The 72,089-nt window shown below is 35.6% G+C and overlaps 1 long non-coding RNA gene across 1 annotated transcript; it reads right to left on the bottom strand.

The window, feature by feature from the left end:
* Positions 1–17,490: 17,490 nt before the first annotated feature.
* On the bottom strand, positions 17,491–66,074 carry LOC140846242 (uncharacterized). The gene is made up of 3 exons (XR_012125229.1): positions 65,936–66,074; positions 21,182–21,238; positions 17,491–18,045 (listed from the first exon to the last, which is right to left on the bottom strand). It is a non-coding gene; the product is annotated as an uncharacterized lncRNA (long non-coding RNA).
* Between the last annotated feature and the right edge of the window lie 6,015 nt (positions 66,075–72,089).

Raw genomic sequence — 72,089 nt, 5'->3', positions numbered from 1 at the left:
GTTGTTTGCTTTATAGTTATCATGAAGCTTACATACAACTTATAACAGTCTATTTAAGGTGTTAACAACATAAGCTTGAATGCATTGTATATCTCTGTATTTTCCCTCCCCACGATACTTTATATTTTCAATTTTCAATTTTACATCTTTTATCTTGATAATCTCTTAACTAATTATTGTAGTTATAGTTATTTTTACTACTTTTCCATTCTCACCTTCATACTAGCTTTCTAAGTGATTAATTGACCACCTTTACCTTATATTTACTTTTAACAGGGAGATTTATATCTTCATGTGTGTTTCTGTTACTAATTAGTGCCCATTCTTTACAGTTTAAAGAAGTCCTTTCAGCATTTTGTGTGAGGATGTTTTAGTGGTCATGAACTCCATTAGCTTTTGCTTGTCTGGAAAATCCCTTTACGCTCACTCAGTTCTGTGGGACAGCTTTGCCCTGTGGAATATTCTTGGTTGGAAGGTTTTACTTTCTGCCCTTTGAGTATATCGTGCCACTTCATGGTTGCTGATACTTTCTTATGTTTTCTTTCTCTTTGTGATATTTTCACTGTGTTCATTCTTCTTTCAGTTCAGTGATCATATTTATGACCATTATTTTTAACTTTTTATCCAGTAAATAACTTAACTCCATTTTATTAAGGATTTTTTTTTGAGAGGGCATGTCTCATATTTATTGATCAAATGGTTAACAACAATAAAATTCTGTATAGGGGGGTGAATGCTCAATGCACAATCATTAATCCATCTCAAGCCTAATTTTCGTCAGTCTCCAATCTTCTGAAGCATAAGGAACAAGTTCTGACATGGTGAACAAATTCTTACATAGTGAGTAAGTTCTTAAATGGTGAACAGTACAAGAGCATTCATCACAGAAACTTTCGGTTTTGATCACGCATTATGAACTATAAACAATCAGGTCAAATATGAATATTCATTTGATTTTTATACTTGATTTATATGTGGATCCCACATTTCTCCCTCTATTATTATTATTTTTATTTTTAATAAAACGCTGAAGTGGTAGGTAGATGCAAGATAAAGGTAGAAAACATAGTTTAGTGTTGTAAGAGAGCAATTGTAGATGATCATGTGTGTGCCTGTAGGCTATGTGCTAATCCGAGCTAGACAAGGGCAATAGAACATCCACGGATGCAGAAGCTTTCCCCCAAACAGGGGGGGGTGAGGTTCTAAGCTTCACCACTGTTGTTTCCCGATTTCTCACCTGATGGCCCCCCTGTGACTGTGCCTGCCTTAGGTTGTTCCACCCTTGAGGAATCTTACCCATCTCTGGCTAACCAGTCATCTTCCAGGGCCATACAGGGAAATGTTAAGTTGGTAAGTGAGAGAGAAGCCATATTGTTTGAAAAGGTTAGCTTTTTACTTCTTTGCAGATTTATGCCCTGTGACTTCTATGCCCAGCACTTGTCTTGAGGTATCTTTACCACCTGGAGGAATTATGATACTCGGTACATTTGATATAAGGCACGAATTCTATTTAAGGGTTGTAATTAGGAAGGAAGAAGAAAAGCTATACAGGTAGCATATGGAAGAAAACATGGGAGGATTGATTATTTCTTTGACATATCTTCTTGTAGAGTACCTTAAGCATGTATAGGTTTTAAACTACTAACTTGCACACACATATTAACATAATAGGAATACAGTGACATCAACAAAGTAAATCTATAATTATGAGCCATCTCCAGTGAAGCCAAGAAAACCAGTTAAGCACCCTAGGCATTTGTGAAAATTTGTCTATGATATGATGGATATTGTCCAACTGTACTTGAACAGTCTGAGAGAAATCAGACAAATTAAAGCAACCCATTTCGGGGATCTGTTCACATCCCATATGTTCTTTTAACCGTAGATAGTCTATAGTCCTAAGATTTTGGAGCGCTACAACTTGTAACCCTCCCAACTCCTTGTTGAGTTCCAACAGTACAGATCCACTCAAATTCGTTGTCTCACTGTATGCACATGCCAGCCTAGACATCTCCCTCCTCATTCCAGTGGCAAGTCCAGGAAATGGTGGGATGGATGCAGCCACAACCACAGCATCACCCAGATCCCTGTGGAGGCTTTTTGATGATCATCCCCCGGCATGAGTCCTCCAGAGAGTGCTGATGCCGGAAGCTCCTCCTCATATCGTATCTTAGTTCATTTTCTGGGTAGCCAAGCTAGGCCTTGATCTTTTGCATAAAAACAAACAGACCCTTTGCCCACACTTTGACATGCCCTCTATACGACTGTGTAGAACTCATTGGAGGTCAGCACACAGGAACTGCTTTTTTAAAATTTTATTTATTTCTTTTATTTTTATTGAGAAAGGAATATTATCAGAAAAGAGTACCTCCATAGCCGATCATCTGACACCCTATAAGTGATCAAAATTAAGGATATTTAAAGCATGCGTTAATCTTTGATTTACCAATAGTTTTATCCTATCAAGGAGTAATCCCCCTTTTCTTTCTTTCTTTCTTTTTTTTAATCTTTAATCTACACTTACATGAAGAATACTATGTTTACTATGCTCTCCCCTATACCAAGTCCCCCCTAGAAACCACATTACAGTCACTGTCCATCAGCATAGCAAAATGTTGTAGAATCACTACTTGTCCTTTCTGTGTTATACAGCCCTCCCTCCCCTTTCTCCCTACCCCCCATGCATGCTAACCATAATACCCCCTTTCTTCTTCTCCCCCCTTATCCCTCCCTGCCCACCTATCCTCGCCAGTTCCTTTCCCTTTGGTACCTGTTAGTCCATTTTTGGGTTCTGTAATTCCGCTGCTGTTTTGTTCCTTCAGTTTTTCCTTTGTTCTTATACTCCTCAGATGAGTGAAATCATTTGGTATTTCTCTTTCTCCGCTTAGCTTATTTCACTGAGCGTAATACTCTCCAGCTCCAACCATGTTGCTGCAAATGGTAGGATATTCCCTCTTCTTATGGCTGAGTAGTATTCCATTGTGTGTATCTACCACATCTTCTTTATCCATTCATCTACCGATGGACATTTAGGTTGCTTCCAATTTTTGGCTATTGTAAATAGTGCTGTGATAAACATAGGGGTGCATGTGTCTTTCTCAAACTTGATTGCTGCGTTATTAGGGTAAATTCCTAGAAGTGGAATTCCTGGGTCAAATGGTAGGTCTGTTTTGAGCATTTTGATGAACCTCCAAACTGCTTTCCACAATGGTTGAACTAATTTACATTCCCACCAGCAGTGTAGGAGGGTTCCCCTTTCTCCACAGCCTCGCCAACATTTGTTGTTGTTTGTCTTTTGGATGGCAGCCATCCTTACTGGTGTGAGGTGATACCTCATTGCAATTTTAATTTGCATTTCTCTGATAATTAGTGATGTGGACCATCTTTTCATGTGTCTCTTGGCCATCTGTATTAGAGAACTGTATTAGAGAACTGTCTGTTCAGTTCCTCTGCCCATTTTTTAATTGGGTTATTTGTTTTTTGTTTGTTGAGGCATGTGAGCTCTTTATATATTCTGGACATCAAGCCTTTATCGGATCTGTCATTTTCAAATATATTCTCCCATACTGTAGGGTTCCTTTTTGTTCTATTGATGGTGTCTTTCACAGTACAGAAGCTTTTCAGCTTAATGTAGTCCCACTTGCTCATTTTTGCTGTTGTTTTCCTTGCCCGGGGAGATATGTTCAAGAAGAGGTCACTCATGTTTATGTCTAAGAGGTTTTTGTCTATGTTTTTTTCCAAGAGTTTAATGGATTCATGACTTACATTCAGGTCTTTGATCCATTTTGAGTTTACTTTTGTATATGGGGTTAGACAATGGTCCAGTTTCATTCTCCTACATGTAGGTGTCCAGTTTTTCCAGCACCATCTGTTGAAGAGACTGTCATTTTGCCATTGTATGTCCATGGCTCCTTTCTCAAATATTAATTGACCATATATGTTTGGGTTAATTTCTGGAGTCTCTAATCTGTTCCACTGGTCTGTGGCTCTGTTCTTGTGCCAGTACCAAATTGTCTTGATTACTATGGCTTTGTAGTAGAGCTTGAAGTTGGGGAATGAGATACCCCCTACTTTATTTTTCTTTTTCAGGATTGCTTTGGCTTTTCGGGGTCTTTGGTGTTTCCATATGAATTTTTGAATTATTTGTTCCAGTTCATTGAAGAATGTTGATGGTAATTTGATAGTGATTGCATCAAATTTGTATATTGTTTTGGGCAGGATGGCCATTTTGACGATATTAATTCTTCCTAGCCACGAGCATGGGATGAGTTTCCATTTATTAGTGTCCCCTTTAACTTCTCTTAAGAGTGACTTGTAGTTTTTAGGGTATAGGTCTTTCACTTCTTTGGTTAGGTTTATTCCTAGGTATTTTATTCTTTTTGATGCTATTGTGAATGGAATTGTTTTCCTGATTTCTCTTTCTATTGGTTCATTGTTAGTGTATAGGAAAGATACAGATTTCTGTGTGTTAATTTTGTATCCTGCAACTTTGCTGTATTCGGATATCAGTTCTAGTAGTTTTAGAGTGGAGTCTTTAGGGTTTTTTATGTACAGTATCATATCATCTGAAATAGTGACAGTTTAACTTCTTCTTTACCAATCTGGATTCCTTGTATTTCTTTGTTTTGTCTGATTGCCATAGCTAGGACCTCTAGTACTATGTAAAATAACAGTGGGGAGAGTGGGCATCCCTATCTGGTTCCCGATCTCAGAGGAAATGCTTTCAGCTTCTCGCTGTTCAGTATAATGTTGGCTGTGGGTTTATCATATATGGCCTTTATTATGTTAAGGTACTTCCCATTTTTCTGAGAATTTTTATCATGAATGGATGTTGAATTTTGTCAAATGCTTTTTCAGCATCTATGGAGATAATCATGTGGTTTTTGTCTTTCTTTATATTGATGTGGTGGATGATGTTGATGGATTTTCAAATGTTGTACCATCCTTGCATCCCTGGGATGAATCCCACTTGGTCATGGTGTATGATCCTTTTGATATACTGTTGAATTCTGTTTGCTTATATTTTATTGAGTATTTTTGCATCTTCATTCATCAGGGATATTGGTCTGTAATTTTCTTTTTTGGTGGGGTCTTTGCCTCGTTTGGTATTAGGGTGATGTTGGCTTCATAGAATGAGTTTGGGAGTATTTCCTCCTCTTCTATTTTTTGGATCATCTTAAGGAGAATGGGTATTATGTCTTCTCTGTGTGTCTGATAAAATTCCGAGGTAAATCCGTCCAGCCCCGGGGTTTTGTTCTTGGGTAGTTTTTTGATTACCATTTCAATTTCTTTTCTCATAATTGGTTTATTTAACTTTTGTGTTTCTTCCTTGGTCAGTCTTGGGAGGTTGTATTTTTCTAGGAAGTTGTCCATTTCTTCTAGGTTTTCCAGCTTGTTGGCATATAGGTTTTCATAGTAGTCTTTAATAATTCTTTGTATTTCTCTGGAGTCTGTCGTGATTATTCCATTCTCATTTCTTATGCTGTTGATTTGTGTTGATTCTCTTTTTCTCTTAATAAGTTTGGCTAGAGGCTTATCTATTTTGTTTATTTTCTCAAAGAACCAGCTCTTGGTTTCATTGATTTTTTCTTTTGTTTTATTCTTCTCAATTTTGTTTATTTCTTCTCTGATCTTTATTATGTCCCTCCTTCTGCTGACTTTAGGCCTAATTTGTTCTTCTTTTTCCAGTTTTGATAACTGTGATGTTAGACTATTCATTTGGGATTGTTCTTCCTTCTTCAAGTGTGCCTGGATTGCTATATACTTTCCTCTTAAGACTGCTTTCGCTGCGTCCCACAGAAGTTGGGTCTCTGTGTTGTTGTTGTCATTTGTTTCTATATATTCCTTGATCTCTATTTTGATTTTTTCATTGATCCATTGATTATTTAGAAGCATGTTGTTAAGCCTCCATGTGTTTGTGAGCCTTTTTATTTTCTTTGTAGAATTTATTTCTTGTTTTATACCTTTGTGGTCTGAAAAATTGGTTGGTAGAATTTCAATATTTTGGAATTTACTGAGGCTCTTTTTGTGAGCTAGTATGTGGTCTATTCTGGAGAATGTTCCATGTGCACTTGAGAAGAATGTATATCCTGTTGCATTTGGATGTAGAGTTCTATAGATATCTATTAGGTCCATCTGTTCTAGTGTTTTGTGCAGTGCCTCTGTGTCCTTACTTATTTTCTGCCCGGTGGATCTATCCTTTGTGGTGAGTGGTGTGTTGAAGTCTCCTAAAATGAATGCATTGCAGTCTATTTACCTCTTTAGTTCTGTTAGTATTTGTTTCACAAATGCTGGTGCTCCTGTGTTGGGTGCATATATATTTAGAATGGTTATATCCTCTTGTTGGACTGAGCCCTTTATCATTATGTAGTGTCCTTCTTTATCTCTTGTTACTTTCTTTGTTTTGAAGTCTCTTTTGTCTGATATTAGTCCTGCAGCCCCTGTTTTCTTTTCACTGTTGTTTGCCTGAAATATGTTTTTCCATCCCTTGACTTTTAGTCTGTGCTTGTCTTTGGGCTTGAGGTGAGTTTCTTGTAAGCAGCATGTAGATGGGTCTTGCTTTTTTTGTCCATTCTATTACTCTGTGTCTTTTGATTGGTGCATTAAATCCATTTACATTTAGTGTGACTATTGAGAGATATGTACTTATTGCCATTGCAGGCTTTAGATTCGTGTTTGCCAAAGGTTCAAGGTTAGCTTCTTTAGTATCTTACTGCCTAACTTGGCTCACTTATTGAGCTGTTATATACACTGTCTGGAGATTCTTTTCTTCTTTTCCTTCTTATTCCTCTTCCTCCATTCTTCATATGTTGTGTGTTTTGTTCTGTGCTCTTTTTAGGAGTGCTCCCATCTAGAGTAGTCCCTGTAGGATGCCCTGTAGGGGTGGTTTGTGGGGAGCAAATTCCCTCAGCTTTTGCTTGTCTGGGAATTGTTTAATCCCGCCATCATATTTAAATGATAGTTGTGCTGGACACAGTATCCTTGGTTCAAGACCCTTCTGTTTCATTGCATTAAATATATCATGCCATTCTCTTCTGGCCTGTAGGCTTTCTGTCGAGAAGTCCGATGTTAGCCTGATGGGTTTTCCTTTACAAGTGACCTTTTTCTCTCTATCTGCCTTTAAAACTCTTTCCTTGTCCTTGATCCTTGCCATTTTAATTACTATGTGTTTTGGTGTTGTCCTCCTTGGATCCTTTCTGTTGGGGGTTCTGTGTATTTCTGTGGCCTATTCAATTATTTCCTCCCCCAGTTTGGGGAAGTTTTCATCAATTATTTCTTTAAAGAGTCTTTCTATCCCTTTTCCTCTTTCTTCTTCTTCTGGTACCCCTATTATAAGAATATTATTCCTTTTGGATTGGTCACATAGTTCTCTTAGTGTTGTGTCATTCTGGAGATCCTTTTATCTCTCTCTATGTCAGCTTCTATATGTTCCTGTTCTCTGGTTTCTATTCCTTCAATGGCCTCTTGCATCTTTTCCATTTTGCTTATAAATCCTTCCAGGGTTTGTTTCACTTCTGTGATCTCTTTCCTGACATCTGTGATCTCCCTCTGGACTTCATCCCATTGCTCTTGCATTTTTCTCTGCATCTCATCCCATTGCTCTTGCATTTTTCTCTCCGTCTCCATCAGCATGTTCATGATTTTTATTTTGAATTCATTTTCAGGAGGACTGGTTAGGGCTGTCTCCTTCTCAGGTGTTGTCTCTGTGATCTTTGTCTGCCTGTAGTTTTGCCTTTTCATGGTGATAGAGATAGTTTGCAGAGCTGGTACGAGTGACAGCTGGGAGAGCTTCCCTTCTTGTTGGTTTGTGGCCTTCCTCTCCTGGGAGAATAGCGACCTCTAGTGGTTTATGCTTGGCTGCTGTGCGCAGACAGGGCTTCAGCTACCTGCCTGGTTGGTTTGGAGTTTATCTCTGCTGTTTCAGTGTGTGTGGCCTGGCTGGTGCTGCTCCTCCAAAATGGTGGAGCCCTGTTGGAGGGGGAGTGGCCGGGAGGCTGTTTATCTCCATAAGGGGCCTCTGTGCTCCCTGTTGCCCAGGGGATTAGAGTGCCCAGAGATCCGCAGATTCCCTGCCTCTGGGCTAAGTGTCCTGTCCTGCCCCTTTAAGACTTCCAAAAAGCATTCTCCAAACCAAACCAACAACAGCAACAAAGAAAGAGGAAAAAAAAAAAAAAGGGAAAAACGCGCGATTTTCTTTGTCCTCAGGCGCCATTCTCAGGCAGCCGCTCATTGGTCTTGCTGCCCTGTTTCCCTAGTATTGGGGTCCCTGTCCCTTTAAGGCTTCCAAAAAGCACTCACCAAAAATAAAGGGAAAAACGCACGATTTTCTTTGTCCTCAGGCGCCCTTCTCAGGCACCCGCTCACCGGTCTTGCTGCCCTGTTTCCCTAGTATTGGGGTCCCTGTCCCTTTAAGGCTTCCAAAAAGCACTCGCCAAAAAAAAAAAAAACGCTCCCGTTTCTTTGTTCTCTGGCATCAGCCTCAGGCACCCGCTCACCGGTCCTGCCGCCCTTTTTCCCTAGTATCCAGGACCCCACGCATGCACTGTGTGCGCTCTGGTCCGGAATCCTGGGGCTGGGTGTTCAGCAGTCCTGGGCTCTCTCTCCCTCCCTGCTGACTCCTCTCCACCCGCCAGGGTCCGGTTGGAGGTGTGCTTGGGTTCCGCCGGGCCGGTGCTTGTATCTTACCCCCTTCACAAGGCACTGGGTTCTCACAGGTGTGGATGTGGTCTGGTTGTTGTCCTGTGTCCTCTGGTCCCTCTTTTAGGAAGAGTTGTCTTTGTTATATTTTCATAGATATATGTGGTTTTGGAAGGAGATTTCCACTGCTCTACTCACACCACCATCCTGGCTCCGCCCATTATTAAGGATTTTTTCTGATGTTTTATCTTGCTCTTTTATTTGGATCAAATTGCTTCATTTCTTCATTTTCCTTTATTCTCTGTTTCTATGCATTTGCTAAAATAGCCACCACCCCCTGCCTTGAAGGAGTGGCCTCAGATAGGGGATGAAAATAATTGTTTAACCCTGCTCTAACTCTTGGTTGCCTCTCAAACCTATGTGATTACCCAAGCTGTCCATGTTTTTTAGTGGCTGCCACTAGTTGAAGGTGTGCCAAGACCTTTCAGTGTCCCAAGGAATAGGACCTCAGCTGGCACATAGACTCAGACTTATTGGAAGCCAAACCCTTCGACAGAAGTTTTAGTATGCATATAAATCCAGTTTTGTGGGACTGTGAGCATATGATCCACTAACCACCATAGACAGGCTGTCTGGAGGTGTCCCTTGGGTATCATTTACCAAAGTCGTATGCCACATGAATTTACAAGCTTCTTTCTGAGAGATACCAGTAAGCTGAGGTGAGGCAGAAGGAGAGCAGAAGGACTGCATCCACCAGCCCCTGTTCCCTGAGAGTATTTCATAGGCCCCTAAGTGTGTGTTAGACCGGAAGTCTGCCCTTCAGGCCAATGCTTCTGGATAAACAAATAGGCCTCTTTCATAGAAAGACTGGGAGTGTGTGTCTGGCTTCTGTCTGTGCAGTGCACTCTGGTATTAGTCAGCCAAGAACTGTCCCTCTGATTGCTATAGACCTGGGGGACCCAATAACACAAGCTTCTCTAGCCACTGGAGCTAGTCAATTAAAGAATATACCTTGGACAGGAGCTATAAAATGCATGTAGAAGATCCCTTCCAGTAGATACCAGCACTCTGGAGAGTACAAAGATAGTGACCGCCCCTTGAGGTCTTTGGAAAGGATTATACAGTCTGCTCTTAAATGTGTGTTTAATTAGAAACCTGCCACTAAGGCTGCCAATATGAAGATACCCTAAAGATCTCTTAAAGCCATATGACGTGTGGGCTCTTAGGACTGTTGACTCTTGGTATGCCAAGGGGTAGTTGTTGAAGAACTCTTTTTCCATTGATTATAGTCCTCTGGGACCCTGAAGCTTAAGTCCCATGAAGCAGGCAATCTACAGTTATCCTCTGCATAGCAGCCAAAAAATTTGGGCCACTAAAGATGGATACAAACTCCTTTCTTGTAAAACCATTGAGTTGGAGCATGAAGATGGTGCCCGCCACCTGGCATGTGGCAGAAGAAGAGTGCAAAGATGGTGACTGCCACCTTCATCCCTGAGAAGTACTCCAGCAGTCTCCTAGTTGTGTATTAAATTAAATGCCTACTTATGCTTTGGGATAGGCAAATAAGCCTCTTTCCCATGAGTACCTATCAATGGGCTGCTTTTACACTGGTCCCTGGACCAGGTGAGTCTGAAAGTGTGAGCCCTTTGGGAACCGTTTCTCCATTTACTGTAGCCATGTGGGTCTTGTGGACACAAGCTCCACAGGTTTTCAAAGGAAGATGTTTGCAGGCTCATTTCTCAGTTTCAGGTCTTAAAATTTGGGATTCCTGATATAGTGTTCAAACCTTTCACTCCTCAGGCAAGAGCTCCAGATTTTAAGTTCCCTTCCAGTTGTGGGTCACTGTACCAGGTGTGGGGTTTATAGTGAGATTGTGTCTCAGCCTCTCCTACCCCTGGCATTGTGAGTATTTTCTCATTTACTTGACTTGCAGAAGTCACTCAGCCAGTTTGAGTTTTTTTCAGAAGAAATTGTTTCATACGTAGCTGTTGATTTCGTGTATTTTTGGGAGAAGTTGAGGTCAAGGTCTTCCCATGTCATTATTTTAATTGGAACCCTGTATGTTAATTAAATGATGAGTTTTTCAGAAAATTATCTTAATGATCTTGCACTACATTTTCAGTAATAACAATATTAACAGTTTACCATTTTGCGGTTCTTTTTGCTTTGGTACTGTCTGCTTGGCAATACTTATGGTTAAGCTGCTGAAAGTACTCACCATTTACAAGCTCCTAGGCCATGTTTTTAGATGATTAAATATAGATGTGTTGGTGAAATATTGATAGGACCTTTTGACTCACAAATAGAACTATCTCCCCAATGTACACTCTTCCACCCTCTTAGGAAATATTTTCCAGTATTTTCAGGATTCCTCAGAGGAAATAACTTTGAGAAAGAAAACATTAGGAGTATGCTTTTAACCTACACATATTTTTTGCTATTAAAATTGATCCTGAACCCTTTTGTAAGTTTTTTTATCAAGATAGTTCCCTAATTCTATGAATTAGAAGTACCCTTCTCTACAGTCTACTTAAAAAAATCAGCCTTGTCTAGTAAACATAATCTTCCTAATGTAATTGTAGATTAATGATACAAAAAAAATCAGCCTTATCTCAATGGGAAATAAAATGGAAATACTCATACCATCTCTTCATTTTTTGTTTTATCTAGTCTGTCCAGTTATAATTACAATACATATTCCATTTAAATAATAATCTAATTATGCTTGTCCATCTTCAAAACTAAAATACAAACAGACAAACAAAAATAACTTCCCACGTAAAAATATGGCATCAGGAAAGGAATTCCAGGGATGCTTCACACTTATTTGGAGTTGTTATTTATGAGAATAACTTTGCTAATGTTGCCATGTGGTCATTTTCTCCAGCTGTGTGTTGGATTCTCTCTTGTTATTTACAGGGGACTTTGTGTAGAATGAGGAGTGTTAAACCTGGCCCCCAAATTCCTTTTCCTAACAGGTTTTAGTCTCCCAAATTGCTTGAACTCTAGCTCCTAAACTTTTAGCTGTCTTACATTTTAGGCTCCTCATAATATTTCATACCACAGGATCTGAAAACTGTAAGTATATGGTAACACTGTCATTTGAATCACCTGCCTTTTAAGATACAAGCAGCAGGGGCTGTTATTGACATTGTTATATAATGAATTTGGGAGATATATTTTATCAATAATTAGAGTTAATTTTTAAAATAAATTATTATTAATACAGAGAAATCCACTGTGTGCTTAATTCTTGATTTGGCAAGAGAATCTAGTTTCACATCCTTCAAAATGTATCCATCTAATAACTAAAGACTTAGTATGTGACAGGTGCTGCAGAAGGTACTATGTTAAATGTGACTAAGACATTTTTTAATGTATTGCTTTGTCCATTCAGTATTAATGAAGACAATCTGTGTTACTTACTTGCCTGGCTTAATCTATGCTAATAGGTAGTGTAAGCTGTTTAGAATTTGTATGAAATCTTAGGGTTAATTCATTTTTTATTTTCTATTTATTTTTTAAGGTATCATTGATACATACTCTTATGAAGGTTTCACAAGAAAAACAATGTGGTTACTATATTCACCCTTATTATCACCCCCCCCACACCCCATTAGAGTCACTGTTCATCAGTGTAGTACAATGCCACAGAGTCACTACTTGTCTGTGCTACACTGTCTTCCCTGTGATCCCCCCACACCATGTGCACCAATCATAATATTAGGGTTAATTCTTATCTATACAATATTTTTATGTGCCTTAAATACATTGGATTAGTGTCAATTGACTTTTTCCTTTCTCATTTCTTCCCCCTCTTTTTTCCTTCCTGTCATTCAATAGACATTTATCAAGTGCCATATATTTGATGCTGATTAACATATAATAAAAAATGAGAATGTCTAGATATTAATCCTGTCTGAAGTTAAGATACAGATTACTTATGATGTATGTGTAGATTGGTTCAGATACAAACTGAGGCAAAAATCAAATCTCTTTTGGAGTTTCCTAACTGAATAATTACTTATATTCTGAAAAGAGGAGTAGAAATTCCAGAAATGTTATCTTCAACTAAGAAATCTTACCATCATTATCACATCTTTTTGCATTGACTGCTTACTGTTTATCACAAACTGAGTGAAATGGTTAACATGCCTATCCTTATTTAATGTTCATGACAGTTCTGTGGGGTATATTGTGTATTAGTCCTCATTTTATCAGTGAAGAAACAGGTGTCAAGGTAACTGATTGCTTTGTCTTACTTTCTATGTCCTACGAGTGGCATAGTAACTGTTCTAGGCAGCCTGACACTGGAGTCTGTGTCCTTGAGACTGCATTATACTACTTCATGTTTGGATTAACACAGAAACTTCTGCTTTCTCTTTGTTTACTCAAGTACCCTTCAGTCTGTCTGCATTATTTCTTTGATACTCCATTGCATATACTTTTAAGGGAAATATGTTTCATACACCTTTAGGAGACACATGTGTTAAGCATGATAAGCTGTCACTCTTGGTCCTTCCTCAGAAGCCTCTGCCACTGCCCCTGTCAGATTGATAATTAAAATGAAACATTGAGCTCCTACAAAGGTTGGTTATTATAGTACAATTTTTAAAGGTGACATTTAAAAAATTATCCTGGTAATCACACTTTTCTTTATGTGCAGAACATTTCACCTTGGCTGGAGGCCAGGTTTTTCTTTTCAACCAAGGAAGAGAAAATTTTATTAAAAAAAAAAAGAAGCTACAAGAAAAGACATCCAATTGTGTTTCATTTTTCTATAGTATGTGTGGTTTGGGCTTGCTTTTTCCTTTCTTGATTGTTGATTTTTTTTGTTTTTCAGATTTTCTATCTCATTGGCTTTCTTACCTTACCCCCCCTTTTTTCTCTTCGGTGTTCTCCTATATGCACTCTGTTTTTCTTAATTACAGAAAATTTTTGAAATGAGAGTCAGCATTGTTTCTCAGTATTAGTTTATGACTAACTCTGGACACAGAGTGCTGAACTGGCACTTTTAACTCCTTTGCAGAAGTTTCTCTGATTTCTTTCTCCATACTCAGCAGTAAATGAACTATCTTCTTTCTGCAGCTCTGGGACATTCATAGTTAATGCATTTGGCTCTTCAGTCTTAAAATAGGGTTTCATTTCTAAGATTTTTTTAAAGAAAGATGAATTCATTTTGTTTCTCTATAACTAGTCTGCATGTTTTGACAAACAGCAGATGGCCTCACTAAGCACATATATGGGAAAGCAGTGTTATATTTTAGTTCACTCTGGTCCTTTGTTTCCTTAGGTAACTTAGATTCTGCTCAGATGACCCGGATGAGTTCTTTCACAGTTTTCTGACTTGGACACATGTAAGTGAGGTGTCCAATACATCCCCGGTAGTGGAGGGGCAATGGGGTCCTCACATTCAGGGGGAGAAGTCGGGTCCTTTGGTCCATTCCGGTGTGGAGGGACAAACTTGACCTGCTGACTGCATTTCTGACCCCTGAACTGTGAGTGGTACCACTCCTAGGCAAAGGTTGCAGAACCTGGGATGGAGTAACTTTCTTTCTCTTGTCAGAAAAGGCCCTGTCATCTCCCCTGCTAATCTGGCTCCTTTTCAAGCCACTTCACCTTCACTTTATCCAGGCCCTCAGGCAACCCTGCCTGCTTGTCCCCTCCTGAGAGGCAGTTCTTACCTTGCAGGACATCTCAGGACAGGAAATGCTAGGGTGTGGTGAGAATGGGGGCTAATTTCTTCCCAGAAGTGAAATGTGAAGCAAGGGAATAATTAACTTTAATTTTTTTCAACTGTATGTGCAATTTATAGACATCAATATATTTTTATGAAAAAACTGTATTTCATAAACTGTATTCTCATATTATTGACATATAGTGTTGAATCTTTTGTTTCTAATTTTCAAAACTCACATTTACAAAAACAGTCCATGTATTATTCTATGATAAATTGTTATTAATGTTATCATTTATATAGATGTTTTACATATCATTTCTCTCATCAAATATTTCTTAAGATGCTTAAATATTTCAAAGGAGGATTACTTAGGATAACTAAAGTTTTTAAGTTTTATTGGGATGTGGCTATGAACATTAAATGGATTAGGAAGTAAGACAATTACATTGTTTGGGCAATTAAGGTTAAAGACTCATTGAGTAAATTCAGAGTTTTCTCTTTATTAGGATTACCTATTATTTTTCTCTGTACTGGAAAGCACTAGAATGTAATGGTATAGAGCCCTGCCTCTTGAATTCAAATTCTGACTGACTTAGTAGTGGTGTGATCTTGCGCATGTTACTTAAACTCCCTAATCTCAGCTCCTTTGCCAAAAAAAAAAAAAAAAGGTCATACTATCCACACATACCACACATACTTTAGAAAAGAAAAAAAAAGATAGTATCTTACCATGGTACTTAGTACTAAATTACTCAAAATAATAACTATGGCCACCAGTATGAAAAATTGTCTTATATATTCTCATATTATTGACATATAGTGTTGAATCTTTTGTTTCTAATTTTCAAAACTCACATTTACAGGAACAATCCATGGATTATTCTATGATAAGCTGCTATGAATGTTATTATTTATATAGATGTTTTACATATCATTTCTCTCATTAAGAAGAAATTATTGAAAATAAGTATTCAGAAAAATCATGTAAATCTCTTAAAGAGATATATCTGTCTCATGATAGATGTAGGAAGATATAACAGGATCCCACTTCAGCTTACACATTGCTAAGAGCCCTAAAGGAGAAGAGTAGCAAATAAAATAAATCGTTTTGAATACATCCCTTCTCTGTCTTCACCCGTAACCAGCTCCTAGTCCAGGCCAGTCTCTTGATGGTACTATCATTTTCCGAGCTGCCTGTCTTTGTCCATTTTAGCCTTTTTCCAAATTGTCCTAGGCATTTAAATCACAGCAATATATTTAAAACAAATTTGGTCTTGTTTGTTCTCTGCTTTAAATCCTTCCAGGGTTTCCTATTACTTCTTAGTGTGGCTGAATGAGTCCCACATGGCTTGGTCTCTTTCTAGGTCTTTAGCCTCACATCCCCTAGTCTCAGTCACACGTGCGCCTATTAGCCCTTCAATATTTTAATATCCTTTGCTGACACAGGCATTTTACAGTAGCTGTGCTTGTTTTTCCTCTAGTCCTCACCTATGCCACTCCTACTTATTGTCAAAGTGAGTTATCGTTTGACCAACATAGTTGGATCAAATTTCCTTTTCTTAGCTCTATAGACCTGATATTTTGGAAAACGTCACACAAATACAGTTTTCATTTCTTTGGTAATCATTGGATGGACATCTTTCTACCCCCACTGACTTATGAACCCCCTTAAGGACAGATGCCATGTCTCTTTTTTATTCCTGCTTTATGTCATGCACCTGGCAAAGAGGCTGACTGTAGTCAATGGTCAGTTACTCATCCTCACCTCACGCAGTTTCTCAATAGTATTTGACACCATTTTCTTGAAATAATGGCCTTATAATCCAAGATATCACATTCTCCTGGAGTTCTTCATATTTTAGGCTTAGAATTATGGTAAATTCTCCTTGTCAAAATCTTATAACAAATATTCAATATTTCTTCAATGTTGTTTTGCCTGCAGAAAAGCATACAAAACTGTGAGTTCATTAAATGCTTAATATTAGGTACTCAATGTTAGAAATATTGCATATTATGCAAAAGTCAAGGGAACAATGTTATGCAGGTATTTAAATATATCAGATCAGTGATACTTAGGAAAATTGGATGGAGTTGTTTACGAGGTGAGATATTGAATTATTATTACATTTTAACATTTAAATAAATGGAATCTGTAAGTTCCTGATAGTTCAGAATTCATAATCCAAAATGTTTCTAGGAATCTATCATACTTGGGTCATCAGGGATGCCTTATTGAAGAAACAATATTTGAATGTTCCCCAGGGAAGAGAAAAGACTTCAAAATTTACTTTCAGGAAAGAGGGTAAATTCTCAAATGGGATAAATGGAGAGAAATGTGCACCTGGAGACACAGTAGTGAAACTGAGGAAAAATGGAGAAACATTTTTAAATGCTGACAGAATAGATTGTCCACCTAAAAAGTTATGATAAATAACCTGATTTATTAAGAATAACACTAAAAGATAGAAAGGAGTAAAATATTCTGAAAATGCTCTTAGAAAATATTATGAAAATTAGGAGCGAAAATTCCAAGTAACAAAACACTTCCAAAATGAAAGCAATCCACTTTTAGAATAATAAGTACTGTAGGAATTTATCATCAACAGGTGCAACTAAGGGAAATTTAAATGTTCTATTTCAGAAAGATGCAAACTGATCCTAATCTGATCATCAAAATGGTAACTCAAAAAGCTGTTAAATGTGTAGATAAATCTAAGGAAATGTTGACTGAAAATATCTAATTCAGTTGATTAAACAATTACACTGAAAAAAGGAAACTTGTAACAAATAACAGAAAGGGTTGGTGTAGTTAAAGTTTTTATAATTTCATCTATTGAAAGAGGAGTGATAGTGTTTTTAAAATTTATTTGTAGGTATATAGTAAAGTTAAAGAGTAGCAACTGACGTAAAAAGTTTGAAGGTATTAATTCTGTCTGTATTAATCCATCATGTGAATGCAATCCCATTAATGATTCCATAACAGGAATTCTAATAGCATTCAAAGATATTTTAAAAGACTCAAAAATTCTGATTTCTTACTTGTTAAAGCCATCTGTTATCAAGGCAGTACGGTATTGGCTTAATGTAGATAAATCAATAAAAAATAGACTCAAACTTTTATGGAAAATTTACTTTCAACAAAGGAGGCAGAGGAATTCAATGTGGAAGGAAAAGTGTTTTCAACAAATGGTGCTGGAACAATTGGATACAGCGAATCATGAACCTCAACTCCTTCTCCAATTCATAAAAGAGAACTAACTTGAGATAGTCCATTGGTAAAAATCTGGAGGTAGGCAAAGATTCCTTGGGACATACAAAGCAATTTAAAAAAGGGATAAATTGGATTGCATTCCTGAAAAGTTTCTAATCATAGGTGTGGGGAGCTGGCTGATGCCCCTTCCCCCACTTGCTGATGTGGCAGGAATGGAGAACAAAGAACATCCTGTTTACGCATTCCATGAGGAACTGAAGGAGCCCTGCTGTTCTTAACTTTGCCCGGCTGCCGCTGACATCAATACTGTGCTTGACTGTTTATTGGATAAGGCTATTTTCTGGAATCATGTATGTCTTTGCTGTATAAATACCCTGGTACCCAATAAAGCTTTGCTGGCACCCACAGGAGCGTCAGCCCTCCCAGTTCTGTCTGTCTTCCTTTTTTCTCCAGTCTCGCCCCCCTCTCGCCAGGTCTGGTTCCACTCGGGGCGGCTGGACCACGTCACATAGGATACCTTTAAGAAAATCAATTAGGAAGTGGGAAAATAAGGTGTGAGAGAACTTTCTGGGATGTGAAACTGTTTCATAAAGGGGTAAAGGTTACGTGGTTGGAAACATCAAAACTCATGCTACTGTGCACATTAGTTGATACATTTCATTTTATATAAATCATATACCAATGAAGGGGTGACGTATTTAAGCTGCTATGCATTTTATAATAATCTCTTAAAAATAAATTATGTTCATCAATGGAAATAATAGAATAAAAAGATAAAAACACACCAAGAATAAAAAGGCTGTATTCAAAATAAATGAAGACTATCCTAAGAGAAAAATCATAGGAAACTAAACATATAATTTTGAAAAGAGGATAACCAAATGGCAAAGAAACACATAAAAGGATATTCAGCTTCATTAGTAACTGGGGCAATGGGTTGTAAAACTAAATGAGATGCTACCACATGCCCAGCAGACTGGTAATGTTTTTTATTTGTGTAAATCTGACAGAGCCATGTGCTGGTGAGGATAACAAAGAGTGGGGTTTTTTACAGGCTGCTTATATGAACATAATTTTGTTAAACCCCTTTGGAAAACATTTTCATGTTATTTAGTGTAAAATTTTGCATACTCTAATAGGCAAATCCTAAGGAATCCCATATCCTAAACAGTGGAACTCTGGAATATCCATATGCCCTACAGAAACTGTTACACATGAGCACCAAAGAAATTTATAGCAGCATTGTTTTTAGCAGTAAAACACTCAGAGTGACCCAAATAGCTGTCAACGATGGATTTGATGAATAATTTCAAACAATGGAATAACATGTTTATGGTATTTAGCTTCTAGGGCTGAATGTTTTCTTTAACTTTCTCAGTTTGTGCTGAACATAAGCTGATCTTTTTCCTCCTATCCCAGAAGAACTGACTCAGTCTTTGTTTTCTTGCCTTTACTCAGACTGTTTGTGTCCTTCAATTTCTTTTTCTATTTCATCATCAGCCTATTCTCCACATTAGTAATGGTTAAACTCAGCGATGCAGAGCTGTAGCATCTATAGACTCTCAACTGCAAAATCTTTATCTCTTTTACAGTCAGATTCCAGCAGCTTCAGATCCTTGTATCATTTAATTCATCATCCAAATCGAGACTGGTAAGAGTGAGGGAGGGGGTGTTAACACTTTCAGGCAGCAAGAATAAGCCTCAGCTGCTCAGGGCGAACATCTCTTGACTCAAGCAGCTTTTTTCCATTCACAGTGATCTGTACTGTAGTTCACTGTGTCTTACAGCAGGAAGTAGGAATCATCCTTAATTCCTTCTCCCTCTCTCTTCACCATATCTCCGTTGTTGAAACATTCATATTTCATTTTAAAAATATATTCTAAATATTTCTATTCCTCTCTACCGCTAAATTTCCGTTTTAACCAATTTCAAATTTTTTTCTTGACCATCCAAGTCTTGGCTCCTAATGCTCTGTGCCGGGCCAGTCTCTCAATGAGAGACAGTCCCTGAACACAGAGACCTGGCCTCATTATTCCCTTCACTCTGTGCCGGGCCAGTCTCTCAGTGAGAGACAGTCCCTGAACACAGAGACCTGGCCTCATTATTCCCTTCACTCACTCACTGCCCATTGATCTTAAGATGAGGCTGTCGACGTCTCGTTACTTCTGCGGATCTCTCTAGGGCTCGCCCTCTCTCGCTCCACGTTCAGAATTAAGAGGCATTCTGAATTCCTTTCTGACCAATCACTTGTTTTTTCTTTCTCCTGTTGTCCTTTGCAGCTGCTATTCATTCTTCTTGGAACTCAAGGGAATTCCTTTCCTCTTTATTTTCCTGATCCCTACCCATCCATCTTATTGCAGTGTAGACATCACTTCATCCATAAAGCCTTCTCTGACTTTCCACATAATTTAGGTGCCCCTTGTACGTGACCTGTAACACTACTAGGTTAACCATGTCTCCTGAGCTTTCCACACTGTAAGGCTTGCAAGAACAGGACCTGTTTTGTTTATTACCATATCTGACGTATCATATGTGCTCAATAACTGTTTATTCCTTTGATTTCATTTATCCCATATATTTAGGTATCTGGGGACTTGCACTGTTACTCAGACTTTTTACTTTATGTTTAAGGACTTGTTTTGTTTTTGTTCATATACCCCTGAAGGGTGTATCTTTTGGAGTGGGGACTTTTATTTCCTCTGCTTAATAGTGTCTCCAGATATTGTGTGACTTCCTTGTCCACACCTCTGTTTTCTTGCTCAGCTGCTGCTCCAGGAAAGCCACCTTTATCACTTCCATCACTCCCCATGCACGTTTGCCTTACATTATTCTCTTCATGCCAATTATCACATCTGACTTATTATTCCATTTGACTGTAAGTCCCATGAAGACAAGGCCTCTGCCTAACACTTGGAATTGGGCCTTGCACACAGTAGGTGAACAATGAATGATTGTTGAATCAATGAGTGAATGGTAAATTTTATTGATAGATACCCTACTATTGGCCCACCTTTTATTCCTAGACTAAATCTTAGATAATCATGGATCTTAAAACATAGTCATGTTCATGATCTTTAATAATTTATTCAGAGATAATATATATATTTTTTAATTTGATGAATCCTTTGTTCAGTTTTGGAATTCTTATAATGATAGTTGCATGAAAGATATTTGAAAACTTTTCTTCCTGCTCTGTGATCTGGAACAATTTAAACAGAGGCTCCCAGTTCTTTAAAGACTTCATTTAAAGTCCCTTATCTCTTGTCACTCTATTTAAGCTTTCTCTTTTTTATTCATGTAGTTTGGTAGCTTATTTGATACATGATATAAAATTATGACATAGTTATATAAAAATACTATCTTACTGTTTTCATGTTATATGTGATTGTTAATACTGGTTTCCAAGTTTTTTATTTTTGTACACTTTCACAATCTTATTCTTTCTCTTCCCCTCTGTCCTGTTCTTTTCTATCCTTTCTTCCTCCTTTTTTCTCCCACTCTTTCATATACACACAACTCAGACTTACTGTTTCTCTATCTCTTTGAGATAATTTGTTTGTCTGTTTATTTGATCCTTGCAAAGACATGAGTGATAACATTTTTAAATTAATTTCTGTTTTCCAGTATTTATTTTTATATATTACAGCACTTACTTTATGGCACCTTGAAAGTTTCATAGTTAACTGCAATTCATTTATGACCATTCTTTCCTATTAAGAAAGGAGAATATTTAAAGATTTTATTTTATGTAGGCATTTTATTTTACTTGCTGCTAGTAAGATTTCGATTTACCCTAAAACATTTTGATGAGATATATCTAGGTCTGAGATCAAATTAAATTTTTGCCTAAAATGTGGTGACTCCTTTAGGTTTTCTCACAGAAAATTTTATTTTTATTACTTTGGTAACTGGCTTTCTATGTTCTGTTCTTTCACATGATTTTCATGCCTTTGTCTATATCTCTGTTTTCTCTACTTACTCAAATATTTCATTGTGTCATTGATAAATTGCAAGAATATCATTTAAAATCATGCCAAGTCCTGGTTATATTCGTCTGTTGTGTTTTTGTTCTCCTTGCCGCCCTTCTTATTATGTTCATTTCCATTTTGAATCTAATTCTATGGCTGTTCCTTAGAGCAATATCTGCTCATGTTCAACAAACTAATTTACTGAAATTTCCTTGCAGTAGATTAATTTAATAGAATTTTCCACAGAGCAATCTGGATATTTTGCTGTTTACAAAGTTTTGTCATATTTTTTTCTGGAAACTTATGATTAGAGATTCAGGAGTTTATGTACTTATTATCAAACACAGCCAGAGCTAGCTGAAAGTCAATGCATCACCATGAATGATTGCTCTTGGCCTTTTCCTATTACAACGGACAATTTGGACAAATGGTTATATACTGTGTAGGAAAAATGGAGGTACCTAACTCAGAACTTTACTCCCAGCTCTAGGCAATTATAAAAATAGAAATGCATTTGTCCCTCTCACTTTTCAGTGACATTCTGAGTAGATGTAATGCATAAATACTGCAGTTTTCAGCGTACATAGCAACTAAGATTTCTTTCCTCATCTCCTGCCTCTGGTGTTTTATTGGAAGGGAATACAAATAATATAATTCACCATGCCTCCATCATATTTTTTGACTATTTAGTTAATTGTTTTCTGAAATATTGCAGAATGTATTTGATTGTAGTGAGTCAAAAGGCTTATGGATCAACTGCTTTATTACTTTCTACAACTGTCACATTCTTGAAGCAAAACCAGGGAATACCTCAAGCTAAAAGTTAAATAATTTTGCAGAATTCTGCTCTATTTATTTTATAATGTTTATCTGTGTGCTCCATATTCATGCATTACACTATATTTTATTCCTAGATGTATCTCTTGTTATTAATATGTAAATATTTTAATTTTATTCTCTATTTTTGCTGCAAAATTAGGAAGAAATTTTCCTTTTGAGACAGATTAATATAAAATATTATTGTTACTAAATGTCATAATTTTAGCAAATAACTGGTAAAGTGTTATTGTTAAGGTTTCTTATATATTTCAACTTAAATAATTCTTAAATCAACTCTTTAGTAGGTATTATATTCCATATAAAAAATAAAGAACTAGAATACAAGTAGTCAATATTAACTTCCTTTTTATCTGGAGCCAAAAGTCACAAAATGTAAGCTGTTAGGATATATAAGGGAAGATACCAACATAACATGAGCAGACAGTAATATTGGTGGTGGAGTAAATCTAGATAAAAGATTAAGTGCCTGTAATTAAAGTGTGGTTGATGCAATTTAAATGGTGGCAAAAATAAATGTGATTGATGTGAAGGATTAGTAGAAATGAATGTAATAAAAATTTGAGTACCAAGTAGGAAAAAATAATTTTGCAAGGATTCTCCTAAAACTCTGTCTCATAGGCAGTTTTCCTACTTTTAGTGGTGATAAATTCAATGAGAAAATTCAATATGGGAAAAATACCTCTATTACTAATTAATTAAACTTTATTGTGGCAAATTTCATTTAAAAACTCACCAGTTTTAAGTATATAATTAAGAGTTTTGATATTGTATATGTTCATGCAACCACTATCACAATCAAGACGTAACTTTTCCACCTCGCTTTCAGTTCAAACTGTTTTATCCTAATATGATTTCTTCTTTAATGCACGGCTTATTTCAACTGCGTTGTTTCCTTTCAAAATGTTTTCATTAGCTACCATTCTTTTTTTTTGTTTGTTTTTAAATTTCAGGAATAAGTCCCCTGTGGTCAACCTACTTAGTAGATTTCAAGTTCTTTTAATTTATTAAGATTTGTTTTATGAATATGGTCAATCTTGGTAAGTGTTTTATGTACACTTCAAATAATTTTTATCCTACTGTTGTTAGATGAAATGTTCTATCAATGTTAGTTGATAACGTTATTCAAGCCATTGAGAAGAGAGAGCTGAAAACGCCATTCATAATTGCGGAATTATCTGTTTTTTTTCTCAGCTTTACCAAATTTAACTCATGCACTTTAACATCCTTTTATTATAGATATAGATATAGATGATATAGATATAGATATGGATATAGATATAGATATATAGATATAGATATAGATATAGATATAGATATATAGATATAGATATAGATATAGATATAGATGATAGAGATATAGACTTTTAGGATTATCAAGGCATTTTGATGACTTGAGCATTTTATTGCCATGAAATGTACCTGCTTGTCCCTGGATACATTTCTTATTCCAAAATCTGTTGATACAAATACAGTCAGCTTTCTTTTTAGTGTTTGCCTCATACAGCTTTTTCCAGCAGTTCATGTGTAACACATCTGTGGCTTTGCAGTGACATTACATCTTTCACAACCATGTGGTTGGATCTAACTCTTTTGCCTTGACTATCTCTGGTTTTTGATGGGGTATTTCACATTTACATGACCTCTTACATGTATTTATGAATATTGACATATTTGAAATTAAGTCTACTGTTACTTTTTTGTACTCCATGGAATGAATTAAGAATATTTTATGAATCCATTTTCAACCCAAATTTCATTAGATTATTTGCTATTTGATATCTTTTAGTTGTTGCAATAAGTTCTATGCTATCTATATCTTTAATTCAGTCTATCTTCATACTTTATAGATTTTGAAGAAACTTACAGCACTATACATCCATTTCCCCACCTAACCTTTGTGACATCATTTTCATCCATTTTACTGTATATTTGTTATGAACCCATTTTAGATACCTCTTATTTTGCCTTAAATGGTTACTAGTCATTTAAAGAGAATTTAAAATGAAGAAAAAATCTTTTACATTTACCCACATATTTACTGTTTCTTGTGGTGTTCATTTTTTTAGCAAAGGTCCAAATTTCTGTGTCCTTCTGGCCTGAGAAACTTTCTGTAATTTTTCTTATATTTTTTCTAATGATAAAAGCTGTTAGCTTTTTATTATTTCAGCATTAAGATGTTTTATTTCACTCTTATTTTTGAGATATGTATTTCATTGGGTGTATATTCCTATGTTGACATTTTCTACCCCACCCCCCTCCACTGTAGTTTAAAGACTGTCTTCTGGCTTGCATTATTTATGACAAGATATCTGTTTTTGCTTATGTTCCTCTCTCACGAATGTCTTTGGGCTTAGGTTAGATTCTTGTATTAATATGACTATATTTTCATCAAGTGCTAAAACATTTTGACTATTTGGTATTCCACAATCTCCTTTTCCTGGTGCCACAGGTTGCCAGATTTTTTTGTTTTGTTATTTCACTCTCTGTGTTTCATTTGAATAGATTCTATTGCTATGTTTTTAAGTTCAGTAATTTTTTCTGCAATGTCTATTGCAGTATTGATTTTCATTTCAGGTACTCTTTTTCCATCACTCAATGATTAAGTGAGGTTATTTAATATCTTCATTTCTCTCCTTTTCACTCACTTTTCCCCTAACTTTTTTGAGATACTGACCATATTTGTAATAATTTTTTAAACCTCTTTGTAGGTCATTTCATCAACTATGTCATTCTTGGATCTGTTCTTGTTGATTGATTTTCCTCTTGATTATGGGTTATATTTTCCTGATAATTTTCATGAGTGGTGATTTTAAGTTGAATCCTAGACATTTTAAATTATATGTTATTAGATGCTGCATCTTGCTGTTTCCCCAGCAAGATGAGTACTGGATTATCTTTTTTTCTGTCATGTAGTTAACTGGAACCAGTTTAATTCTTTTCCAGACTTGTTGTTAAAACTTGTAGGGGTATTCAGAGATGCATTTAATCCAGGTTTATCTTTGACTCCCTACTATACAAATACATTCTAGAGTATTTTATTTAATGTCCATGTACTACAAGATCTTTTTTTTTTTTGGCTTATAGAAATATAAACATTTCCCACCCCTTTGTAAGCTCCAGGAATTTTCTTCCTACTTATTTCTGCTTGTTCTTTCCTGAGAGTGAGGTTTCTTGCTGAGTTTACTACACAGCCAAAGATTAGAGGGGACCCTCATTTCTAGAGATTTCTCTCTGCGTGTACTTCTCTCTTTTCTGGCATTCTTTCTTATAAAATCTATTCACCTTCACCTGCTCCATCTCTCACCTATTTCTCTTCAATTCATCTGAACTGGTGGGTTTTGGTAGGAATTCATCTTACACCTTGGAAACTGTCTTCAGAAGGTACAATTCTAGGGCTTTTATTTCTCCTCCCTTTACTCGGAAATAAAATCTCAAGTTGCCAATACTTAAAATCTTGCTTACTGTATTTTGTCTTTCTGGTTTTCTATGTATTCAGGCCAGAAGGATAAATCTGGTATCTGTAAAGTCATTGCCCTAAACAGTGGTTGACAACTGTTTATTTACTTCTTATTGACTTAATTTTTGTTCTAAATTCCAACCATTTTAGTCTCTTGTGGAAATAAAACTCAGTTATTTTTGCTTTTTTTTCCCCAACACCTCCAACCAGACCATGCTGCAGTTCCCTGGGGAGGGTCCATTAGCCTTGAGTCTACATAGTTTTTAGGAGAGTTATCCATTGTCCAAGACAGTTCCATCAGGTCTGGTATTTTTTTAGAGTTTTGATGATGCTTAAGATTCAGAAATTTATGACATAGCTGGAAGACCATTTCCCTGGCTTATACCCTAAGCTTTTTAGTTACTCTGCAAAATGTGATTTAGAGTTGAGATGAAACATATATGTCATATAATTATTCCATTCAGGAACTTTTTCTTAGGCTTCTACTAAGTGTCAGGAATTGTCTAGTTATTAACCCATTTAATCCTCATAATGAGTACTCAGTAAAGAACTACTGTGATTATCTACCTTTTATTGATAAGAAAACAGAGTCACAGCAATGCATAGTGACTTGCTTCCTAATCATGCAACTAGTACATGAAGTAAATAGGATTTGTATCCAAGTAGTCTAGTGTTAGAGCTCTTAACTACTACACAGTACAGTCCTCCATACAGCCAAAGCATCATTCACATGAACATTTATTGTCTAAAATGCATATATTAGTAAACAAAATATAATAAAAATACATTAGTTGAGCAACCAAATGTAGTTAGAATTCAAAGAAAGTGTAACAAAGCATAATAAAGGTAGAAACAAAAAATTTAGATAAAAAATGACAGCACTAATAAAATAATGCAATAACTTGATCTACAGGGAAAAATGATAATAGAATACAAAAAGAAAAAATATAAATCACTAAATAAATGCTAATAAGGAAACAACCACACACAAAAAAAGTACTGGTTAAAAGAATCAAGAAACAATGTTGATCAACTGTTCACATTTTTTTTTAGAACATGAATGGAATAGATAACTTTATAGGCAAATCAAATTATCAAAACTGACCTTAGGAGACAGAACTGTAAATTCACCAATCACAATAAATAAAGGAAATTGTTGAAGAGCTCCTTTCCAAAAGAGCACCAATCCCAGATGTTTTCATGGGATTCAGTTCCTTTAAACTTCTAAGAAATAAAAATCTCAGTTCTATTTAAACTATTTGAAAGAAGGAATGTTTTAGAATTCTTTTTATGATGATATCATGACATTGTTATCAAAACCCACAAAGACAGCACAAAATAGACATCTACAGATCATTCAGAATCATTCTAAAAAAATGATATACTTTTTTTCCCCTTTTTTATTGAAGTATAGTTGCTATACAATCATATTGGTTTCAAGTATACAACAGTGATTCAACAGTGAAAGTTCTAGTATTGGATCAGTTTTAGTCTCTGTAACTAAATGTAAGTAATGCTCAATAAATCATTTAGTCGGTCACTAGTAAGTATTCTACCAATAAATATATATGTACATTACAACAACAAAAAAGAATGAAGTGCTGTTCCCAAGTGGGGCTTATTCTAGGAATTCTAGAATTATTCAAATAATTTTTTACGATAATGGAAAAAGCATATGATTATTTCCATAGATGGTAAAAAGGCACTTTGTGTATTTAACATTCTCCTTTTGTTAAAAACTTCTGAAAAATAATAAATAGATACTTCCTTTCTATATACAGTAAAATAAGCTGTATATATATATATATATGTACATATTCTGAGAAATATTTATTTTTCTGGAAGTTTCTTGGAGTTCTCAGATTGTGTTTGTTGGGCATACAGGCTCATCTGCTTGCAGAAAATTATGTTTCCTTTTCTGGCTGTCAAGTCACACCTCCTCTCCTCTCTTCTAGAACATTGACCAGTATCCTTCAAAGTGAGTTAAAATTTTGACAAAACATAGAAATAGACATTGATTAAAATTTCATGATTCTCTGCACCTGTAAAATTCTTGATTCAAGGAATTACAAACAGGGTAGTAAAGAAATAAAGAATGAGGCAATGTACACTATTTTCTCAGTAAATTAATCTACTTTAATCACTCAGAACACGAAGCCTCCATATCTATGCCTAGTTTTTAAGCTTCCTATTACGTGTTCAGCCTCACTATTCCCAAGCTTCCTATATTCCTTACTACCAATCTGGATTTCATTCTATTCTTTTCACTTCTTTGAAATTTGCTTATTCTCCTTTTAACCACAGAACCTTCTCGTCATTGTTCAAAACACAGCATTAAGAATATCTCCTAACTGAAACTTTTCATTGACTAAACCAACTCAGTTGATTATACCCCTTCCTTAATAGCTGTGCTTCTGTGTGTTAAACTACCACTTTTGAAATATATTTTAAAGAATATTAATAATACTGTTAATAATATTTTAAATTATGATAAATAATAGTAATATTAATATTGATACTAATATTTTAAATATTAAACACTTAAAAAACACACAGTATTATATATTTTTTGTTTTCTCTCAGCATATAGTAAGATTCCTTTATTATAATTTTTTTGTCTTTGTATTTTTATTATTTTGAAGATTTATCATTAAACTATACTTTTTAATGGTTATATTTATGATTCAGGATTAATGAACTTAGGCACATATTAATTATACATTATGAGGAAATTTGTGTATACATATATATATATATATATATATATATATATATATATATATATAATATGTATATTCTTTTATTGTGTTCATTCATTCATCTTCTGGGCACTTTCTCCTGAGTGCATTTCTTCATTTCATGTCTTGTGTCATCTCTCCCATTCCCAGCCTGGGACATGAGGGTGATCTTTGCCTGGTTTCCTAGTAAAACCCTTTATATAATAGGCTTAGGTGTATGTTGATTTAGCATTTGAGCCTCTGGTCCCTCCAGTGAGAAAAGAGAGCTGGGAGAACAACCAAGCCCCACAATTACAGGTTGCTTTGTAGGTACCCCTACTCTGGTCTCACCCATGGGAATGTGGGGGAAATCTGTGGGGCTAAACCACTGGGAATCTGACGGGACAGAGAAAGGTGAGGAGCTTGTCACAATTAACACTCAATAATTCATACCTGCAGAACCCAAGTAGTAATCCCAAAGAACAGCTTTGCTCATCTGTAGACCAAGTCAGGGGTACACTCTGACCAAGGAACTTAGCAGGGTATAGATCTGCCTGATTCACATCCTAACATGAGGAATTCTGTCAACCCTTGATCCTAGTTTGCCCACAGCTGGGCAAGAAACTGAGTCACAGTCCTGCCCACTGGGGTGAGTGTCTTCAAACCACATAAGTCCACAGGGGCTGATCAGGACACCTGGAAGCTATGTAGCCCTGCCATGCTCAAGCTGAGAGGTGGGCAGGCAGTGCTGCTTACCCTGAGAGCAAAGCCTTTACCAGGAGTGGAGGGTTACCCTGCCATGTCCCAGCAGGGGTATTAACTCATAACTGAGGCAGCAGACAGCTCCCAGCTTCTCCAGATGGGAAATTTGGTTTGGGAAAAATTGGCGGAGACCTGGAATGGCCCCTTTGCATTCTGCCCAGGCAAGGGAACTTAGATATACACCCAGTAGCTGTGGAGAGCATCTCCAGGCCCTTAACTGACCAGAAGGGCTGGGGAGGACACCTGGGAGATGTGTAAGCCAGCAATGCTCATGCCAAGAGTCTGGCAGAGAGAGCTAACAGTCTTCAGAGGAAAACCAGTGGCCCTGTTCAGACAGGGAACATGGAGCACTTGTTGAATTAAGACAACAAAAAGCTTTACCACTTCATCAGCCTAATCATTCCTGGCTTTTGATTCTAAGTAAGAGACATGTGACTCTTGGTCTAATTTCACTATTGTTGTATCTCAGAGAATAGGAAGGCCCAAGGAGAGGGAAACAGCCTAATCATTCCTGGCTTTTGATTCTAAGTAAGAGACATGTGACTCTTGGTCTAATTTCACTATTGTTGTATGTCAGGGAATAGGAAGGCCCAAGGAGAGGGAAAGAGCAGGGGTAATTTCTGGTCACTGGGGCAATCAGTACATACATATTTTTTTATTAACTTTGATGTGATATATGGTTACAGTTTGTGACACCCAAAAACAATTACAATTGAAATATCAAAGATCACAGATCACCTTAACAAATATAATAATGAAAAAAGTCTGAAATAATGCACAAATTACCAAAATGTGACACAGAGACATGAAGTGTGCAAACGCTATTGGAAAAATGTCACTGATAGACTTGCTCAATGCCGGTTGCAGCAAACCTTCAATTTGTAAAAAATGCAGTATCTGTGACGTGTAACAAAACAAAGCACAATAAAACAAGGTATGCCTATATTCACATTATGGGAATTCCAGGAGGAGAAGAGAAAGGGTCAGAAACTATATTTAAAGCAATAACAGCTGAAAACTTCCTGAAATGAGGAAGAAAAATGAACACCAGATCCATGAGGCCCAACAGACCCAAATATGTAGAACCCAAATAGGGCTATACTGAAATACATTATAATTAAGTTGCCAAAAATTAAAGACAAGAATTTTCAAACATAAGAAGAGAGACTTACATACAAGGAAACCCTCATAAGACAATAGCAGATTTCCCTATGGAAACTTTTCAGGCCAGGAGAAAATGGAAAGACATATTCAAAATATTAAAAGAAAAAAAGAAAAGAGCCAACCAACAATTCTATATACAGCAATGCTGTCCTTCAGAAATGAAGGAGGAGTGGAGACTATCCCTAACTAAAACAGCTGAGGGGTATTTACTACCACTAGATCTGCTTTACAAGATATGCTAAAGGAAGTTCTTTAAGTGTGAATAAAAGGAACTATACTAGTATCATAAAAACACAAAAAGGCATTGTAAAATTCACTAGTATTAGCAAATATATAGTCATAGTTAGATTCAGTATTATGGTAATGGTCATGAATAACATACTTACAAATTAAAAAAAAATTAAACATAGAAAAAATAACCATAACTACAATAATCTTATTTACTACAACATAAAAGAAATATGTAAACTGTAGCATAAACTACCTAACATGATGGGAGATGTAGTAAAAGTGTAAAATTTAGGAATTCTATTGCAATAAAGTTGTTAGCCTAAAATAAGTTATTATAACTTTATGCTATTTTATGTAAGCCTTGTCCTCATGGTAATCACAGAGGAAAAATCTATAGTAATTAAACAATAGAACATGGTATATAAATCAAAGCATACTGATGCTAAAAGACATTAAAATACTAAAAGGTATAAGAAAGGGAAGATGTACAAACTAGAAAACAATTAACAAATGGAAATATTAAGTACTTACCTATTAATAATTACTTTAAATGTTAATGAATAAAATTTTTAAATCAAAAAGCATATAATGGTTGGATAAAAATAAAAAATAAGATCCAATGATATGCTGCCTGTAAAAGACTCACTTGAGGTTTAAACAAAAATAGATGACTGAGAGTGACAGGATGGAAAAAGACATTTCAAGTAAAAGTTAACCCAATTGAAAACAGGGATAGCTATATTTATATCAAATAAAATGAACTTTAAACTAAAAATGATAAAAACCTGACCAGGTTATTATATAACAATAAAGTAGCCAATCCATCAAGATATATAATTGTATATATTTATGAACCCAACTTCAAAGCACCTAAATACATAAAGCAAAAACTAACAGCACTAAAAGGTGAAATAAACAATATAATAATAGTTGGGGACCTTAATATCCCACTTTCAACAATGAATAAAGTAGAGAATCCATAAGGCAACAGTAGATTTGAACAACATTACAGACCAAATGGATCTAACAAACATACATAGGACATTCTATCCAACAAAAGCAGAACACACATTCTTCTCAACCACATGTGGAACATTTTCTAGGATAGACTATATATTAGGCCACAAAATAAATCTTAGCAAATTTAAGAAGTTTGAAATCATGTCAAGTATATTCTCTTACCACAATGGCATAAAACTAGAAATCAAAACAACACTTTCCTGAATAACAAATAGATCAAAGAAAAAAATCAAAGGGAAATAAAGTTTTCAGAGACAAATGAAAATGGAAACACAACATACCAGATCCTGTGGGATGCAGCAGAAGCAGTTCTAAGAGGCAAGTTCTTAGCAGTAAATGTCTATATTAAGGAGCAGGAAAAATACTAAATATTCTAACACATGTTTTAAGGAACTAGAAAAAGAATAAACTGAGACCAGAGTTAGCAGACTGAAGGAAATAAAGGAAAAAATAAAGATTAGAACAGAAACCAATGAAATAGAGAATAAAAAACAATAGAAAATATTAACTAAATTATTTCAAAGGTTGGTCCTTTGAAAAGATAAAAGTGATAAGCTCTTAGCTTAGACTAACCAAGGGAGAAAAAGGAAAGGACCCAAATTAACAAGATTATAAATGAAAAGGAGACATTACAAAGGGTACCACACAAATTCAAAGGATATGAGGCTACTATTAACAGCTATCTACCCACAAAGTAATAACCTGGAAGAAATGGAAAAATTTTTAGAAACATGGAACCTAACAAGCCTGAATTAGGAAGAAATAAAAAAATCTTATTAGAACAACTATAAGTAAGGAGACTGAATAAAAATAAAAAAATCTCCCAGTGAAGGAAAGACCAGGATCAGATGATTTCACAGGTGAATTGTGCCAAATATTTAAAGGAGAATTAACATCAGTCTTTCAAATTTCCAAAAAAAGAAAGCTCCAAAACAGACAGAAACCCTCCCCACCAAACCCCAGCCTATTTTATGAGACCACCATTATCCTGATACTAAAGCCAGATATGGACAGTACTAGAAAAGAGAACTAAAGGCCAATATTCCTGAGAAATATAAATGCAAAAATTCTCAGCAAAATATGTAGCAAAACAAATTCAGCCACACATTAAAAAATTATTCACCAGCATCAAGTGGGATTTATCCGTGGGATGCAAGGATGGTTCAACATATGCAAATAAACTGAAATGATACTTCACATTAATACAATGAAAGAAAATAATCATATAATTATCTTGATAGACACAGAAAAAGCATTTGAATATTCAACTTCTATGACAAGCCCGCAGCTAACATACTCAATGGTGAAATGTTGAAAGCATTTTCTTTAATGTAAATAGCAAGATAAGCATGCCTCCTCTCACCACTCCCATTCAACAAAGAACTAGAAGTCCTAGCTATAGCAATCAGTCAAGAAAATAAGCAGCATCAGAATTGGAATGGAAGAGGTAAACTTGTCTCTCTATGCAGATGACATGATTTATTTACAGAAAATCCTAGAGTCAACCAGAAAACTCTGGGAACCAATCAACAAATTCAGTAAAGTTGTAAGATACAAAATTAACATGCCAAAATCAGTAACATTACTATACACTAACAATGAATTATCTGAAAAAGCAATTTAAAAAATTGATTCATTTACATGGTATACCTAAAATACTTAGGAATAAATATAACCAAGGAGGTGATAGATATCTACTCTAAGAACTACAAAACACTGATAAAGGAAATTAAAGAAGACACAAATAAATGGAAAGGTTTCCTTTGTTCATGGATGAATTAATGTTGTTAAAACGTCAATGCTACCAAAAGCTACTACAGAATCAGCACACTCCCAGTCAAGATTTTAATGGCATTTTTTACTGAAATAGAAAAAAAAACTCCTAAAATTTATATGAAACTGCAAAAGATCCTAAATAGCCAAAGATATCCTGAGAAAGAAGAATAAAGTAGGAAGTATCACAATTTCTGATTACAAGCTATACTACAAAGTTATAGTTATCAAAGCATCATAGCACTGCCATAAAAACAGATGAATAAACCTATGGAATAGAACTGAGAGCCCAGAAATAAATACAAGTTTATACAGTCAATTAATATTTGATGCAGGAACAAGAATACTCAATGGAAAAGACAGACTCTTCAATACATGGTGCTGGAATAACTGGATATTCACATCTTAAAGAATGAAACTGGACCCCTTTCTTATACCAGTCACAAAAATTAACTTGAAATGAATTAAAGACTTAAATGTTAGACCTGAAACCATGAACTCATAGAAGAAAACAGAAATAAAGCTCCTTGACATGGGTCCTGGTAATGATTTATTTGAAATCATACCAAAAGCACAAGAACAAAATAACAAATCAACAAGTGGGACTACCTCAAACCAGAAGCTTTTGCAGAGCAAAAGAAACAATGTACAAAGTGAAAAAGACAACCTTTGTAATTGGGAAAAATATTTGCAAGCCTTATATCTGATTAGGGCTTAATATCCAAAATACATAAAGTGCTCATACAACTCAATAGCAAAAAATCCCACAAATAATCCGGTTAAAAAATGGGCAAAGTACATGAAAAGACATTTTTCCAAAGATGATATATGAATGGCTTACAGGTACAAGAAAAGATGGTCAGCATCACTAGTCATTAGGGGGATGCAGATTAAAGCCACCAATGAGGTGATATCACCTCATTGCCACTACAGTAGCCATAATCAAAAAGAAAAGAGGTAACAAATGCAGGTGTGGATGTGGAGAAAAGAGAACCCTTCTGCATGGTTGTGGGATTGTAAATTGGTACAGCTACTATGGAAAACAGTGTTCCTCAAAGTATTACAAGAAACACCACACCACATGATTCAGCAATTCCACTTCTGGGAATGTATCTAAATGAAATGTAAACATTAATTCAAAATGATATGTGTATCCCCATGTTCTCAGAACTACCTTACAATAGCTAAAGGGGAAACAATTAAGTGTGCAACAATGGATGAGTGGATAAAGTTATAGAAATATTAATGTGGAATATTCAAGTACAAAAAAATAAGGAAATCTACCATTTGTGACATGGGCAGAACTGGAAGGCATTATGCTAAGGGAAATAAGTCTGACATAGAAAGATAAATACTGCATATATTTGACTTACACGTGAAATGTGGAAAACAAAACAAAACATCAAACTTGGAGATTGGATTTGTGGTTACTAGAGGCTGGGTATGGAAGGATGTGGAATTGGAAGAAGATGGTCAAAAGGTATAAACTTCCAGTTGTAAGATAAGTACTAGGGATGTAATGTACAACAAGACTATAGTTAACAGTAAGGTATGATATAGAGGAAAGTTGTTAAGAAAGTAGATGCTAAGAGTTCTCATCACAAAGATAATTTTCTTCTTTTATGTTATTGCATCTCTATGAGATGGGATGATGTTAAGTAAACCTGCTTTGGTAAGGTTTATAAGGTTTTAAAGCCTATAGGGAAGAGGTGAGTGTTCCCTTGCAAATCCACATATATAAAAAGATAGAATACATCAAAGGTTCTACTGAACTGCAGCATATTAGTCCCTTTATTATGCTTGCAACAGTTTTTTTTCCGTGAAGAATTGCTCCTCACTGTAATAACTGAATGCTGAATGCAATCAGTCAAGAAAAATAAGCAGCATCAGAATTGGAATGGAAGAGGTAAACTTGTCTCTCTATGCAGATGACATGATTTATATACAGAAAATCCTAGAGTCAACCAGAAAACTCTTGATATCTTGATTCATTTACATCGTATACCTAAAATACTTAGGAATAAATGTAACCAAGGAGGTGATAGATAGCAAATAAATAAAATAAAAAACAGTAGAACCAGAGGGAGTTAAGCACATGTAATTTCTGTAGTCTGAAGATAAAGGAGCTTAAACTTTTAGAATCATTAATCTGTTTGATTCTCAAAGTCTCTTTGCCAACTGAATGAAAGAATTAATGCACAATAATGACGATGGCTTTTATATGCTTTCCTTTTAATTTTTAACACATTCTTGATGCACTGCCAGAATTCAGTTTTTTTATGTTAATGTGAGACACTGTGCATGCTGGATTTCTTTCTCCTTTGAATGTGGAAAGAACTCTAATTTTTTTAAAGGAAGCAGATAATTAACAGCACTATATTTGTTTTAACCTTAGCTAAATCTAATAAATTGGCATTTCTGATCATGTTTAGGGCTTTTATTTAAATACTTCATATTTCTTCATAGGCCCTGCACTGAAAAACAAAGGCTTCAGATTAATTCTGCTCCTCAAAACTGCCAAGTCCATTTCTACCTCGGGGATTTTGTACTTTCTCTGTCTTCTCTCTGAAATGCTCACCTACCAGACCTTCACATGGCTGCCTCTTTCTAAACATTCAATTCTTTGTCCAATATCATCTCCTCAGAGAAGCCTTCCTCAATCGCCCCATTGACACACTCTACTTAATCTTTATAACATTTTTGTTTTCCTTTATATGGCTCTCTCCTCTCCACATGCATCTCCATCCATGTCAATGTAATATATCCGTGATTGTTCACTGTTTTCTCCAGTTAGAAAAAAAGCTTCAGAAGAAAAAACTCTTAACCTGTTTTGTAAACTTTTTTATTCTCATTGCCTAGAACAGTACCAGATATCAGTGGGTGTACAAGAAATACTTTCAGATGAAAGAATGTATACATGAATGCATGTAGGCATGCATGGAAAACATGTCACAAAGTTAAATAGGAGTGACACAAGATATGGTGAAATTGCAGCCTGACCAGCTTTATCTTGATCATGGCTCCGTTTCTAGAATGAGTAAGTAATTTGATAATTTGTAAACACAAAAGAAACACCAGTGATTCTTAGGACTCAAGATTCATACAACATGCTTATTAAACTATGGGAAAAACAAGGAAGAACAGAAAATAAATTCAGATATAACACCATCCTTCAATAATAACCTCTGAATATTTTAGTCTCCACTAGAGGATGTGAGTACATGCTCTGGAATCTGCCTGCCTTTTATGTCCTACTTCTACAACCTAAGAGCTTTCTGTCCTTGTGTGTGTTATTTAACCTTTTTAATTATACACTGAACATTCTTTTCCCCCCACTTAATTTTACAGGGCTAGAATCAACACTGACTAAGTTAAGCAATGTAACATTCTTTTCCTGGCAAAACAGTGCTTAATAAACATCATCATAATTATTGTTGTTATTAATAGAGGTTTTTATGTCTGTATATAAGTATTAAGTTCCAATAAATGGGATCATCTCTGCCTTTCAGTACCACACTTTTTTCAATTGATACAGCATGATATCTCCGCATTAATAAATATATATTATTTTTATTACTGGGAAGTATTGCATTTTATGAACACCCAGAAGATTTCCTAGTCATCTGTACTGTCAAATATTAAATTGTTTAATTTTTTCTTTTTCAGGATACTAGATTGATAAACCTTAGACATGAAATAATATTAATTATCTGAACTATAGCAAGGAAAATGACAGAGTACATCTTACTATTGTTACGATTGAAATACAGAACTGAGACTTCATTGCTTCAAATGAAATAAAAGACTGGTTCAGGCACTACTATTGAGTTTTCAAGGATGTACCTGTATATCTGAGTGCCCTGTGGAAGAAAGGACTTCAGATTTCAGAGGAGGAAATCCCCTACCAGAGCCAATATGCTGGAGTTAGTGCCAAAGCCTAAATTTGGGAGAAAAGTGATGAATGTAGGCCCTAAATGTGAGTACAGTTTAGCCACTCTGCTGCTGTGGTGGAAATATAGGAGAGAAACTGGAAAGGTAAAAACATTCTGAGGCCAGGGCCACTTCCGCTGAGTGTAGGACAGAGGAAGAAGGACATGCTTCCTCTGATTTGCCAGGCTTGACTTCCAGGGTAACAAGAGCTGAACCCCATGCCTGACGTACATGCAGAAATCTCAGTAGTTGCTCCGTTCCTGCAGACCTGCAGGGTCAGCACTGTACACTCCCTAACTAGCTGACTGTGGTACCCAGGCTCTGTGGCATGCAGCTTCCCCTGTTCATCAGCAAATCTTTGTAATTACCACCACACCTGCACTCAGAACCGCATCTCAAGATTGAGTCGTAAATGGTGAACCTAGACCAGACATTTTCAAACATTGGTACATAGCTCAGTGTTGGGCCATAACTTGTGGCCCAGGGATCACTGTGAAAAACAAAAGTGTCCTTTCATTCTTACTGATAAATGTCATGATGTATCCTTACAGGTTCAATTTTGGACATGGGAATAATGGAATATTTGATAGAAATTTACTATTCCAAATTCATTACTACTAGAAATTTACTATTCCAAATACATTACTGCTAATAACCATGAACACATATAGTATTTTGCTGATCAGGCACTGTTCTAAGAACTGTTCATATATTGACCAATTTAACCCTTACAAATACTCAGTGCAATGGGAACTTTAATCTTTTTTTTTAATTTATCAGTTTCTTTGTAAGTTTTTCAAGTGAGAAACTGCACAGAGATTAAATGACTTCCCCAAGGCACACATGTGTTGGAGCTAGGATTTTAACCTAAAATGATTAAAATGTGCTTATGTTTGGCACTGAAAAATAAAACAGTAAAATTTTTAAAAATTAAAATAGTTTCAAAGGCTTTAAAACATTTTTAGAATATAAAAGCATGTGATCTTTGACTTTCAGATTTTTTTCCCCATCTATAAGTTCTATGATAAAAGAATTTGAAACCTGCTGAGCTAGAAGAACACTTCCAGTAGGTTGTGGAGTGAAAAGATGGAAAGAAGGGTGTGCTTGCATCTCCACACCTGACTGGCTACAATCACAAGAGGACTGGGCCATGACTCATAACTTAGAGGATGAAATTTTATGGAAGGAAAAAAATGAAAAAATGAAATGAACACTTAAGAAGGCAGAAGCGCAGAGTGTTGATATTTTGCCCTTCATATGTTGATATCCATGCCCTTAATTTGCACTTGCCGTGATGGGAATGACTCGGAACAACCGGTACAAAAACTGAGACCACAATTTTACATAATGACCATAATAATCAACAATTGCCAAATAGTTCAAATGAATCTTTCTCCCAAACGTGCTCTTTTTATCTTTCAGATGAGGCAAGTTAGGCTGCATATTACAGCAAGAATTCCAAACCTGAGAAAATTAGGTGTTTGAAAATAATAAGCATCTGAAAACAGGTAGTTGGGGAATTTGGTACCAAGTTTTAATTATCAAAGTTGCCATGGTAATTATTCTAATGATAATGTTATCTCTGAAGTATTCTCGGCAGTATTCAATTATTTTCTAATATTATTCCCCAGTATCCTCAGTTCAAGAAACAGCAATATAATACCAAAACATATAACACTACATATAATTCAGACGTTCAATTAAAATGGTTATAGTTCAATAACATGTTTTAGCACTTGGCACCATTTTGAAAGTACTCTTTGTATTTGTTATGTTTGTTTAATATTATGACTTCGTTAGGCTGATAAGTAGCTTTAAAATAGAAAATATCACTTTAAATGATCTTGTAAGAATTGTCGAAAGAGTTAACTATACTCAAATTTTCTCTTAATTACATCTGATAGCAAATATTAAAGAAACTCAACCTTAGACTTCTCTGCTATTAGAAAAATCTAAACAGGTAAGCACTCACTTTTACAGATCTTTAACTTCAGACAAAATAACAACTGCCAAAAAAATTTTTTTTTAATTAAAAGGTAGTAAAAATGCCTAATACTAGAAAACTGAAATATTTCATGTTTGATATCCTATATAGCATTTCATTTTTCCTATGTTTTACCTCAATACACAAGTCAAATCAATGACTAAAAAAATGTTTATCACTATGTTGTGTTAGGCTTACATATCTGCCTCATTCATTATATTATAAAATTCTTGAGTACATGCATTATGTTTATCTTTTTTCTCTAATTCCTATAGCTGTGTCTAAGTGCTAAATAAATTAATTTGTAATTTAATCCTTTTTATACAAATATTATGACTTTTATTTAAAAGCAAGGCAAATAAATGAATAATGTAGAATTCTGGCTTATAATTAGATATGTAATAGCACAATGAATGAGACCCTTATCTATATTAACACGATGTTATAATAATGGGAATGATGTTTTCTATAGAATATTTTGTGTAATTTGCTTTTGACAGCATGCTTCTGGAACTGGTCTGAACCCTATTAAATAGTTGGATTTGAGTGCCATTTGAGTATGGGAAGAAAGTAGTTTAGTCTCACATACTCAAAACACAGTATTGCGTACTAGGGAAACTGCATTTGTGCACAATAAAATACAGTTTAGATTAATTAATGGAAAAAATACCTAATACCCTCTTACTCTGTTGATCTGACTGATGTAAGATTACTTCAGTGAGACAAGACCCGCCATGCAGAATCAAGCAGCTTCTGTTCATTCATTTACAGCGTCTGTCTAGTGGCAACCCTACCTTGGCTCTGGCAGGCCTGACTTCACACCCAGTGGGGTGTCAGCCTATGTTTAACCTCCAAGAACCTCCCTGTGATACTTACACAGGGTTCACCTTTGCCTCTGGGTACATGAGCACTGCTGTATATACTGTTTGCACATATGTGCACATCTGAACACAGGCTTGTCACAGTCTCTTGTGAGCAAAAGATTATGTACAGATTTCTCTAGTGCATGTTGTTAATATAGCTCTACCAGAAGATGAAGGAGCCTCCTCAATTACTAGCATACAGCTAAGAGACCAGACATGAACAGTACATGGTAAAGTTCAAACAAAGGAATACCAACCAGCCTAGTTGAATAAGATAATAGATTCTCTGTTCTGTATGGAGTTTAACTTTCTTCATCCAGGGTCTGGAAAGATGACATATGGCCAGTGAATATGAATATGTAGAGGATGCAGAACAATGGAAGCCACCAACTCAGCAGGAAAGCAGCACTGGGCTGAGAATGGTTTGTTTTCCATTAGCCTAGTCTGTCTGTTATTTTGTATAAACATGTATACCATATCCATAGTAATCTAACTAGCAACTCCTGGAAGTTACCCCAGTGTTTAATTTTTATTGTCCAATTCAGAAAGTAAGTGCCCTTTCACATTATTCATTTATAATGATCAACCAAAAATTTTTTACTACCCCCTGGCATGTAATAAGAATTTAATAAAAGCTAGCTATTGTGATTAATGCTATTACAGTGTTTACTCTATGAGGGACCTGGTAGAAAATATAAAGATACATAATTTATTGACCTGTCAATACAAGGTCTTGCAATCTAGTTGAGAAAACCAAACATAGTGGCAAAAAATCAATATACTGCAGGATGTTTAAAGAGAAGGGCTAATAACTAAGTTATGGAAGGAATTTCCCAAGAATGAAGTACTTCAGCAAGATCTGGAGGAATGGCTAATAGCTAAAAAAGAACTTGAAATGAGTCTAAAAGAGAAACAGAGGTATTTAGGATACAAACTATCAAATATGAATGTGTATATCATATTCAATTTCATGAGACCAGAAATGCAAAGATAATAATTTTAATGTTTATTAAACATAGCACGTTAGTTAAATACATAATCTAATACAAATGTTTTGCATGTCCCAGGGTTTTCTTCTCCCATTATTTTCTCCACCTTGATATATCCTTTTATTCTATAGGTTCAGAAACTGGATATACAAATGAAAAGAATGATATTAGACTTTATACAATACACAAAAATCAACTCAACATAATTTATATACATAAGTATAAGACCTAAAATTGTCAAACTCCTGGTAGAAAATACAGGGAGAAAGCTCCCTGACATTGATCTGGGCAATGATTTATTTTGGATATGACACCAAAAGCACAGGCAACACCAAAAAAATAGATAAGTTGGATTACATCAAACAAAAGAGTTTCTGCATAACAAAGAAAACAATCAACTGAGTGAAAAGGCCACCTACAGAATAGGAGAGAATATTTGCCAACCACCTATCTGATAAGAGGTTAATATCCAAAAGATATATGGAACCCTTACAACTCAATAGCAAAAACCAAATAAGTCCATTAAAAAATGGGTAAAAGACTTGAATAGACATTTCTGCAAGGACAGAGAGACAAATGGCCAACAGGTGCATGAAAAGGTGCTCAATATCAAAATCATCAGGGAAATGCAAATCAAAACCATAATGAGATATCATCTCACACCTGTTAGGATGCTTCTCTTCAAAAAGTCAAAATATAACAAGTTTGGTCCAGGATGTGGAGAGAAGGGAAACCTTATGCATGTTGGTGAGAATGTGAATTGATACAATTGTGGAAAAGAGTATAGAGGCTCCTCTGAAAATTGAAAATATAACTACCTTGTGATCCAGAAATCCCACTTGTGGGTGCAGATCTAAGGAACGTGAAATCTGTATCTTAGAGAGATCTGCACGTCCATGTTCATTGAAGCATTATCCACGATAGGCAGTGCATGAAAACAACAGGTCTACAAGATGAATAACTTCTGGAGGTCTAATGTACAGCAATGTGACTATAGCAAACAATAATGTATACTCACAATCTGCTTAGAGGGTAGCTCCAAAGTGTTCTCAGAAGGAAAGACAGGAGGAAGAAGGAGGGAGAAAGGGAAGCAGGCAGGAAATAGGGGAGGAGGGATGAAAGAAAGAATGACAGGAAGGGAAGAAGGAAGAAACAGGAGAAAGGAGAAAGAGAGGAAGAAATAAAGGAGAGAGGGAAGGGAGGAAAGGAAGGAAGAAAAAAGGAGAAAACAAGAGAGGAAAGAAAAGATGGTAACCAAAAATATTAATAAAGGTGGCATATACACACAATGGAATATTATTCAGCCATGAAAAGAAGTAAATCTTGTTGTATGCCGCAAACCCAAATGAATCTTGAGACATTATATAAGTGAAATAAGACAGTTACAGAAAGGCAAATACCATAAGATACCCCTTACATGTATCTGTAATAGTATTTGTAATAGTAATACCCATAGAAATAAATGAATAGAATGGTGGTTTCCAGAGGCTGTGGGGGACGGGGAAATGAAGAGTGCTGTTGGATGGGCACAGAGTTTCAGTTATGCAAGATGAATCCACTCTAGAGATCTTCTGTACAACACTGTCCTTATAGTTAAAAATACTGTACTATGTAATTAAAAATTTGCAAAAAGGGTAGATCTCATGGTTTTGGTTCTGACCACAATGAAAAAATATTTTTAAAAAGCTCATTGCTATTAAAATGCAAATTAGGCATTGCTTCCGAAAGCTCACTGCTATTGCTGCAACTGGAATTCACCGGAACTCACTGTTGATGGTGTCCTTGGCTGAAGTAGTACAAAAAATGTTCATATTTAGGGATACAGCAGTAACATTTTCAACCTAGATATCGTATTAAATTATTTTCCTAAATGGATGCAAAAAATGTACTGTTTTTTCCCCAAAAAGGATATTATAAAAAAACACATATGAATGTGATGAAACAAAGTGTGAGAAATGAAATCTATATAAAACTGCAAGATGTTAACAGTGATTTTTAGGCTGTTCCTTTAAAATCAAAGCTATTAAGAAAGAAAAAGACATAGTAGACTGAAATTAATGAGTTTCACAAGTATGCACTATTTTTCTAATGAGTTTCCATTTTATACTTTTTCTCACTTGCTCAGAAGAAATAAATTAAACAATCATAGGCAATAACATTTAATTACACACCATTTATTATTCAATGAAAAATAACACATCAAACATCAAAATGAGAAGATCCATAATATATCTGTCACACATGGAAAACTGAGTACATAAATTAATATGTTATAGTCATAATTAATAAACTCAACTCATCTGGCAGCAACATTTCCATCCATAAGTTACCACAGTTGATATCAGAGCTCAAAGTAAAGTCATAAAAAAAATCCAAGACAACAATACATCAAACTGAAACACATACATACCTGAATAAACTGACAGAAGATGGTAAAGAAAAATAGAATAAAGCCTTGCATCTGGCATTGTCTTTTTCAATCCAAATAACAGAAAGAATAAAGAGAAGAAATTATCTTCAATTAACTAGGAAACAGTCATTTCCAAACCACAAGATAGAATGACTGGTGAATACAGGGACATTTGGACCAAGTAAAGAGTAATAACTACAGCAGATTCAGATCACTAGGGAAGCACATGGCACAGAGTAGGTTGAGTATATAGAACAGCTTATCCAAAGTTCCCTTCCTTGGACAGTAAGGTCTAGCACTGTCAGCCCGAGAGAACCTTTTTGCAGCACATTCTGTATCAGAAGGGAAATTATAATGAGGCTGAGAAAGAACCAAACTGAACTAACCAAATTAGGTGGTAAATCTCCACAGGTGCTAATCATAGAAAAGTGAACAAATATTGCGATAGCCCCTTCCCTTATCCTTGTGCAGCAGTCTGTCTTGGTCTCTGTGGTGCAGGGGCTACTTCAATCTTACCCCCATTTTCTGGGTTTCTCTCAGTGGTGCCTTGTTCCTGAGTAGTTATTAGCTGTTCTTATGAGGGGGAGCAAAGTCAAGAATGACCTGTCATTATCTTGGTGAGGCCACTCCACCTGGACCAAAGTAAACCCATCTTTCTTTGATAAGTTCAAGATTGGAAAGACTGTTCAAGGCACTAGAAAAATATATTTAATGATTAAAACAGAAATAGAGATGGACATTTAACTTAGTGAAACTGGTGCACATTCCTATGATATGGGTTCATACTAACATTATCAACCTCTATAGTCCTTTTGTTAACAATTTTTACATAGATGTTAACATATTGGTCACATGCACAATATCACTTCAACCCAAAAACAAATAGGGCTGTATAGAATCTCTCCAGTACTTAGGTGCAGCAGCTCACACAGCATTCTGTATTTCATTGGGACTTTTAAATTAAACATCCTTTAATGAATGGTGGTGTCTTGGTTATGCCTTCATTCTTCAAATGGCTAGAATTCTCATCCACTAGTAAATAATGAAAGGCTTTAGGGATACCATGGTGAGCAAGATAAAATTCCTTTTTTGAAGACCTTCAGTCTTCAGGGGGGCACAGACAAGTAAATAGGCTATTTAAAAAGGACATGGTTGAAGATAAAATTTGAGTAGGTATTTGGTACACCAAAGGGGTATTTGGTCTTTTTGGGGATGAAGTATTATTTTAAATGAGTTTGAATAACAAGTCATTGGGAAGAAAAGAAAGAGCAGATGTCTGGAGCTTTCTGTGTAGCTAAAGTATAAAACAGAATGTGGGGAGAAATGTGGGATGATAGTTAAGAGGCAAAGCTGAGCTACATACTAAAGGGCTACAGTTATGTTAGGAGTTACTCAGAAGATATTGGAGGACAAGTTGTCATGCTATTAAGAGCACAATGTCCATCCTCTTTAAAAAGAACATTAAGCCATATCTAGCTTTTGATCCCAATTTTCATCAGAGCCCAAAGTATAACATTACTGGCCTACAGATAATCAACTGAATCTCAATAAGTCTCTGTTATTCCTTACATGATATTGAGTAAAAATTTATAAATTCATATTAATTTTTGCACATTTTTAATAATCAAATTTGACTCCTAATATGTGAATGCCACTTTAAGTAGGAATTCAAGAATGAAGTTGATTATATAACAATGTGTTTAGTCTTATATAAAATAATGTATGAATTTTGTCCTACAATGTATTTAACTAAATAAAACACACACTTAAAAAAATCAGTTTATCTATCTATGGACAATCAGACTGTTTCCAGTTCTTGACTCTTGTAAATAATGCTGCAGTGAACATGGAGGTGCACGTAGCTTTTCAATGGTGTGTTCATTTCTTTAGTTGAATACCAGGAAGTAGGTTTCCTGGATCAGAGGGGTGCTGGTTTTACTTTTTTGAGGAACCTCAATACTGCTTTTTACAGTGGCTGCACCAATTTAATTCCCAACCAACAGTGTACATTTGTTACTTTTTCTTTCTTGTAAGCACTTGATATTTCTTGCCTTTATGATAATAGCCATTCTAACAGATGTGAGGTGATACTGCATTGTGGTTTTGATTTGCAATTCCCTGATGGTTAGTGATCTTTGAACATCTTTTGTGTTCTCGTTAACCATCTGTTATCTTCTTTGGAAAATGTCTACTCGGATCCTCTCCCCATTTTTTAATCCATTGCTTGTTTTTCTGCTATAGCACTGTATGACTTCTGTATATATTTTGCATATTAACCCCTTATTAGGTATACGGTTTGCAAATACTTTCTCCCATTCTGTAGGTTGTATTTTTATTTTGTTGGTTTCCTTTGCTGTGATGAGGCTTTTAAGTTTGTACTTCCATTGTATATTTTTGCTTTTGTTGCATTTGGTTATGGTGTCAAATTAAAAAAAATTATCACCAAGACCTATGTTTCTTCTAGGAGTATTAATGTTGCATGTCTTATGTCCATGTGTTCAAATGGATGCATTTTGATTTAATTTTTGTACATGGTGTAAGATAGTGGTTCCATTTGTTTTATATGTGGCTGTCTGTTACCTGCACCATTTACTGAAGAGGCTGTGCTTTCCCCATCATAACTCATGGCTCCTGTATCACAAATTAATTGGTCATATATGTACAGGTTTATTTCTGGGCTCTCTACTCTCTTGCATTGATCTACATCTGGATTTATGCCAATACTGTACCAGATTTGTTCTTCCTCAAGATTGCTTTGATTATTCAGGGTCTTCTGTGGTTCAATACAAATTTTAGGATTACTATGAAAAATGCCATTGGAATTTTAGGGATTGCATTGAATCTGTAGATTGCTTTGGATTGTATGGGCATTTTAATCATATTATTTCTTCCAAATCATGAAAATAGAATACCTTTCTATTTATTTGTGTCTTCTTTTTCATCGATGTTATAGAGCTTTCTTTGTACAGTTCTTTCACCTTTTTGGTTTTAGATTTATTCCCAGGTATTTTATTCTTTTTGAGATTATAAAACAGGATTGATTTCTTAATATTTTTTTCTGATACATCATTATGAGATTATAGAAATGTAAAGGTTTTGGTACATTGATTTTATGACCTGTAGCTTTACTGAATTTGTTTCTAGAACTTGAATAATATCATGCCATCTGCAAATCGTGATAGCTTTATTTCTGTCTTTCAAATTTGAAGGACTTTTATTTCTTTCCCTTAATTGCTCTGGCTCAGATTTTAAATGCTATTTTGAATAAAAATGACAAGATTGGACAACTTTGTCATGTCTTGTTCCTGGCTTTAGAGGAAAAGCTTTCACATTTTAAATATTGGCTTTGTTTATATGTGTGCCTTTTATGCCTAGTTTGTTAGGTGTTTGTATCATGAAAATATGCTGAATTTTTTCAGATACATTTGTGTGTCTATTGAGGTGCTCATAGAATTTTTATTTCATTCTCTTTTGATACAACATATTGGTTGACTTGTGGATGTTGAGTTGTCCTTGCATGCCCTAAATAAATTCTCTTTGATCATGGCGAATAATTGTTTTAATGTGCAGCTGAATTTGGTTTGCTAGTACTTTGTTGAAAATTTTTGCATCTATGTTCATCAAGGTTATTGGCACTTGATGTATTTTCCAGTAGTTTCTTTTTCTGGCTTTATTTATTATTAAGATAATGTTGGCTTTGTAAAATTAGTTTGGAAGTATTAACTCCTCTTCAATTTTTTTGGAAGAGTTTGGGAAGGACTGGTGTTCATTATTTAAAAGTTTGGTAAAATTCACTAATGAAGCTATCTGGTTATGGTATTTTCTTTGAAGGGAGATTACTGATCCAGTAACCTTCCTGGTCTATTCAGATTTTCTATTTCTTTCTGATTTAATCTTGGTAGGCTATGTTTCTGAGATTTTTTTCCATTTCTTCTAGGTTGTCCAGTTTTGTGGTGATAGTTACTCATAGTTTTGTGGTTTCAGTCTCCTTACTCATTTATAATTTTGTTGATTTGAGTATTTCTTGGTAGTCTAGCTGAAGAGTCATCAATAATATCTTTTCTATTGTTTCCTGTTCTCTTTATCATTTATTTCTACTCAAATCTTTTTCCTTCCTTTTGCTAACTTTGGGCTCAGTTTGTTGTTCTTTTTCTAGTGCCTTATGGAAAACAAATAATGTAGACATTTAGTACTATGAACTTTCTTCTTAAAACTGGTTTCTCTGCATCCCACAAGTTTAGGTATGTTGTTTTCCATTTTTGTTTGTCTCAAGAAACGTTTATTTGTTGTAACTTCTATTCATGAATTTTCCAGTTTGCCTCATTATTGATTTCTAGTTTCATACCATTGTGGTTTGATAAGGTACTTGGCATGATTTAGTCTTACTGAATTTGTTAACTTGTTTGTAACCTAAACTATACTCTCCTAGAAAATGTTCCATGTACACACTTAAGAAGAATGTGTATTCTGTTGCAGTCAGATATACTGTTATGTATATGTTACCCTGCTCCCTGAAAGCTTACTTTATGCCATTTCAACTTCCAGTGTTGCACAAATCCAGTCTCCTTATCGATTCTCTGTCTTGTTGATCTTTCTGGTGCTGAAAGGCTGAAAGTGGGATATTAAAGTCCCAAATTATTAATCTGCTTAGCTTGTTAGTTTTTGCTTAATATATTCAGGTACTCCAATGTTTTCGATCCATTCATTCCACATGCTGTCTACAGGACGCTTTCTTAGAAGTAGGTACACAAACTCAAAGTGAGGATGTGGAAAAAGATATCCATGAAATGGATGCCAAAATAAAGCTGACACAAGTATCAGACAATACTTTTAAAAAAATATTGTAATGAGACAAAGATGGATTGACTCATTTATCATTTTGTAATACCCAATAAAAGGATGTAACAATTTGTAAATACTTATGAACCAAAAATAGGAACAATTAAAACATCTAAAGTGAAGATTAACAGACCTAAGGTGAGAAAAACTCAGAAATGGAATACCAGGAGAGGACCTTAAAAACCCAACTCTTAACAATGGGTAGATGATCCAGACAGAAAATCAATAAGGAGACTTTATCTGTTAAGTCCATTTGGTCTAACATGTTCCTGAGGAGTAGATACAGAACATTGTCCAGAGAGATCATATGTCAGGCCACAAACCATGCCTTAAAAAACAGTCCTCAGTGCATGGAACTAGGAAAGGACCCTGAATCAGCAATCTCAATAACATTAAAAAAGTGGGCCAAACATCAGATGCTTCAAAAATTAAGCTGAATAAGTGTCCAAGAAAAGATGTTCTATATTATAAGTCATAATTTTAGCATAGCTAAAAACAGAAGTGGAGCAACTAGAACATATATATAGTCCTGAAAGTATAAAATGATTCAACATTTCCAAAAACTTGTCAGCTTTTTTTAAATTTATATGACCTAGGAAATTAAATATCCATATGCACTTGTGGTAGTAAATAGTAATACAATGTCATACTACAATAGTGGAAAGGAATAAACTACTGGGATAGGAAGTAACATAGATGAATGTCAATACTGAAGACATAGCAGAAGGAAGCAGACAATATGATGATAAGGTTTACAAAAACATACATAACCATGTGCTCTTTAGGGATACATAAAATACACTGGGAATCATAAACACATCAATTAGATATTAGATTAGTAGATAAGGAGAGAAATGAGATTAAGTACGGGAGAAATAATGTCTTTAATAGTACTCAGGAAGTTATATCTAACACCTGTGTAGCTGACACCAACTTCAGAAATATAACTTTATGCTTTTTCATTTTTGTATCTCATCTATGTTAGGTATTTTATATTTAAACTAGTTTATAGTAACCATAAATGTATGGGATAGATTATCTCAAATATTTATTGAAAATATCTGTATATATATACATATATATATGCACATAATAAAGTTAAGTCCACAGTTCACTGCATGAAAATCCTCAAGTATTACCTAAAAATATGTTTTCAGGAAAAGTATTACAAACATAAGAATGATAAATCCAAATTCAGCATATTTTTAAATATGAATTCATGCTGTTCAATGTTTCATCATCTGTCCACAGAATAAGTCAAATTTACAGTTACCATTCCCTACTTGATACATGCTTTGCTAACCTGTCATTTGTTTCTGTCCCTCTGCCCTACATTATTGAACACTGACGTTGAATTTCCAGGTTCCTCAGGTGCACTCCACAATCTCTTTTGCATTTGGACTTTTGGAAGCACTACGATCACCATTCTGAAAACCCTTTCCCAATCCCTATGTTACCCTCAAATCTTCTGTGGCTCCTCTTAAAATCTTCATGAACTTTTATAAGTGTTGTTAGGTGTCTTTCCAATGTGCTCTTATAGCCCTCTTCACTTATTCATGTCATTACAAATTTACTATTTGCTCCCTCACTATGAAATAAACTTGAGGACCAAGACTCTCTTGTGATAGCTGTTATATACCAAGGACTTTGCACACTGTCCACAGTAGCACATGTCTTATGTATGCTGTGTGGAATAAGTACTTCCTGCATATAGCCTGCTAAATTCAGCTATTGTATGTTAAATGGTAACATTTCTAGATATTTGTAAGAATTTTTCTTAGAGCCTGGATTTTCAAGTACTTTCTTTTCCTCCTCTGTCATACATTATGATGGTTTAACTCATCCTTTTGGGGAGTTTTGCAAATCCCATTATGTTTTCCAAGAAATACTTCTCCGGGAGTACATACATCATTCCAGCTATATTTTTGTTTATTACATGAAATGTATAAGCTCATTAAATGAAAGAAATAATCCAAAGGCTCAGCAAGTAAGAATACTAACAACTAATGTATGCCTAATGTACTGATGAATTTTCCATATTTCCACATTGTCAAGGAACTAGATGTTGAGCTCACACTTTTGCTTCATAGACTCAATAGCTGTGAATTTCAGGAGAGCTTCACTGAAGATTGTAATGAGGAAATTCTGACATTCATCCACTGGTAAAGATCTCAATTTGTTTCCATCAAGTTTCATGATACTATCTGGCATTTTAAGCCCTTCCTCCTTGTTTATGCCTCAGATTAGTGTTTGAAAGCAGTTATCGTGTTCATTTCATCCTTTGACAGAACTATACACATTGAGCACTTTTCATCTTGCCACATAAATCAATTCTCAAGCTCCTTTAATCATTTCTTTCTAAATCTTCAACTTTCCTCAGCTAGCTCAACAGTTTTTGATTATGCAGGGTTCAAATTTAAGTGCAGAATGTAAAACATGGCCTTATAAGAGTCCTGAGGACAAGTGTTTCTTGGCATGACCATGATATCAAGCATTTTCAAAGGCTCCCTATATATGAACACTTTAGGGAGGCAAATTAAAGAAAAAAGTTCCAACAAATTATATCTCTAACTTCTCTTTTTAGTGGCAAATGACTCATTTCCATATCTTGCCCAAACAATTACTCTTTGGATATTTTCCCCTAAAACCTTGGTTTGCAAACACACACACATAAAATTAATTTATCTAAAACTAGTTCTGGTCTAAGTTTTCTAACTGAATTTCACCACCAACTTATGTTAGGATAGATGACAAATTTCCAAGGTATTTTCCATATAATTTTCCTTTTTCCCTTCTCTCTGGGGAGGCAGGGCTGCATGGGTCATGAGTGGGACTCATGTAGCCTCTGAGTTCAAAGGAAGACTCTGGATCAATATCAAGAGAGGATTCCTGGGAATATATCATGTTCATTTCATCCTTTGACAGACTATACATATGGAACACGTTTCATCTTGCCACGTCAATCAATTCTCAAGGCCCTTTAAACCCTGTCCCCATTCTATGTGGTTGCCTGGCTCCCCTTAGAAAGCAGCGTCCTTTGGTGGTCACTGTTCTGCCTAGAGGACGACTCTTCATGGAGATAAACTTGTGGTGTGGTGCAGTGAGCATCTCAGTGAAATTGCTCCCCTTTTAACAATAAAAATGTAGGCAACACAACTAAAGTCAATCATTTCAGCACTTTGGCAGTTTTTTAGAAAGCCACATAAAGGAACTACTGAACCCTGGCAAGACAGCGGGATGTGCAGTGTTTTGCTGGGAGCAGTTGCTTGCTTTCTCCAGCTCAGTGACACAGTAGCCAAAAGCCAGCAACAGCACCAAAGAAACAAAACAGCAGGTCCTAAACACTTTTGGATTCCCGTTAAGAGCAGCATCCAGTCAATGTTTTATCTGAAGTTTCCCAAAAATATATATTCTTAGGATGTGGTATCTATTTGATTTGACTCAGAAGAGGGAGGACGGTCTCCCACTGGAGTATTACCTAAATAATAGCAAACTATGGGCCATGTCTCAGCTACACAAAGTTTGGATTTTAGATGGGATAAACATGAGGGATTTGAAATTCTGAAGAATTAAATGACCACAGGGAACTTTGAAAAGTAATCAAAGCATTCCTTGGGAATTAAAAGATATGTGTACAATGGCAACTTGGTGAACATGCTAGAACAGACCTGTGAAAAGATGGCACCAGTCATTTATCTTTGCATGACCCTCAATCTCTGAATCAGAAGGTGAAAGCTCAGGCTTCCTTATAAATTGCCTGAAGATTGCAGGCATGCTTTCTCTCATAGCTCAATGTTTCTGATTGAAATACAGACAAACGAATAAAGCCAGCAGAGAATCCCAGAGTCACACACTGCAGGGAATATAAAATTACTTCAAAAGCATGCTAAATAACTAAGCAGTAACAATTTAAGCAGACAAAAATCAGCAATAACACAGATTGGGAGTAGGGATCTAACACCAACCTAAGTTTTCACCAGAAAAATGAGCATACATGCATGCAAATAGTGCCCTCGCCCCACATGTAGCCAATATTCATGAGGGGGATCTGATTTTGGATTTAACAAATAAAGGAAAATATGACAATAATGTCTCATCAAATAGAGAATATCAATGATGAAATTGTGATTTATAAAAAAATACAATTGAAATAAAAAATGCAATAGAGAGATTAAAGTTGATTTGGACTGGTAAAATAAAACTGAAGACAAATCAATAAGATTATCCAGACTGAGAAGCAGAAAGAAAAAAAATATTAACTGAGTTTCAAAGATTAGAATACCATCTGGTATTCCAAACAATGCATAAAGGAAGTCTCAAAAGAAGAGAAAGAGGCAGAGACATGTGTTGGAAGAAATAACAGCATAAAATCTCCCAATTTCATGAAAAATATTAATCTCAGTATTGAAGAGCTTAATTTTCATTAGATAAAAAAATTCAGATTTACACTTAGGTATTGGTCAAAATAATAAGTCTAAACAAAGTTAAAACTTTGAAAGCACCAAGTAAAAAAAGATTTATCACATACAAGTGATCCTTAATCAAATTAACATCGTCTTCTCATCAAAAGCCAAAGAAAGAAGATAACATCTCTAAAAAGTTGAGAGAAAAAGGCTATCAAAAACTATATATTCCAGCTAAACTTTCCTTTCAGCACAGTAGAAATTAAGACATTTCAAATAAACTATTACTAGCACACCTGACGTATAAACATACTAAAGGAAATTCCTCAGGCTGAAATAAAAGGATACTGGACAGTAACTTAAATCCACAGGGAAAGGTGAAGGTCACCACATATTATGAAAGACAATGTAACATTTTTGTTTGTAACACTTTTCTCCTATCTGTTTTGAAAGACAACTGCATAGAGCAATACTTATAAAGCTGTGTTGCATGGCTATAAAGCTATAATACACATGGCAGTAATATTACAAAGCAGAGGTAAGACATGAGAGGTATACTGGAGCAACATTTCATATACTAAGGCATTGTTAGAATTAATTTGAATAGGATTGTTTTAAATGAAGATACTAATTATAATTCTCAAGAAAATCAGTAGGAACTCAAAAACTTGTAGTTGGAGGGAAAAAGAAACCAAGGAGGTAGAAAACACCCAGAAGGCAAATGATGACATGGCAGTGGTAAGTCCTCCAATATCAATAATCACTATAAGCAAAAATTGAATTCGCCAAAGGGCATAAAGTAGCTACATACATTTATAAAAACAAACAAGACCCTGCCTCTAGAAAGCTCATTTCAGCACTAAAGACATGCCTAGGCTCAAAGTGAAAGGAAGGAGGATGATATTCTGTGCAAGTGGAAACCGAAAGAAAGTGTGCATAGCCCTACTTACATCAGACATCATAGACTTTGAGCCAAAAACAATAATAAGATAAAAAAATATCATTAATGAATATGTATGCACCAAACATCAGAGCATTGAAATATATTAAATACTATCAGATCTGAAGAGAGAAATAAACAACAATAAAATAATAGCAGAAGTCTTCAATACCCCACTGTCAGCAATGTAGAGATCAACTGTTTAGCAAAGCAACAGAGAAACATTGGAACTGAACCATACATTAGGACAATGGACTTAAAATACATATAATACATGTATATACAAAAACAGATTCCACATTCTTCTGGAGGCACTCAGAACATTTCTGGGATAGACCAAATGACATGTGAGAAAACGCATATCAGCAAATTTGATGTCATACCAGCTATCTTTCCTGACTACAATGGTATGAAACTAGAAGCTTCATACCAACAAGAGGAAAGCTGAAAAAATCTACACATACATGAAACCAAACACTGAACAGCCAATGGGGCATAAGAAGAAATCAAAAAGCAAAGTGAAAATTTATCTCACAAATGAATATGGAAATTTAATATATCAAATCATATGGATGCAGCAAAAAACCAGGTCTGAAAGTTTACAGCATTGATTTCATATTAAGAAATTAGATCTCAAACAATGAAACTTTATGCAAGAAATTAGAGAAAGAAAAGTCAAGCCTAAGTTAACAGAAATAAGGAAATAATAAAGACCAGAAGAAAAACAGAAAGAATCAATATAACTAAAACCTTCAAAAAAACAACAGCAGAAACATAAGAGTGGTGGAGAAGGTGCCCATGTTAGAAGTGAGGCAGAAATCTCCTCCCAAAATCACATATAATATGAAAATACAGTAAATACAACTAATACTAAATGAGTGACCAGAAATAAGATTTGCACCAGCCAGCCTTCATCTGGGAAAAGAGAACATCTCGCAGAAAAGGGTACAGAAACAAAGCTGTAACCTGGTGGGACTCTAGCCACTCCATGCCAGCTCACTGGCAGGAGGAAGAGAAACAGAGCAGGGAGGGGGTGGAAGCCCAGGACTGCTAAATACCCAGACTGGACATCTACTCCTGGAGCACTAACCCAAATTTCATGGTCTTCTGGAGATTATAGGGATTGGAAAGCAAAGTCAGGTGGAAGATGGGGAGAGACTTGAGATTCCAGCCGCTTGTGGAGAACAGGTTACCACAACTAGCTTCTCAGGGACAAAAGAAAGGTGGGCACTTTGAAAGACTTCCCAACAGTGAGAGGGCTGCTAAAGGGGCAAGGATTACACAAAGCTTGCTGCTCAGGAGGAGGAACAGGTGGACAAAATTGTCCCAGCACACTGAGCTCAGCAGGTTGGAAACTTTCAGGAGCTTCAGGTGCTCCATCACTCTGGCTGAAAAGGCAGCCCTGAGGCCCCCTACTGTGATAAGCATACTGCTGCTCCTTCCTTGTGGCCAGAACCTGTGCACAAACCTGCTACCCACCCCATTGCTCCAGGACAGCCCTGCCTACAGCAGCTTAGGGACTGAATGCAGAGGCTTCTCCCTGCACACGGCCCACAGGCCCTGACAGGGGAGGCAGGCACTGTGGCCAGGAAGCAGGAAAAAGCTCTCTCCTTAGGGTATGCACTGGCACCACTTACCTGTGACCACTGCCATCACTCCAGGTGATGGGAAGCTCTGAAGAGCTGAGCTTCTGGGTGCTAGAGGATGTTACCTACAGAAACCTAATATTTCTCATTATTCATCAGAATTATGAAAAGGCAGAACCTTGTTCAACCCAAAATCCTTCAAACACCAGAAAGAGGGCTCAGTGAAACTGAAATCACTAATCTTCCTGAAAGAGAATTAAAAATAGTCATAGGCATGCTAATGGAGAAACAGAAAATTATTCAAGAGCTAAAGGATGAATTCAAGAGGGAGATAGATTAAAGAATATAGTAGCTGGAATAAAACATTCAATGTAGGGATTTAAAAGCAGATTAGATGAGGTAGAGGAGATGGTAAATGGAATAGAAACTAGAGAACAGGAATACAAAAAAGCTGAGATACAGAGAAATAAGGATCTCTAGGAATAAAAGAATATTAAGAGAAATGTGTGACCAATCCAAATGGAACAACATTTACATTAAAGGGATATGAGAAGAAAAAAGAGAGAGAAAAGGGGATAGAAAGTGTCTTTGAAGAAATAATTGCTGAAAACTTCCCAGTCTGGTGAAGGAAATAGTCTCTTAGGCCATGAAAGTGCAGAGATCTCCCAACTCAAGGGACCCAAGGAGGACAACACCAAGACATATAATAATTAAAATGGCAAAGATCAAGGACAAGGACAGAGTATTAAAAGCAGCCAGAGAGAGAAAAAAGATCATTTACAAAGGAAAAACCATCAGGCTGTCAACAGACTTCTCAGCAGACACCTTACAGATCAGAAAGGAGAGGAATGATACTTTCAATGCAATGAAACAGATGGGCCTTGAACCAAGAATACTCAACCCAGTAAGATTATCATTTAAATTTGAAGGAGGGATTAAACAATTTCCAGATAAGTAAAAGTTGAGGGAATTTACCTCCCACAAACCATCTCTACAGTGTATGTTAAAGGGACTGCTCTAGATGGAAGTGTGCCTAAGGTTAAATAGCTGTCACCAGAGAAAATAAAAGCCACAGCAATGGAAGTAGACCAACTAAATACCAAACAAATGCAAAATTAAATCAGTTACCCACAAAGTCAGTCAAGGGATACACAAAGAGTACAGAATATGCCACCTAACATAAAAAGAGTGGAAGAGGAGGAAAAAGAAGGGAGAAAAAAAGAGTCTTTAGATGGTGTTTATAATAGCATAATAAGCGAGTTAAGTTAGACTGTTAGATAGTAAAGAAGCTGCCCTTGAACCTTTGGTAATCATGATTCAAAGCCTGCAATGGCAATAAGTACATATCTATCAATAATCACCCTAAATGTAAATGGGCTGTATGCGCCAATCAAAAGACACAGTTACAGAATGGATAAAAAAGCAAGACCCATCTATATGCTGCCTACAAGAGACTCATTTCAAACCCAAAGACACACAGACTAAAAGTGAAGGGATGGAAAAAAATATTTTATGCAAACAATAGGGAGAAAAAAGCTGGAGTTGCAGTACTTGTATCAGACAAAATAGACTTCAAAACAAAGAAAGTCACAAGAGACAAAGAAGGACAGTATATAATGATAAAGGGGTCACTCCAACAAGAGGATATAACTAGTATCTATGCATCCAACATAGGAGCACTCAAATATGTACAACAAATACTCCCAGAATTAAAGGGGCAAATAGAATGCAATACATTCATTTTAGGAGACTTCAACACACCACTCACTCCAAAGGAGAGAGATCAACCAGACAGAAAATAAGTAAGGAGACAGAAGCACTGAACAACACACTAGAGCAGATGGACCTAACAGACATCTATAGTACATTCCACCCAAAAACAGCAGGATACACATTCTTCTCAAGTGCACATGGAACATTTTCCATAGTAGATGACATATTAGGCCACAAAAAGGGCCTCAGTAAGTTTAGGAAGATTGAAATTGTGCCAAGTAGCTTCTCAGACCACAAATATATGAAACTATAAATAAAGTATGCAAAGAAAATAAAAAATCCCCAAAACACATGTAGGCTTAACAACATGCTCCTAAATAATCAATGGATCAATGAACAAATTAAAAAATACCAAGCAGTATAAGGAGACAAATGAAAAGAACAGCTCAACGCCCCAACTTCTGTGGGAAACAGTGAAGGCAGTTCTAAAAGGAAAGTATATAGAAATTCAGGCCTATCTCAAAAGAAGAACAATCCCAAATGCATAGTCTAAATTCACAATTAATGAAACTGGAAAAAGAAGAACAAATGAGGACTAAAGTCAGTAGAAGGAGGGACGTATTAAAGATCAGAGAAAAAATAAATAAAATTGAGGAGAATAAAACAATAGAATTAATGAAATCAAGAGCTAGTTCTTTGAGAAAAGAAACAAAATAGATTAACCCCTACCCAGACTTATCAAGAAAAAAAGAGAATCTACACACATAAACAGAATCAGAAATGAGAAAGTAAAAATCACTACAGACACCACAGAAGTACAAAGAATTATGAGCAAATACTATGAAAAATGATATGCTAACAAATTGGATAACCTAGAAGAAATGGACAAATTTGTAGAAAAACACAACCTTCCAAGACTGATCCAGGAAGAAATGGAAAATCTGAATAGACCAATTAAATTAGTAACCAAAAAACTACCTAAGAACGAAATCCCTGTAACAGATAGCCTCACCACTGATTTTATCACACATTTAAAGACCTAATACCCATCCTTCATAAAGTTTTCCAAAAAGTAGAAAAGGAGGGAATACTTTGAAACTCATTCTATGAGGTCAAGCATCACTCTAATACCAAAATCAGGCAAAGACACCACAATAAAAGAGAATTACAGACCAATATCCCTGATGAACATAGATGTAAAAATACTCAACAAAATATTAGCAAACCAAAATAAAAAAATATATAAAAAATGTCATACATCATGATCAAGTGGGATTTATTCCAGGGATGCAACAACACTAAGAAATAAAAGGCATCCAGATCAGGAAGGAACAAGTCAAACTGTCACTGTTTGCAGAAGACATGATATTGTAGATAAAAACTGTAAAGAATCCACTCCAAAACTACTAGAACTAATATCTGAATCAGCAAAGTTGCAGGATTCAAAATTAATACACAGTAATCTGTGGCATTCCTATATACTAAAGATGAACTAGCAGAAAGAGAAATCAGGAAAACAATTCCATTCACAATTGCATCAAAAAGAATAAAATATCTAGTAATAAACCTAACCAAGGAAGTGACAGACCTATACCCTGAAAACTACAAGACACCCTTGAGAGAAATTAAATAAGACACCAATGAATGGAAATATATCCCATGCTTATGGATAGGAAGAATTAATACTGTCAAAGTGGCCACTCTGCCTAAAGCAATATACAAATCCGGTGCAATCTCTGAAAATACCAGCAGTATTCTTCAACTAGAACAAATAGTTCTAAAATTTATATGAAACCACAAAAGACCCCAAATAGCCAAAGCAATCCTTAGAAGGAAGAATAAAGTGGGGGTGGGGGTACAGATTATGCTCCCCAATTTCAAGCTTTACTACAAAGCCACAATAATCAAGACAATTTGGTACTGGCACAAGAACAGACCCATAGATAATGGAATAGTATAGAGTCCAGATATAAACCCACACATATACAGCCAATTAATACATGATAAAGGAACCATAGATATACAAGGGAGAAATGACAGCCTCTTCAACAACTGGTGTTGGGAAAACTGGACATCTATATGTAAGAAAATAAAACTGGATTGCTGTCTAACTCCATACACAAAAGCAAACTCAAAATGGATCAAAAACCTGAATGTAAGTAATAAAACCATAAAACTCTTAGAAGAAAACATAGGCGAAAATCTCCTGAATATAAACATGAGCAACTTTTTCCTGAATGCATCTCTTTGGGCAAGGGAAACAAAAGCAAAAATGAATAAATGGGACTATATCATGCTAAAAAGCTTCTGTACAGCAAAGGACACCATCAGCAGAACAAAAAGGCATCCTACAGTATGGGAGAATATTTTCATAAATGATATATCTGATAAGAGGTTAACTTCCAAAATATATAAAGAGCTCACATGCCTCAAAACCAAAAATCAAGGAACCTGGTTAAGAAATAAGCATACACTTCTCCAAAGAAGAAATTCAGATAGCCAACAAGCACATGAAAACATGCTCCACATAGAAAATCATCAGGGAAATGCAAATTAAAACCACAATGAGATATCACCTCACACCAGTTAGGATGGCCAACACCCAAAAGCCAAGGAACAATAAATGCTGATAGTAGAAGGAATGAAATTATAAAGATCAGAATGGAAATATATTAAATAGACACCAAAAGCACTTGAAAAGATCAGTGAAACTTTGGTTAGTTCTTTGTAAAGATAAACAAAATTGATAAACCTTCAGCTAGGCTCATCAAGAAAAACAGAGAGATGGCCCAAATAAATAAAATCATAAATGCAAGAGTATTTGCAACAGATACCACAGAAAAAAAGGATCATAAGAGATTATAATGAACAGTTATATACCACAGATGGGATAACCTAAAATAAATGGATAAGTTCCTAGAAACATAAAATCTTCCAAGACTCAATCAAGAAGAAATGGAAAATCGGAACAGACCAATTATTACTAATGAAATTGAATCCCTAATAAAAAACTACTAAGAAAAGGAATCCAGGAGCAGATGGTTAATTTTACCAAATATTTAAAGAATATACAATACCTGTCTTTCTCAAACTAGTCCAAAAAATTGAAGAGGAATCAACACTTCCAAATTCATTTTACCAAGCCCGCGTTACCCCTATACGAAAACCCAGAGACACCACACACACACACACACACGCCCGCACACACAGGCCAATATTCCTAATGAATAGATTAAAAAATCCTCAACAGAATATTAACAAACAGAATTTAACAGTAGTTTAAATGGATCATATACCATGGTCAAGTGGGATTTATTCTATGCATGTGAGGATGATTCAATATATGCAAATCAATGTGATATACCACATTAACAAAAAGGATAAAAATTATATGATCATCTCAATAGATAATAAAAGCATTTGTTAAAATTCAATATCTATTTATGAAATTCTAAATAAACTGGGTATAGAAGGAACCTACCTTAACAAAGGCCATGTATGGCAAGCTAAAAGCTTTTCCTCTAAGATCAACACAAAGATTGCCCACTCTTGTCACCTTTATTCAACAGAGCATTGGAATTCTTATCCACAGCAGTCAGACAAGGAAAATGCACAGAAGGCATTCAAATTGGAAAGAAGCAGAATTGTAACTATTTGAAGACAACATGATACTTACTATATGTAGAAACACATCAAAAAACTGTTAGAATGAGAAATTGAGAGAACAATCCCATTTACAGTTGCATTAAAAAGAATAAAATACCCAGCAATAAATTTAATGAAGGAAATGAAAATCTACAAGACTGTACACTAAAATCTAAAAGACATTGATGAAAGAAATTGAAGACAACACAAATAAATGGAAAGATTTATACCATATTCATGAATTGGAGGAATTAATATTGTTAAAATGTCCATAACCAACCAAAGCAATCTACAGAATAATATAATCCCTATTGAAATACCAATGGAATTTTTCACAGAATTAGATCAAATATTCCTAAAATTTATATCAAACCATAAAAAAACCCAAATAGCCAAAGTAATCTTGAGAAAGAACAAAGCTGGACATACTTCATTCCTTGACTTCAAACTATACTAGGGCTTATTTAGTTATTTAGTTATTTAGTCAAAGAGTATGGTATTGGCCCAAAAACAGATATGTAGATCCATGTTATAGGATCCAGAAATAAACCCATATTTATCTAGTCAGTCAATCCTCACCAAGGGAAGAAGGATATACAATGGGAAAAGTATCTTCAATAAATGGTGTTGGGAAAATGGGCCATTATATGCAAAACAATGAAACTCGACCACTTTCTTATACCATATTCAAAAGTAAAATGGATAAGAGATTTAAATGGAAGACTAAAAGCCATAAAACTTCTAGAAGGAAACATGGGCAGTAAGCACATGTACATTGGTGTTAGTAATATTTTGGGGGGGATCTGTCTCATCAAGCAAAGGCAATAGAAACAAAAATAAATAGAACTGCATTAAACTAAAACGCTTTTGCACAGCAAAGAAGCCATCAAGAAAATGAAAAGGCAACCTACTGAGTGGGAGAAGATATTTGCAAATGATATAAAAAATAAAGGGTTAACATTCAAAATATGTAAAGAACTCATAAACTCAATATCAAATAATAATCAAATTAAAAAATGGGTTAGAGGAGCTGAATAGACATTTTCCCAAACACATACAGCTGGCCAACTGACAAAAATAAAGACGTTCAACCTCAGTAATCATCAGGAAATGAAAATAAAAACCACAGTGAGAAATAACTTTACAACTTTCAGATAATTTTTTTGAAAAGGACAAGAAATAATAAGTATTGGCAAAGATGCAGACAATGGGGAACCCTCATGCATAGCTGTTGGTAATACAAAAAGTTGCAGCAAATGAAAACACAAATTTGAAGAGATAGATGTCCCCTGTGTTCACTGCAGTATTATTTACAATGGCCAAGATTTGGAAACAACCTAAGTGTCCACTGATGGATAAAGAAATTGTGGTGTATTTATACAATGGATATTAGTGAACTGTTAAAAATGAAATCTTGCTATTTATATCACACGAATCTGGAGGATACTATGTAAGTGAAGTAAGTCAAAAAAGAAAGAGAAATGCCATATGATTTCACTTATATGTGGAATCTAAAAAAACAAATTAGAAAAACATAAATAGACTCATATATAGAGAATAATCTGGTGAATGCAAGAGGTAAAGGAGTTGGTGAGATGCGAGAAATAGGAGAAGGGATTAAAAGGTACAAACTTCTAGTTGTAAAATAAATAAGATGCAGGGATGTTAAGTACAGCATCAGGAATATACTCAATATTGTAAACATTTATATGGTGATAGATTGTAACTATTTTATTAATGTTATCACTTCATAATGTATGTAAATGTTGAATCACTGTGTTGTACTCCTGAAACTAATATAGTACTGTATGTCAACTACATTCAAATAAAAACAAAGAACGATATAAAGGCATGTTACATAACCTTAGCAATAATGATACATGGTATAGATGATAAATACAGGAAAACCCATGCTCCTCAAAAGGGAGACAGAGATTTCTTGGGATTTAACAGTAACTGTGTCAACAACTCTCAGATACTGTATATCCACATATTCTATAAAGTTGAATGTATCTCTTATGCAGCTAATGGATTATATTCCCTATGTGGAAATCAGGCTTTTAAATACCAATCAGAGCCAAGATTAATTCTTCACTGAGATACTCAACATGCAAGTTACCACAAAGCCCTTAATGAATTTTGTCTCTTTACCCAGTCTGAAGGGATGAACCTTTCCTAGTAGATTAAATGGTAATTCATGAAATACATTCCTGAGTATATTAGTTAGAAAATTCAAAGGGATAATAAAAAATGTCCTCATTTGAGCCAGCATTGTTAATAATAAATCCCATTCCCTTGAGGTGTAACAAATTTATACTTATTAGCCAAAGTTGTTATTAAAGAAACAGAAGAGCATTGGACTTTGTTTGGACTGTGAGGGTACCTGTGACGTTGCTAACATTTCATGCCCTGTCTAGATTAATGTAGCTGGTATGAGGAACAATTGATATCTAAGCTAAAAGACAATTCAACGAGGCAAAGTTCTTGCAGCTTGTCTATTGCTTAGATCAGGGAAAAAACAGACCATGTTTTTGGAAAGTCTTCAATATCCTTCTTTTAACATTTTTAGCTATTGTTTCACAATTGTACACTTATGTTGTCCAGAGTCCTAACTGCCTCGTGCATACACTGTCCTGACAGATGCTTCAAATTTCATGTTAATCAACCTTCAAACTGAAAATAAAACCTACCCTAGTGAAACTTTACTTCAAAGAATTTGGCAAAGTGGTGGAGATGTGACAATTCTCAAAGGGCTCTCCTACAGCTTTTGTACTGACAATAAAAATTTCCTACACTTTCCAGAAATGGCTGATTGTTTTATTTCTGCAGTAAAAAGTACTATCCGAACCAGTTTCCAACTGATTAAATAATTAATGACAGATCTCTATAGCTTTAGGAACAAATACTGTGAGAACTGGATTTTAACCCTATCCCCAGTGAATGGATACACCCTGGCGTGTTCCTTGAAGTGATAGCTCTCTGCTTCTATTTCTAGCCATTCAGAAAAGAGCTCACTCCAGTTTAGAGCCATTTTCAGGAACATGTGACCAGTACAGTCACACGAGATTCTGCAGTCAGAAGAGGTCCAACGCTTGACGCTTAATGCTCTATGGTCCTTAGCTTATAATTCTTGATAATTTATCCTTGAATTTTTGTTTTGTAAGTGAAGTCCAATGGGCCATGACACCTGAGTTAGCAGCTTAGATCCTTGACTCATGTGTGCTCTCACTGCTTTTTACTACTCTGCATCTTTGGAGGGTTCTCAGCTGTCCTTTCCCCTAACCCCGCTCCATCAATCATTGCCGACCTCTGCCTCTTAAAAGGGGATCTGGGTACTGATGGTGAGGAGGGTCCAGACACAAAGTCCCAGTCTACTGCAAGAGTCCACATTTACTATCTCCAAAGGAGTGTGACATTATAAAGCAAAATAAAAATACCATGACTGAGTCAGGAAGAAAGGAAAAGGAGTGTTTCTCCCCCACTCCTTTCGGATAAAAGGCTCCACGTTTTTATCACACACTAGGCCTTTCAAATTATGTAGCTGACTCTGTTCCAGTGAACACACTTCTCAGTACCAACTGATCAACAAGCTCATTCTCTTATGAATGACATCAACTCACTCATGCTCGTGAAATCTGGCCAGTCCCTGATGGCTATACACCCTAATGTCCCTGTAGAACAGCAGTCTGCTTTTCTAAGCATGACTGCCTGGCCAACATAATGGCTTCTTAAGTTTGTAATAAATTAAGGCTTGACAGGCTTGCTGCTCATGGTTTCAGATATCTTGCGGTGGTCTCCTAATCTGATAGCACCAATATTTGTCTATGTGAGGATAACAGAGATCTGCTGGGTTGCTTCCAGGTCTTTGGACACTGAAAATAATTTTTGGAAAGAGAGGGCTGTATTTGGAAATGATAAAATGTACTAAGAAATAGAAATGCTATTGTTTTCTAAAAAAACAAAAATGTTCCCTCATGTTCCAGGAAAAAATTTCATTGCAAATTTGAAATTTGGCTTTTATAAGAATCATCCAGCATCAGGAGGGAAAGTTAAGAGTTATTTATTAATAACATTGTAAACTTTTCCAACCCAATCACACCTATGTAACTGCCAAATAGTAAGTGTTCGGTACTCTATTGAATGAATTTATTAAAGAATACATTAATGAATAATTGAAATGCTTCTCTCACCTCACAGCTGAAACTACATTGAAAAAGGGAGCAGAAGGAATGTAAGGCTAGAAAGGCAAAATTTTAAATCCCAGCATGGTAGTGCAAAGAAAATGAAAATATATTTGGGTTTCTAAATATGTATGTAGTGAAAACTTTACACCAAATAGGAGGTATCATAGAAGTAAATGTATACAAGAAATGTGATCTGTAGGATTTATTAGAGATTCCCAAGTAAATAAGCAATATGACTAAGCCCCCACCACAATATCTACCCTGTGTTATTTTCTTGAGCTTGCTGATTTAGGTGACCAAAAGGTATCTGGAAATGCCTTTTGACATGCATGCTATCCACTGAAAATGCTTTATATGTGCTAGCTTGGGGAAAAGAATAAAAGCAATAAAGCAAACATTCAGGTGATTTTATATAAATGGCAACTCATTATTTACCTATTAACTATATGCTACAAAGACAATTGGTAATGCATGTTAAAATTTATTTTGCTGCACCATTAATATAAAAAAGTTGAGATATTTACTGTACCCAGAATATGAGTTCACTATTCTTCACTTTCCTTACTTCATTATTAACCAAATCCTCACTTTGAGATAAGATTCAAGAGTCTTTCTCTAATGAAACCAGTCAGAATGGTATTAGCAATCCTGTGGTGGTATTTTATTGCTACTCTCATCTAATATTTCCAGTAATAAACCTGTTTGACTATGAGACATTACTACTATTGTAAATGCACAGTCTGTTGGTATAACAGATTTATAATCATTGGCATTTATTTTTCCTAGTAGGAGGAGTATTTTAGCACACCATAAAGAAAGTACAAATAAATGAAGAAATGGACATGAATTATAGATTCTTCTGTTGTTTTGCACCTTTTTATTTGCTGCACTTAGAATTCTTTTATAGTTTGGTGAAATAAACAGAAGAGAAGAAAGCTGAGGGAGGGTATTTACTGGATACCAAACAGTGGGAGAGCATATGTCCTCACCTGGTACCAGATGTAGTCAGGTTGTGAATCACGTGGGTGGTTCAGCACTTCATTACTCTCCTCACTGAGTTTAGACTTCTAGTGTTCAGGGCTTTATGCCATTGATAGAATAGTAGGATCATTTTATCTTGCAAATTCAAACAAGTAGATGTTGTATCTTTAGGAGTACATTTTAATCTACACTATGAAAATCAACATTAAAAAGAGAACAAGTTTACAGGTCACTAGTAAATGCAAGGCTTTGAAAGGTTAATTTTTTTTTTTTACTGATTTTTAAACAATAGAAACTACATCTTCCAATTAAAGTAATATAAATATGTAAGAGGTAGAAATAAATGAATAGTAAAATGGTTGACAAATGATATTAGAAAGACATGCAAAAGTAAATAATATGAATGTATATAGTCTTTTTCCAGATACAGTGGAAATATTTCTATATGAGTAACAAATGTATTAATTAAAACATTTTCTTATTATCTACTATATATTTATTTTATTCCAAGATCTAATGTTCATCTGTCTGAAATAGATATAAAACATTTTTCTTTCTCCTCTATGAAATCATACAAAATAAGCAACTAACCATGGTTGTGACTGGTGAAGGAGAATACTTTTGAACATATTTATCATCAACTGGAAAGGTGAAATACAGAAATTGTGGACTTCATGACAATTAAAATTTTCAACATGAATTTTAAAAATCATATTTTAGAGGTTGGGAGATTATAAAGATGGTGGTGTGACAGGAGAGACAGAGGCTTCCTCCAAAAACTGGATACAATTAGAAAATGTATTGGCGCAACTATCCTGAGAGAGCAACAGGAAAGAGGACGGGGTCAGACTGCACACACCGGGAGAAAAGAGCAGACCTCAGCACAGGGGGTAACGTACCAGAGCTGTGGCTCCCAGGACCCGAGCCCCTCCCCAACCCCAGCTCACCAGCGGGAGGAAGAGAAACGGAGCAAGGAGGGAGTGGAAGGCTTGGGACTGCTGAATACCTAGCTCCCGAGATCTGCTCTGGGAGCACAAACCTACATTTCATGGTGCTTTCATGAGACTTGCATGACTACTGGGTTGGAAAGTTTATACAGGCAGAGTTCCTGGGGAGACTGGGATTCTGGCTGCTTGTGGAAAGCAGGGATCCATATATGGCTGCTCTGGGACAAAAACTTATACCTGTGTGCCCGGCCCACTGGCTCAGGCAGTGGAGACAGGCACAGGACCCAGGAGGTGGGGAACAGCTCTTTCCTCCCCCCAGGTACCAGTACTGCTCCCCTGCAACCACTGACATTGCTTCAGCAGCTCAGCAGCTCCAGTATAGAGCTTCTGGACACTAGAGGGCGCCATATACAAACATGAAACCCCAAAGGAACCTTGTCCAGACTAAAATTGTTGATACAACTCCTGAGAAAGATTTAAATGATGTGGACCTCATGACTCTTCCTGAAAGGGAGTTCAAAATAAAAATAATCAACATCCTAATGGAGGTATGGAAAGACATCCAAGAACTCAGGAATGAATTCAGGTTAGAGATCCAATCGTTAAAGAACACAATGGAGGGTATTAAAAGCAGGTTGGATACCGTGCAGGAGACAATAAATGAAACAGAAACTAGAGAAGAGGAATACAAAGAAGCTGAGGCACAGAGAGAAAAAAGGACCTCTAAAAATGAAAGAATATTGAGAGAACTGTGTGACCAATCCAAGCGGAACAATATTTGCATTATAGGAATACCAGAAGAAGAAGAGAGAGAAAAAGGAATAGAAAGTATCTTTGATGAGGTAGTTGCTGAAAACTTACCCAATCTGGGGAAGGAGATAATCTCTCAGGCCATGGAGATCCACAGATCCCCCTACACAAGGGACCCAAGGAAGACAACACCAAGACACATAGTAATTAAAATGGCAAAGATCAAGAATAAGGACAGACTGTTAAAAGCAGCCAGAGGCAGAAATAAGATCACATACAAAGGAAAGCCCATCAGACTAACAACAGACTTCTCAGCAGAAACCTTACAGGCCAGAAGGAAGTGGCATGATGTATTTAATGCCATGAAGCAGAAGGGCCTGGAACCCAGATTACTTTATCCAGAGAGATTATCATTTAAATTTGAAGGAGGGATTAAACAATTTCCAGATAAGCAAAAGCTGAGAGAGTTTACCTCCCACAAACCATCTCTGCAGTCTATTTTGGAGGGACTGCTATAGATGGAAGTGTTCCTAGGGGTGGATAGCTGTCACCAGAGGTAGGAAAATTATGGTAGGGAGGGTGGAGCAGCTGATCGTGAGGCAAATGGAAAATTAAATTGACTATCCCCAAAGTCAATCAAGGGATAGAGAAAAAGTATAGAATCTGATACTACTATATTAAGAATGAAGGAGGAGAAATAGAAAAGAACCTTTAGATTGTGTTTGTAACAGCAAACTAAGTGAGTTAAGTTAGACTCTTAGATAGTAAGGAAAGTAACCTGGAACCTTTGGTAACCATGAATCTAAAGCCTCAAATGGCAATAAGTACATACCTATCGATAATCACCCTAAATGTAAATGGACTGAATGCACCAATCAAAAGACATAGAGTAACTGAATGGATAAAAAAAAAAAGACCCATCTATATGCTGCTTACAAGAGATTCACCTCAAACCCAAAGACATGCACAGACTAAAAGTCGAGGGATGGGAAAACATATTTCATGCAAACAATAGGGAGAAAAAAGCAGGTGTTGCAGTACTAGTGTCAGACAAAATAGACTTCAAAACAAAGAAAATAACAAGAGATAAAGAAGGATATTACATAATGATAAAGGGCTCAGTCCAACAAGAGGATATAACCATTATAAATATATATGAACCCAACACAGGAGCACCAGCATACGTGAAACAAATACTAACAGAACTAAAGGAGAAAATAGACTGCAATGCATTCATTTTAGGAGACTTCAACACACCATTCACTCCAAAGGACAGATCCACCAGACAGAAAATAAGTAAGGACACAGAGGCACTGAACAACACACTAGAACAGATGGACCTAATAGACATCTATAGAACTCTACACCCAAAAGCAACAGGATACACATTCTTCTCAAGTGCACATGGAACATTCTCCAGAATAGACCACATACTAGCTCACAAAAAGAGCCTCAGTAAATTCAAAAAGATTGAAATCCTACCAACCAACTTTTCAGACCACAAAGGTATAAAACTAGAAATAAATTGTACCAAGAAAGCAAAAAGGCACACAAACACATGGAGGCTTAACAACACACTTCTAAATAGTCAATGGATCAATGACCAAATCAAAATGGAGATCCAGCAATATATGGAAATAAATGAAAACAGCAACACAAAGCCCCAACTTCTGTGGGATGCAGCGAAGGCAGTCTTAAGAGGAAAGTATATAGCAATCCAGGCATATTTAAAGAAGGAAGAACAAACCCAAATGAATAGTCTAATGTCACAGTTATCAAAATTGTAAAAAGAAGAACAAATTAGGCCTAAAGTCAGCAGAAGAAGGGACATAATAAAGATTAGAGAAAAAAATAAACAAAATTGAGAAGAATAAAACAATAGCAAAAATCAATGAACCCAGAGCTGGTTCTTTGAGAAAATAAACAAAGTAGATATGCCTCTAGCCAGACTTATTAAGAGAAAAAGAGAATCAAGACACATCAACAGAATCAGAAATGAGAAAGGAAACATCACAACAGACCCAACAGAAATACAAAGAATTATTATAGACTACTATGAAAACCTATACGCTAAGAGGCTGGAAAACCTAGAAGAAATGGACAACTTCCTAGAAAAATACAACCTTCCAAGACTGACCAAGGAAGAAACACAAAATCTAAATAAACCAATTACCAGCAAAGAAATTGAAGCAGTAATCAAAAAACTACCCAAGAACAAAACCCCTGAGCCAGATGGATTTGCCTCGGAATTTTATCAGACATACAGAGAAGATCTAATACCCATTCTCCTTAAAGTTTTCCAAAATATAGAAGAGGAGGGAATACTCCCAAACTCATTCTATGAAGCCAACATCACCCTAATACCAAAACCAGGCAAAGACCCCACCAAAAAAGAAAATTATGGACCAATATCCCTGATGAACGTAGATGCAAAAATACTCAACAAAATATTAGCAAACAGAATTCAACAGTATATCAAAAGGATCATACACCATGACCAAGTGGGATTCATCCCAGGGATGCAAGGATGGTACAACATTCGAAAATCCATCAACATCATCCACCACTTCAACAAAAAGAAAGACAAAAACCACATGATCATCTCCATAGATGCTGATAAAGCATTTGACCAAATTCAACATCCATTCATGATAAAAACTCACAGCAAAATGGGTATAGAAGGCAAGTTCCTCAACATAATAAAGGCCATATATGATAAACCCACAGCCAACATCATACTGAACAGTGAGAAGCTGAAGCTTTTCCTCTGAGATCAGGAACAAGACAGGGATGCCCACTCTCCCCACTGTTATTTAACACAGTACTGGAGGTCCTAGCCATGGCAATTAGACAAAACAAAGAAATACAAGGAATCTAGATTGGTAAAGAAGAAGTTAAACTGTCACTATTTGCTGCTGACACTATATTGTACATAAAAAACCCTAAGGACTTCACTCCAAAACTACTAGAACTGATATCGGAATACAGCAAAGTTGCAGGATACAAAATTAACACACAGAAATCTGTGACTTTCCTATACACTAACAATGAGCCAATAGAAAGAGAAATCAGGAAAGCAATTCCATTCACAATAGCATCAAAAAGAATAAAATACCTAGGAATAAACCTAACCAAAGAAGTGAAGGACCTATACCCTTAAAACTATGACACTCTTAAGAGAAGTTAAAGAGGATACTAACAAATGGAAACTCATCCCATGCTCTTGGGTAGGAAGAATTAATATCGTCAAAATGGCCATCCTGCCCAAAGCAATGTACAGATTTGATGCAATCCCTATCAAATTACCAACAACATTCTTCAACGAACTGGAACAAATAGTTCAAAAATTCATATGGAAACACCAAAGACTCAGAATAGCCAAAGCAATCCTGAGAAAGAAGAATAAAGTGGCGGGGATCTCACTCCCCAACTTCAAACTCTACTACAAAGCCATAGTAATCAAGACAATTTGGTACTGGCACAAGAACATAGCCACAGATGAGTGGAACAGACTAGAGACTCCAGACATTGACCCAAACATATATGGTCAATTAATATTCGATAAAGGAGCCATGGACATACAATGGGGAAACAACAGTCTCTTCAACAGATGGTACTGGCAGAACTGGACAGCTACATGTAAGAGGATGAAACTGGATCACTTTCTAACCTCCTACACAAAAGTAAATTCAAAATGGATCAAAGACCTGAATGTAAGTCATGAAACCATAAAACTCTTAGAAAAAAACATAGGCAAAAATCTCTTGGATGTGAACATTAGTGACTTCTTCATGAATATATCTCCCCAGGCAAGGAAAACAAAAGCAAAAATGAACAAGTGGGACTATATCAAGCTGAAAAGTTTCTGTACAGCAAAGGACACCATCAATAGAACAAAAAGGTACCCTACAGTATGGGAGAATATATTCGTAAATGACAGATCCGATATAGGCTTGACATCCAAAATATATAAAGAGCTCATGCACCTCAACAAACAAAAAGCAAATAATCCAATTAAAAAATGGGCAGGGGAGCTGAACAGACAGTTCTCCAAAGAAGAAATTCAGATGGCCAACAGACACATGAAAAGATGCTCCACATTGCTAGTTATCAGAGAAATGCAAATTAAAGCCACAATGAGATATCACCTCACACCAGTAAGGATGGCCACTATCCAAGAGACAAACAACAAATGTTGGCAAGGTTGCGGAGAAAGGGGAACCCTCCTACACTGCTGGTGGGAATGTAAATTAGTTCAACCATTGTGAAAAGCAATATGGAGGTTCCTCAAAATGCTCAAAACAGACCTACCATTTGACCCAGGAATTCCACTCCTAGGAATTTACCCTAAGGATGCAGCACTCCAGTTTGAAAAAGACAGATGCACCCCTATGTTTATCGCAGCACTATTTACAATAGCCAAGAAATGGAAGCAACCTAAGTGTCCATCAGTAGATGAATGGAT

The sequence above is a fragment of the Manis javanica genome, chromosome 14 (assembly GCF_040802235.1).
Source record: "Manis javanica isolate MJ-LG chromosome 14, MJ_LKY, whole genome shotgun sequence".
NCBI lineage: Eukaryota > Metazoa > Chordata > Mammalia > Pholidota > Manidae > Manis > Manis javanica.
Note: the sequence above shows the minus strand (reverse complement) of the source record. Positions and strands in the feature narration are given on the sequence as shown.